This window comes from Colius striatus, chromosome 9 (genome assembly GCF_028858725.1).
Source record: "Colius striatus isolate bColStr4 chromosome 9, bColStr4.1.hap1, whole genome shotgun sequence".
NCBI lineage: Eukaryota > Metazoa > Chordata > Aves > Coliiformes > Coliidae > Colius > Colius striatus.
The window spans coordinates 29697226-29756475 of NC_084767.1; the positions used below are offsets into that span (position 1 = coordinate 29697226).

Here is a 59250-nt window from a genome sequence, read left to right on the forward strand (position 1 = left end):
TTGTCATGGTTTGACATGAAGCCATTTCTGGTAAGGGGGAAGGGGCTGTAAAGATGCTTCTATAAGAAGTTGCTCACAACTCTCCCCAACTCAGACAGACCCACTTTTGCGACAGAGCCAATTAGACGCCTCCACGATCACTTTTTAAGAAGAAGCAGGAAGAGGAGGCTTCTTCCTCCATCTTGTTCCTGTTTCTTCCTTCTTCTGTCCCTTCTTTTTCTTCTGGCTGGTGGTGGTGCAAGGAGTAGGAACAGTGAGGGAAACAACCATGCAGACTCCAAGGTCAGTGATGAAAGAGAGGAGGAGGTGTGCTGGAGCAGAGACTCCCCTGCATTCTATGGAGAGAACTGGTGAAGCTGAGATTTATTTTCATTTATTTAAAGATCCCACATCAGCGGTAGAGACTCATTTTGATAATGACCCCATATCAGGGGCAGAGACTCATGTTGCTAAAGCTGGCCCCGGACCAGGGGCAGCGATTCACTTCATTAAAGACCCCGAGCCAGGGACAGTGACTATGGCCAGAGGAGGCCGTGTCCTGTGGGGGGGACCCAATCACTTCACTGCAGACCCTGAACCAGGGGCAGTGATTTTCTTCTTTAAAACTATGGCCAGAAGAGGCCGTGTCCCGAAGGAGGGACCCTTTATCCCTACGGCCGGAGCAGGCCATGTCCCGAGGAAGGGACCCAATATCCACAGCTGTAACTGTGGGAAGGAACCCACGACAAAGCAGCTCATTAAACTTATGCCCAGAAGAGGCCTTGTCCTGAGAGAGGGACCCTACAACTGCAGAAACTGCAACCGTGGCAAAGAATCCACACCAGAGATATTCACCAAGGACTGTGTCCCGTGTGAGGGAACCTGTATCAGCAGAAGCCGCAGGTGCCGGGAACAACCCACACCAGAGAAGTTCGTTAAGGACTGTGTCCTGGGGGAGGAACCCCATGTTGGAGCAGGGGAAGAATGCCAGGAGTTGTTCTCATCTGAAAAGACAGAAGCAGTAGAGCCCATCTGTGAGAGACTGACCACATCCCCCATTCCCTGCCCCACTGAGCCATTAGGGGGGAGGAGGTAGAGATATCGGGAGCAGTGAGCTGGGCCCAGAAAGAAAGGAGGGATGGGGGAGGGAGATCTGAAAGTGCTGGTTGTAATTTTCTCATCATCCTACTCCCTTTTTGCTTTTATTCCATTCTGTTTCTTGTAGAATAAACTTTCCTACTTTCCTCTCTGAGTACTGGAGTCTGTTTTGCCCAGAACCGTAATTGGCAGCGAGCCCTCCCTGCCCTTGTCTTCATCCACAACAACCTTGCTTATCTTTTTACTCCCATTTCGGTGAGGCCTCTGCCATCCTAACGAGGGTGGGGGTGAATGGGGGCACCGAGCGAGAGACTGTCGTAGTGCTGCTGTGCTAGCTGGGCCAAACCATGACATCTCTCCATGAAAGGAATGGGGTGGATGTGCCAAGGGGCATCAAATGTGCTGCATTCTATTTTCTGCCTGAAAACGGAGGGGCAAGCTGTGAAAGCTGAGTTTATGGGACAAGTGGGCTACTGTGGCAAAAAGGCCAAAGTGTTTTCCCACAGTAGGGCACCTTATCTGGATTCTTCCTGGGAAAGCTGAAGGAGAAGGTGCTCCTGCACATGCTATTAGCCAGCTACTCATTGAAATGGCAGGGCAGTGGGCAGTATACAAAGCATTCCTGTGTGAATAAAGAAAGGGGATTTATAAACTGCTGAAGTGTCCATCACCTGAGTTTTGTTTCCTTTTTATTCTAATCAAGATTTTTATGGTAAAGGCAGCAAGCATATTGGTTGCTGTATTTCTGCTATACAGAATGAACCCTCAAGACATGACAGTTACAGTAATGCACAACTGGTTGCAGATTAATCCACATCCTATGTTTTAAGAGAGTTGAATCCTACTTTTTTCATTATGATTATGTTCACACTTACGCTTTCAGTTTAAATCTTCAGAATTACAGCTGACTTCTGATCATCACGTTTTTCTCTTGTCAATGTCAAATGCACAACTGCAACCAGAACCCCAACCCAGGAAATACATACACTTTGCTTCTTCTGTATTTTTAGCCTTGAGATTACTAATTCTCCTGCCTTTACGCAAAGTGACGTGAAAGTGGTATTGTACAACACAAACGAGTTGACTCTGCTGTGGTTATACTTCACGGATTTCGAGTCTCTTGAGTTCAAACTTAATTTTCTCACAAGAATATAAGTATCTAGAAGAGAGCCGTAGATCACTATATTCAATGGGAATACCTTTAGTGATCACTCACTCCATTTGACTGAGTCCTCTCACTATATTGTATAACCCAACATACTCCATTAATGAGTGATACATTAATAGATTTACGACATAATCACAGATAAAGTAAGAGAGGAAAAATGTTACTAAGAAACATATGATTGTGAGTGCTAAAATACTCTGAGATAGGTTTGAACTACTTGCTGTTTAGGAAACTGCTGAATCATGCCCTTATGCTCATACTGAAAATAGCATTTCATTTGGCAAAGCCCATACAAACTATTCATATTCCCTGTTGTTGAAAGCCTGCTGGATAATTGCTAAACACAAAGGATTCTGCAGCATTCACCTAACTTTTATGGCTCCTTGAGAGAAAATAACAAGTATGTTTGCCCCTACAGTAGTTCTGCCTTTAACAACATGAGCTTTTAACAGAACAGGTCCCCAGAACATTTTCAAAGCATTCTGTGAGCTTTCTGAGTGTGAGACACCTTGGAAAAAAATTTTGCTTGCCTTTTTACATACATAACATGGATAGGCAGCAGATACCTCTCAGTTGCAGCCCTCTTTGGTGAGACTGGAACATTCTTAGCACATGGTCCATAAGTTATTTCTTAGAGCCAAGGGGAGAAAAGAGCCTTCCCTAATCATTTAAAGAAGATTAAATTAATATGAGGAAAGTGGTTCTCTTAGAAAAGGTGACTACTTAATGCCCTTAACCAGGAGGGAGACGTTTTAAAAAGTTGAGTTCAAAAGCTTCAGCAGGAGTTAATTGTGTTGTCTAATAGGCTTTGTAAGGACTGTTTCCCAGCTTTTGATATCTCATTGGCAGAAGGAGAGACGACAGTTGCCCTCTGAGTTTCTCTGGATGCCTTATTACCTTCTCCCTTATTCCTTCTGCTCTGGTGTGTCAGAACTCTAGACTGAAGTCCTGGGTTTATCAGCAGAAAAGGTGCAACACAGGCGTCTGGTTTGAACTTGGCAAAGGCTGTGTACAGTGGCTGGGCACCCCTCTTCTAGCAGCATGAATTTCATCACCTTTCTGGCCCCTGTGCTAGTGTACAGGGCCTCTTGCTTTGGCTCAGATGCTGCTGCTAGTCTCACCCTGGGATCGTTAGTGCTGTTGCAGGGATAAATCATGCAGAGCAGTCCCTTCATCAATAGATCATGCAGAGCAGCCCCTTCATCAGAGCTGGCAGGGGACAGGCACTAAGAAATTGTAAAAGGAAGCCTAAGAAGGGAAGAAATAGTATTGTAGTTTTCTATGCTCAGTCTGGGAGTGTCGCTTCCCAGCTCTCTGGTTGGCTTGACCTCTCTGAAGTGAGAATAGCATCCATGTAATATGTGTCCATTTAAAGCAAGTTGGTGTTTTTTAAAAGAGGAGAAACTATACTACCCTTTAACTAGCTTGCCTTGTAACCTTTATACAAGAGTTTGGGTATCATATAATAAAATACTCTCATGTACTTTTTATTACAGGAGAGGTGAGAAAAATGTCTGTGGTGACAGAACCAGTTGAAGTTGCAGGTCTTGCATTTTGTCTGTGACATATATAATCACATAATTTTTCTTGCAAATAAAATCCATCTGTGAAAAGCAAAATAATCTCTGGGCAGGAAGCGTGGGCAGCCTGGCTCTCCAGTCTCCATGGAGGACAGTTTACAAAGAAAGCAGAGGATGGTATTTCCAGAGTTTCCATTACAGAACTTGAAGTTGTGATAGGTTGTCTGTTGAAGAGACATGCTGAGTTAGTTAATTTGCTGCTTTAGCAAAGCTGCCTGGCACAGACCATCTGCACACACTGCATAGAGGGTTATAGGTACTTTGTGCTATATATTTCTGCTATACAGAATGAACTCTGAACACACAATAATTACAGTTACCTTTGTGCTATGTATTTCTCACAAATTGGTGAGTAATTCACTGAGCAATTCACTGAGCTCTTCAGCATAGATGTAGTTAGGTAATTTTTCTTGGTCTGCCCAATAGATTAGTTTTTATCCTGAAACACACAAATACATTTTGCTTCTTGGTCCTTCTTTTCTAGATTTCAATTGCAAATGACTGAGACTATCACAGTCTAGAAATGGCAGTCCCCTGCATTCATCAAGCCCATGACACAAATGACCTGTATTAATTAACCTTCAGTCAATATCACTGGATGGCAGAGAACCATCTCACTCCATATGAATTCAGAGGCAGGAGTAATGTCTAGAGACAGTTTCTGTAACATGACAAGCAATTCTTAAGGGTAAGGGAGCAGGGAAAGATGGGAATATCCACTGAATAAATTAAGGATTTGAAGGGTGCAGGGATTTAAATAATGCCTAGAAGTGAGGTAATCAAGTGAAACTACTGAATCTCATTCTGTGTGTCCTCTGTCGCATGCTCCAAGTGGGCTGTCATACTTTCTACTTCCTGAAGGTTTTATACACTTTTATCATCCTAATCTGAGCTCTCCCATACTCTTCTACAGGTACTGGACAAATATTCCTTTACATAAACTGCTTTCACACATGCCTTTCTTGCTATCAGTCATACTTTGCTGCCCTGTGGAACACAGTCAGAACTGTCTTTTCTATTTCTAACCAATGTTTGTACTTAAGGCTTACAGATTTGGTTTACTTTTCCCATCCTATTGTTTAGTGGTTGTAGCTAAACTTCTAGTATAACTTATTTAGGACGATGTGAGAGAAGAATTGCTGACTCATCCTCAAGCACATCTAAGAATGCCTTGTATCACTTCCTCAGGATGGTCTTGCGAAACTGGTCTTTCCCTTGTTTTTGAACAGTGTAATTTGTAGATGTAAGCAAAATTTAGCGAAATAAAAATATGATGTAGGAATTGCAGTCAATACTACTGAGGCAAGCTTTTCCTACCTATTTCATTGCTTAAACTTTTACTCAGTAACAGTTTTCACAGGCAGCAACATGTAATGACTAACAGTTTCCAATGTATCTAATAAGCAGCAGGATATCCTTATATTCTGAAGTGTTAAGGTAGATCAGAAGTGTAACTTTTTGCTAACAATTCTGTCTTTTAATGAAGAGAATTAGGAGACAAAAACGGTCATAGAGAAATAATGATCTAAATATGTACCTTTATTAATTTGGTACTACATTTGCTTGTTGTCTTTTCCAAAGATGAAAGTTCTTGGAATTTACAATAGCAGTGTGTGGAGGTCTGCACAGAATGACCTCAAAAATGTTTAATTATGACCCCAATTAATGCTGCACACAATCAATAAACTACAAAAATGAAATCTGCTGCTGCCTTGGACATCTTGTTTAGCACTAGGCTACAAGTAAGCCTGAAGCTACTAAGCACCCTGAAGCTTAGTCCATGAAAACCACTGATAAACCTGGTGAGGTGCCACTGATCGGGTAGTTCCTCTAGATCCCTCTTTTATGGTGTCAAAATTGATAATGAATTCAAAAATTATCTTCAGCAATGGGTGATGCATGGGACATACACAGACCCAGAAATCAACATCTATCCTGAACACAGGTGCAACTTCCACCATTTGGAGCTCTGAGGATCTGGAGGTCCGTGGCTAGGGTTAAGGAGAATGCTGATCTGTACTTCAGTTCCTTTACCATGTTTAAGAGGACTTACAATTACCAGAAAGCACTACAGTTATTAATGTGGTCTTCTAGACCTTCTGTTTCCATGCTCTGATACTCATCTAACCTATGTCCTCTGTGGCCAAATGGGGAATTCCAACTAGACAGCAGATGCAACATGGGAAAGAAGTATAAAACCAGTCTGAAGCTACTGCCTAGAAACCAGGCTAATGCTTTCTGCTGAACATTCAGCTACTAGCCTTGGTCTCTTCTGTTTGCTCTGTTCCATTTAGATAAAACTAGATAAGACAAGATTTAGATGTTACCACAGCTAAGCAGATAAAATGAAAATGTACAATCCTCTATAGCCCTGAACTTGAGTTGGTAACCTATGTTAATAACCCAAGTAAATAAGTCAAATTACCATTTTGTTACTGAAAAAATCTAGCCTCAGTTAGCAAAGCAGATCCACATAAGAATTCATTATTTGTGGAGGGAGGACATACCTAGCATTCCTCTTAAGAAAAAAAAAAAAAAATCCCTGTTATTGCCAAATTAGGTTGCTTCTGCTGTGAATCCAAAGATTAGACATCCTCAGGGCTGGATTCTCCATTCACTGAAGTTGTCTAGTCAGAAAATCTATTCCTCCTTGTGTCCACATCATCACACAAAATTAAAGAAATAGAGGGAACAAACAGTGGGAGAGCAGTTTCTTTTCCTTCTTTTGGCTAAGTATGAACCTAATGACACAGGATTCAGGGGAAGGGAGTAAATGTGAGAAGACATTATTTTGTAGATATTGTGGATTTTGTAATGAGGCTAGTGGTATATGACAGCTTCAGGCACTAAACAAAAGAGACAAAGTATCACATTCCTTCTGGGACAACTGAAAATCCCTGGAAAGGCTATCCTGGGACAGTAAAGGTAGTAAAAAGGCTGTAAAAATGAAGGTCCTTGAAATGCGTATGACAAAAATGGCTGTTGCTTTATAGTAAGACATTGAGGAACACCTTGTCTTAACAATAAGTAAATAAAGAATTCCCAACAAATGTAAAGTTTCTTGGAATTTCAGATGAGAAATAAACTTTTCTAAAGACATCCAAGAGACTTGCACAAAACTTTTCTCTGTTAAATTTTTGTTTACATTCTTTCCACAGGCATATTTTACTTCTAGCACTTATGTCTTTCTCTCCAGCAGCTGAATGTATTCCAACTGCCTCACCATTGTGGTGCAGACCCCCCTAGGTCATGTTGCTATGTTGGAGCCAGCTAACATCACTTTTTGCTTTAATCACGTGTGCAGTGAACCGAGACAACCTCACACTCTCACAACCTAACACTCTCTCATATCAACTACTGGTGCAATGAGTCAAGACTACCTGGTATTCTCTTGTCCAGTTACAAGTACAGTAAGTTCAAACAATTAGGCACTCCCTTGTATCTGACCTCTTGCTGCCTGGGAAACATATCATCAGCTCCAGCTCCCAGGCTTGACATTCATTCTGAGAGATGTAAGCATTGTGGTCAAAATGAAGAATTGCTGACCAAAGTCAAGCATCTTGCTGATCCTATAAACAGCGATCCTCAATGAGAAACCCTTTGAGCTCCCTGCAATGGCAGCAGGCTGTGCCCCTGATTCTCCTCTTTGTGACACTTCTCACAGTAAGAGATTGAGATGATTTCCAAGGCTGTCCGCTAGTCGATGCTGATGAAGAGACAATTATTGCCTGCTGATAAATGATGATAATGGAGGAGAGTGAGCAATTCACTACATTTGGGTTTTGTGCAGATCCAGGCTAAAGGATTTTTGATTCAGGATTTAAAGACCATTTGGTACCAATAATTTATTACAAGTGGCAAAAAAAGAAAAATCTAGGTTAACCTCTATATCTGTTTACATGTGTGTGACTTCCTTTAGAACCTCTTTATAAGTTTTGTGTAAAATTTCTTATTTTTAAATCATTAACTAATAATTGTGTTGATTATATAAAATATTAGTAAATCATCCTGATGACTGACTGATAATCAAGTATTAACCTATTAGACATAAACCCTTGATCAAGTCTGGATCCAGTTGCACCTAGATCCATCCCTCTCTGAGAAGAAGTTTAGAAAACAAGGGGTCCATTCGGAACCTCATGATTCAGTGAGATGGTCTCCCATACCCTCTGTCTTCAGTCTCTGTGGAAATCATTCTAAACCAACTCTAATGTGATTCCTCCTTATATGTTCATTCTCCATAGTAAGTAATAGAGAGTGGACTGAAATTTGCAGGAGGTTCTGCAAAGCAGCACCGGTGTGCTGAGACATCCACCAAAGAAGCTCTGCAGCTCAGATGGGCTGTTTAATGTTTCTTTGGTCCCCAGCTGTGTCACAGCTCGCTCCTTTCAAACATGGCTGAACAATGCCAAGGTCAGGAGGACAGGAAACAGTACATTGGAGCTAAGCAAATTAAAAAGTGCTCCTAAAGTTTCAAGTAATTAGTTTTTATTCCTCTGAAACTTTTGTCAAAACTGTCCCAAAGAATGGATTTTTTATCTTGTTTTGTTATCTTCAGAAGATAAATGAACTGCAGCACACTTCATACTGTAAACAGTAATTTGGCCTTACTCCCCTAGCAGCTGAACAAATATTTCTAACACAGACAACTCCTCCTCCTCAGCTGGACAGACCACATACAACTCCCTCTCAGTTCTTACGTTTAATGTGGTCAGCCAGGTGAAGGAAACCCACAGGAATACAGGAATTCAAACATTGCATTTACCTTTTCATTGGTATCCAAAACATACCTTTCTAGGAGCAGGCCCAGAAAATACACTGTCCAAATTCCCCAAGTTAAAGTCTGCAAGTCTTACTTAAATCAGCAGGTGACAGCTAAAAGAAGACCAAGAAGCAGACTAGATAGGATGTGTATACACACTTACACAGGCAGGCTCTGCACAGGAATATTACATGTGAGCATTTCAGAAAAATTTTGGTAGGTCTGCTTTAATGAAAACAGGAATATTTGTTCTGTTGTACCAAAATAACTTGAGGGAAAATCTAATATTCTTGTTATGCTAAATAATTCAGAACATCTTGTTTAGTTTAAGAAGATTCTCTGCTGAAATTATATGAATATTAATCAAGAGGTATCAATAAAGGGTCCTTTAGTTGAAGACAAAATATCCAAAATGGTTTGAACTGCATTGAAAGTTCGAGGAATGTGTATTTCCTTCACCTTAAGTGTCCTACTTGAAAAGGATCCTTAGATTAAAAGGTGCAGAAGCTGATTTACTTGTACTTTCTAAGATCTGCTGTATCATTGCTCTATGAAATCAGTGAGAACTGTGGAGTTTTGATGATACTTGGGGAAAAAAAAGCTTTCATTCTTGTAAAAGATGCCTGAACACTTTAATAATCCTGCAGAACAGCTTGTAATAGTGAATTGAGTCTACTTGTAAACCGAAAGCAAACATTAAGACATTAGATGAAGAGAAAAATATATACTTATTGATGGAAAAACTATCCCTTGGACAGATCTTGGAAGGCAATTAACTGGTGGTTACCTGGTGTGAAAAGTCAGTGTGAAGTAGCCTACTCCCCCAGTAGTGGTTCTAGATGAAATATTGAACTGAAAAAACTGCAGAAAAATATTATACATAACTGGAGAAAAACAGAGCTGGAAAATAGTAACTGCCCCTGAAGATACTCAGGGTTAGAAATTCCATAGCTTCCAGTTTCAAGCATGCTGGCATCTGACCTCGTTAATGCTTGTCTTCTCAAGCAAGATTATACATTATTCCCATCCCCTTTTAAACATTCAAGTATCATTGGCACATCGTCTCTGAATTACCCTGATTCTTTCACTCATTGGCTCTGATTACAACCGTTTCACTCTTCCAGTTTCCTTCCAGTTAGCATTGCTGTTCAAGGCAGACATGGAGGAATAACAGGATGCAGTACTCCATTTTTCCCCAATTCCAAAGAGAACAGCAGGATGTATAGTTCAATTTGTGAATCGTTTCTTTGTTACTGATATTTGGCTTTTGTTGGGCTCTAACCTCACAATTCTTTTCTACAAAAGCAGACAGGTGTTTCCTATTCAGTAACTGAGCAGTCAGACCTGCCTAAAAACAGTGCTTTGCACTTGTCTCCATTGGATTTTATCTTTTTTTTCCTCTGAACTTCTTGATCGATTTGTTTATAGGTGCTGTTGGCAATAGACATACAGCCATATCACACATCACATTACAGGTTAAAATGTGTTATGCCTATTTTTTTTCCCTACAGATATGGGACTTAAGCAATCACACTGGTCTCTGTCACCTCCATTACTTCCTGAAAAACAGCTTTTCAACCACTTGGTTAATTCCATCTACGTATGATGAAAGAGAAAGGTCTTAAAGACTGGCTTCAACATTTTTTGTAAGGATCAACAGCTGAGCACAGAAGCAGTCTGGAACTACTTCCCTTTTCTTGAATGGAAACTCTTTGGCATAAGCACAAGATTCACATGTGCTGTTTGTCTTGTCAGCTGGCTCCTCCGTTCCTGAGCATTCACATCACTCCCACAATGAGACAGTGTTCTACTTTGGTCTGCTGATAAAACAAGGGTGAGAAAGGGGAGCATTGATAGGTGACCTCCCAGAAAAGCTAGAGTTGCACAAGACAGAGGTGGGAGCTACCGTTATTGTAGCAGTGTGTAGGGAGTAAAGACACATAGAGAAAATCTTCTTTGCTAGTTCTGCTCAAGGAAAAGCTTATTTTCAGACTCTAGAGTGCTGCTACTGCGATGCAGATATCCTGTATTTTGCCCTTCTCTTGACTGAAGCAGACAATGGCTTACCATGGACAAAGCAGGTGTGTTTTCTGAGCCAATCTGTACAGCTTTAACAAGTGGTTTACTGTTTTGGGGGTTTTTTTGGTACTTGAGTTACGCTTTTACACTTACTGAAGTTGCAATTGCAGCATCTACTGTACATTCTCTTTCCCTTATCTGCCAAAGAAAGGGAATCAGATTTTCTAAATATGTCAAGTAACTTCCCATGCATTTACAAAGGATTAAGAACTCTTAACTTTGCATGTGTGAAAATAGATCACTCCATTACTCTATATGTAGAAGACTAGAGAGCACATGGCTGAGTGCTCTTGTGACCAAATGCAATAAAGTTTAACTAGAAAGCAATATTGACCCACACAAGGACAACCTGAAGTATTTGAAAAAGCATTACTGAACAGCATGCACTTTGTCCATGCACTTTGTAAGCCTTTAAGCAAATATCCTTGTTCATTTTTTTCCTGCCCTTCAGAGGTGCAAAATATAGTCTGCTGTATTTAAAGAAGAAGCTAGAGGTATAGTTTTACTCCAGGGATAAAGCATTTTTAATTCTACAGTGATTATTACACCATGCAGTAAACAGCACCTACAAGCAGGAAAAAGTGCAAGTACAGAGGGCAACATACTAGAAACTATTTAATACTTACTACTAGCTCCTCTAGTACCAAGTACTTGAGAAATATATGAATGCAGAGTACAGCAATGTATACTCCTCGAAGACCTGAGGTCAGTCTTGTGGGTTTTTTTAATCTGCCTCATCATCACCTCCACAGTGCTCGATTTAGTAAGGCTAGACCTCTTAGTTCCACTCTTCTCAAGCAGGAACAATCTTTACCCTGAATTACTTCAGATTAAGTTGTAATTTTGTACAGTTTCAAAGTTATGAAGAGCCTGTGAGTTGGCATTGATTCAGTAACATCTGCTAGGCTTTTTTACTCAAAAACAGTAAGAAGTATTTTAAATGAGTCTGGAATTGCCTGTTCATTTCTATTACAGAATGTTTGATTTCTTTATGAAGCTTTACCTGAAAGTTGTAACTCTCTGTAGATTAAGAGTTTAATTATGTTTTGCAAAACTAGTTACATAGGAGGCTGTGAAAGCCTCTGTCCAGTAAGAAAGGTGTGTAACACTGACAAGAAAAGATGTGATCTGTGACACCGATCACTGAGGGAACACTCAGCCAAGAAAGAAATGAGGTAGCTCTGCTAATCTGGGACATCCATAACATGCACTTTGTAGAAACAAAGACAGCAGTAACTGTAGTATTTTAGAACTACTAGACACGAACCTACTTATTCTTTTGGGATTTCTAAGAGACAGTTTTCTCATTAAAGAAACCAAAAGTAGATAAAATTAAAGGGACTGAGTTCACTCTATCCTTTTCCCTTTAACAAGAGCCAATCTCCAATCCCTATATCATCAGTGCTCAGTTTTAAGAAAATCCTATTGAAAAGAAATGCAATTAAATATTCCTGACCAAAATATTAAAGTATGTGACATACAATATACATTGCCTTCCCAGGCAGGGTTGATGCCTCAACTACCTAGCAAACAAAGTAGCCCAACAAGCAAGTAAACAGAGTGGTAGGTATCTTCAATCACTCCACCTTTGACTCCCGAGTACTGAATTCCACAGGATCTTAGAAAAATCGGCACTTACCAAAATGTGAGTAAAGAGTAAAACCATCAAATGGTAAATTGCGAAGTCTTCCCCAAACAAAAAGTGTTTTCTGTGCATTAAGTACAAACACACAATACTACTCACAATTCCTCTTCTTTGCACTGATGGAGTGAATCACTATAACTACATTGTCAATCATTGACATTTACGAACACTTTTCATGTTTATTGCTACCAAGCATGACACATGCCACAAAGCCTGTAGTTTTCACTCTCAACAATCTAATTCCCACATGGTAGTAACTAATTATTACTAATGATAGTTCTAATTCCCAGAGGGAAATAGCATGGTAATAATGTAACTGGGAACAATTCATAAAGGTATTTTTCTAGGAAAATCAAAGGGAAATGAGTTCAGAGAAATCACAGTTAATGAGTCTTCCAAAGACTGATTTATCATGTAAGCATATCCTAAATATATGTAACAAGCAGCAGTCCTGTATAAAGTGCTCAAAGTAATTTTCAAGACTAATACCAGAATATCAGAAGTATCACATTTATTTGTGACTTATCCTTATGCCTAGTGTTCTCACCCAGGTGTTGCTGCTACAGAAGGCCCCCATTTCAAACTCCATATTGTAAAAGGATGACTGGAAATCTAAAATCATTTGCTTTCTGCTGCTCAGCAAGCAAATAGATAAAACTGCAATATCACCAATGCTGGTCCTGGGCTGAGTCTGTAAGACCACAACGTCAGCTTCAGCTGTTGGGTCTTCTGTTTCCATTGTAGATGGCAAATAAAAATCAGTTCATTAAAGACAAGAGCTACATAGTCATTGAAAGGCCTTTACCACACTTGTCATTTGCTTCCTTCACAATGCTATTTGGTTGTGTTTCATGGCTGTTTCCATCCCACCACTACAGAAAACCATTATCTACAGGATACATGCTAAATGTAGCATACTGACATCACCACAAACTGAATAATACAGGACAAATACTTTTTTATGCAAATTTATTCATTAGCTTTAACAACAGTAATACTTAAATCAATACTATGTCCAGCATAAGGTTGTATAATAAAATATGCTATTCTCATAAGATTGATTTCTAGTGTATACACTTTAAGGGCAGCTTTTATCCAAGTTTGACATAAAAAAATAAATAAATAAATGGCCAAAAATGGTTAAAGTCCTGCTAAGAAAGACTTCAGGCTCCACATTTCTCCAAAGCACTATCAGTACAGGTGTCTGTGTACATCTTAGACTTAAACACAAACAGGTTGTGCTCAAGCAGCACATGTTCTTTGACATTGACTCAGATCAGTATGTACAAGACCTTCAATTTAGACTTCATTTCTCTTAAAGCTAGCATCCACCTTCCTTTCTCTTATAGGATTGTCTTGCCTCCCAGCTGTATATCTACACAAATGAATCCTAGCAACATTATATGTACAAAATACAAATGTCTAATATCCTGCCAATACTACTACTTTGGCTTGGGATCCAGACTGTGCTATGTAGAGGAACTACTTACAAAACAAACTGCTACTCAAGACTGCACTGCTTTTGGAAAAATAAAAACATAACTTTGAGAACAGACAGGAACGTGGTATGCTCCTGGCTCTATTTGCTATGGTTTTGGAGCTCTTTAGATTTCAGGAACACATCCTCTCTGGGATGTCTGGTGCTTACAGCTACAGCATTAAGCTTTAGGCACACCAGGTTCTGAAGGCTATAGACAGTTCACAAGCAGCTGCATTTTCTGCTTTGTTTCCTTGATGGACAGTGAGTCCAATATATATGGTGGCATTCAGATGTTGATCAAAGTGCAGTTTTGAGGCACTCACTGACATTTGGGCTACTTTTATTTATATTTAGCAATACTAAAATCTGGTCCCAATTTACACATGAGCAAATGTATTTGGCAAATCAGAGGTATTTACTAGTGTATTTATCACATACCATATAAGCTACCCTTTGGGCATATTTATCCTACAAATCTAGATAAGCTTGTTTTATCTTCTGACTTTAAATTCTGCTGATGGCAAACTTCCCTTTTCCTTAAAAAACTTACACTCAGGAATGAGTCACAAATTTTAGGCCTACGCTAATTTACATATTTATCACATCAAAAAATCCAAAAGCTTGGTCAAAGTATGAACACTTACAAACCTAGTGAAAATATCCCTGAGAAACTTTCAGTAACATAACAGCGATGATTTGGTCCACTAGAGGAGAAAAATTCTTACATCCAGTTACTGAATACTAAGGGCTACAAGGACATCTGTTGTACATTGGATTCCCATTCATTCACTTCCAGACCTCTTACAATACTTTGTATCTTTGTATCTACTTAGTTTGATATAATGTTATCATTAGAAACTCTAAGATGAATGGCCTAGATTCAACCCTGGTGTAATGCCTTTAAAGACAATGGAGTTCACACATTTACATTCCAGGCTTGAAGTCAGGCAACATAGATGAGTGTGTCAAACACAGTACCTAAAATTTAAACCACCTTAAATGTTAGAGGATACTTTTCATAAGTTCAAAAACATATGTTTTTGCATAAAGCTTATTTTACAAAAAAAAAATTTAGAAATATTTAAATTTAGAAGCCATATTGTCATGCCATAGGAGAACTCAGAACACTACCAGGTTCAGCTCTACTGAGGAAGCAGAGTGCACAGTTTCCACAAAAGTGCACATGCAGTTAGTACATGTGCTGGGTTAAAAAAAAGCAAGAACTTCTTGAAAATCAGAGGGCTATATCATTCTTTTTTGCTTTAGAAGGCCACACAGTCCAACATCTCATTGTTTTAAAAATACCGCTAAAACAAAGTGAAATTCACATACAGCTAAAACAGATAAATGCAAGTAATCCACTTTTGGATTTGTTTTGCCTGGAATATTAATATTTTCCAATACATCAGGCTTTAACACAGTTTCTGAAAAAAGCTGCTTGTAGTCTGAGGCAAAAACTAAGCTAGCTCAAGACTTTATCTTTCTGTACCAGTACTCCTGACCTTAGCACTTTCTGCTACATCAAACTTGAACAGACCTGTCATTTGCAATTAAAAAAAGCCACGCTTTGTAATGTTACATCAATTGCTTCTGCTAAAATGAGGCTATGGTTTACTTTACCGAGTGCAACAAAAGTGTAATACAACATCTTGTACCTAGCACTTGTCTTAATTTGTAATGAAACATGCAAAAAAACCCACAAAGGTGTTTCTGTAAAGTTAAACCAGAACACATAGAATACTAAGAAGTTATTTTGGGAAACATCTGACCTTAAGACTCCACTTCAGGAATACATGAGGGATGTTCATATCAGTTTGAGAAGACAGGGTAGCAGAACTGATTATAGTAAGAGGAAAAAACAAAAAAATCCCAGAAAGCCAAATCCCTTGTTTTGCTCTGTGAGTGCAAAAATTATCAAACAAGGTGAGTATGCATAACTACTAAACAGTATCACTGTGAGGGTCAACAACAAAAATTCAACATTATTTTTGTGGTCAAATACTCATGAATAACTCTGGGGAACTTTTGAAACACCAGCCGTCAAGATCCAACTAGGTTGCCCTCTGCCAAACAGGAAATACTTTTACAGGGTCACTATAAGATGAATTTTAGCTCTCTTGGGACAGCTTCCTCAAACACCCAAGTTATTCATACAACTCTAGAGAAACACCTTAGGGTCAACAAAGGCAGTATATGTGGTTAACCATGATATTTGTTTAGCAAGTTAGTTAAGAGAAGCGGATCCTTTCAGACAGTAGATGTATTACCAGGTGGTGAACTGTCAGAGACCTCTTTGGGATCAGGAGTGCAACAAACAAAAAGTTGTTTTCCCAAGCTTTTTTGGGCAAATCTGAAGTACATTATGTGGCCCATTGCAACAAAAGACACAGAAATAAGCACCAATAAGCCAAAAGCTTCAGGGTTTGGGGCCAAGATGACCATGATGAAGTGCAGCAAATCAAGAAGATAATTCATGGAGTTTTGGACACCGTTTATGATGCCTCTTTCAGATTCTACCACATTCTCTTGGAGCAACTGTGTGACAGTCAAATCAAAGGACCAAAGGCCTACGGAGAGAAAAAAAAAAGTTATGCATACAACTGGGCTTCTCATAGTACACTTTAGTTACTGGCACTGTTCAATTCATACTTCTAAATGTTCCCTTATGCCAAAAATGCACACAAGCTAGTCTCTTGTCGGACTAGACTGGATTTGTTACTGACAGTCCAGAGCAATTTATTTCCCATTTACTAATACTTCCTGAAATAATACATCAAGCTTAACACATTTACTTGCCTGTCACACTTCTCTTCAACACGCCTATTAAAGTAACAATAACTCGGCTAACTGTTCCTTATATAAATAACTCTTCTGCAACTATTTTACAGTGTATTCATGACACAGGGTCACCATAAGATGAATTTTAGCCAAGTTCTGCATGTCATCTGCAAGAAATCAAACATTAAACTAAGATCACAAATTTACACTAGTCTTGGTTGACACCAGCCTCTATACTATTTTAGTCTACTAATGATTCAGTTCTAAAAGTTTACCTTGCAAACAAACTTAATACATGTGAATCTAGTATTTTACTCCTTCAAAATTCAGAAAAAGCTGCAGAAATTAGAGCATGAGAATTATACAGATGAGAATTACTGTTCATTACATTTATCTATTTGACTGCCTCTTCTGTTGACAGATACTAATATTAAACTAACCAGGAACTCCTCAAAAAAATTAAGCTGTCATCCAAATCAAAGCTTGTTCTAAACTTCTTTGCCAGTCACAAGTTCAGAAGTTAAAAAAAATTTTAATGAATTGGTTAACTTAGTAAACAGCGAAGTTTGAAGGTTTTCACAGCAAATGTGCTTTGTTCTGTTTCCTAGTAACAAATGGTTTTATTTGGTTGTGAAGGAAAATTATTTAGAGATGCAAATTCCAAAAAACAAGTTACGTTCAACTCCAAATGTGATAAACTCCTCCTATCACTGATATAGGATACTCAAGAAACTAGTACTGCAGACTCTGCACTGGCAACACTACAGCAAGACGATTTCACTGTTATGTGAAGTGTTATGACTCAGCCTCAGAATTGTGATACAGCACTTCAACTATAGCCTAAAATTCTAAACTCAAATTTGTATTTAGTTGATGGCCACTGTAATATTTAGAATGAGAAGGAGACAATAGATAATATATTTTTATAGCAACAAAATACTTACCAACTCTAGCAGCGATGACTCCTGCAAATAGGAGACTAACAGAGATTAAAGGCACAGGCTCAGGACTCATCTCTGGGTCACTGTTAGCAGGAGTAGTAGACCCGTTTAACAAGTTGGGCATTCCAGTTGCAAAAACCATTTCAGGCTTATCTTCTGGAGATGCTATAGTAGGTAATGGCTCACTTTCAAAGAGCCTGGCACTAATGTCAGCAAATGGGGAAACAGTCAAATCCATAGGACTTCCAGGCATGAATACAGAGATTACACACAAGACCAGACAAGAAAACTGAGCAACTCCAGAAATAAGCCCCGTGCGAACCAGGCCACACTTGCGACGAAGCCAAGTAAAAGCTACTGTTCCCATGATTCCAGTGACTGCCGAGGCACCCATCAAGAGGCTTAGCACAGAGCCACTCAAACCCTGAGTGTATGCATAGCCTGTAGTAATACAATCAAAGCCCAGAACAGTCATATACAGAAATGCAAGACCCATGCCTGCAAGAAACACTGGCTGGTTGTAGTACGCAACCCATCCATCACGAAACGTGATGAAAGGCTCAGCAATCCGGGAAACACAGCTGACTTCCTTCTCCTGTTGAGGCTCAAAGCCAGTTGCATCTTTCTCAACAATTAACTGCACTCCTTCAGCAGGTTTCATGTCACACTCTGTAAACAGAAATGTAATTGTTAGATACGCTCTTTCCTAAGAAGTGCGGAACGTAAACTGCAAGACAATTGTTTGCAGCTGGTAAGTTCATTGCTGCAGAAATGCATCAAATTCTGCAATCAACCTTTGATTACTGAGGTGTCTTTAAGTGTCCTTACATTCCATCTGTATGGCAAGATTAAGAAAAGTTTATCCCTATCAATGTGAATTCCTGTTTATTTAATTAAACCACAGCAGAAGCAAGCATTGTCCATTTATCTTCTTATGACTGAATGCTCTATTTCCATAAAGGAGTTATTTGCTTAATGAGTGTCAGTTAACATTTTCACATAGCTTTGTATCTTTAAATGCACTAACCACAGAAAGAATGGAATATTGAACCTGTCGATATTTCATGCACACCCGAAGAACCAAGGCAGAGATGCTTGCTGAAGCCTAGCAAAGCCAAAAGCTTTCAAAACTTGACTTAAAAATTTGATGATGCTTTTCTACAATTCCACCTTCACTCTAATACAGGAGAAAGGCACTTCCACTTGCCACAAACAAAAATTCAAAACACCCACAGCAGTACTTAGATTAGTAACATGGACAGAAACTATACAAATGTTTGGATGCTGAGCAGTGTTTTCACACTGTCAAGTGTAAAACAGCACATGCAGCAAGGGAGACACATCAAGTATTTGTGCGATTTGTAAAAATGCAAGTCATCTACTAAAATCAGAATACTGCAATAGCAAAGACTAAGAGGTGTTTCCTACACATTGGCATTTACTAGATGCTTCATTCTTCAAGAGCATTCAAAAGCATACAGAGTCTTCCATGCCCTTTATCTTGCTTCCCTATCCTAGACTGCCATCTGCTTTGTCCCATATCTATATAGATTGAAAGCAGTGTCTGTAGAAAACAAGTCAATGCTGAGATAGTGAATATACCGTGAATCTGAACAGTAGTCTCTTTGGTGTTTTCAATACCTTTTTTTACATTCAGCTGTTTCAGTTCTGATTCTTCAACCTTTGCAGATTTGAGAGCCAGAGTAGGGGTTTTCTGATAAACCTTCCAGAGCAGCAGGTATTCCACACACATTGACATCAAGTTCCAACCAGAAATGAATCCACAGCCAATCACGGGAGAGCCAAACGTCATTATCTGGCCAACTGCCATTGGGGCCAAGATATTGGTCAACTGATCAATTCTTCTTATTGTGGCATTCATATCTGTCAGAAATTATTTGATGATATGAAGTTGCTGAACATTTACAGTGAAATAGTCACTAACACCACTGAGAATTGCACATGTATACATATCAAGCTAAGAAGTCTTGCTCTAACTGTAAGAGGTTCCAGTAGAGTTAAGACTGTACACCAGAGCCACTTGTACAGTGTTCCAATGTTTAAGTTTACTGTGACCAACAAAAGTGTTTGCAAGCCAAATCCCTACTCCTGCCAGTCCTGCCTGCATGAGGCTTTCCAGGTTTAGCATGCTGGGTTTACAGTGAAAATATACTCCTGCAGGTAAGACTGCTAGTCACAAGATATTACTCTTACATTCTAGTGATATGTTATGGACTTTTAAGCCTTTCTCTACAGCATTCAAACCCATCACATACAAGTCCAGATATTAACAGGAATCTCATACAGTAGAATTCTTCCCTGTAAAGATAACTATGTCTCAATACCATGTATTTTTCCATTTACTTCTAACAACTGGTTACCACAGTAGTCCCCATGATAGCAGCAGACCTTTGAAATGTCTTTAACTTTCCTTATTGAGTCACATCAGGTGATGGCAGTTGTAGGCACTTCTAGAACTTGCTGAACCAAAAGCCTCACTCCTTTCTGTTCCAGGCTTTGATGTTTAAAGTCAATACAAGCAGCCCTTTCTTTGCATGAAAGAATGCTGGGTAGAGGATGTCTCATCCTCCCCAATCTTATCTTTAGCATCATTACAACCTGCAGGTTCCCCAAAAGTTTCCAATTAACATCCTCATCAGAAAGCTCAGGCAATGTGGATTGGATGGGTGGACAGTGAGGTGGATCGAGAGCTGGCTGAATGACAGAGCCCAGAGGGTGGTGATCAATGGCACAGAACTGAGTTGGAGGCCTGTGGCCAGTGGAGTTCCACAGGGATCGGTTCTGGGGCCAGTCTTGTTCAACATCTTCATCAACGACCTGGATGAGGGGACAGAGTGTACCCTCACCAAGTTTGCTGATGACACCAAACCAGGAGGACTGGCTGATTCACCAGAAGGCTGTGCTGCCATTCAGTGGGATTCTGACTGGCTTGAGAGTTGGGCTGAGAGGAACCTCATGAGGTTCAACAAGGACAAGCGCAGAGTCCTGCATCTGGGAAAGAACAACCCCATGCACCAGTACAGGCTGGGGACTGACCTGCTGGAGAGCAGCTCTGCAGAGAGAGACCTGGGAGTCTTGGTTGATAATAAGCTAAGTATGAGCCAGCAATGTGCCCTCATGGCCAAGGCCAATGGCATCCTGGGATGCATGAAGAAGAGTGTGGGGCTGTTTAGTCTAGAAAAGAGGAGACTGAAGATGAAATGTCATTAATATTTACAAATATCTAAATGGTGGGTGTAAGGAGGTTGGGGCATCCCTTTTCTCTATGGCACCTAGCAACAGTACAAGGGGTAATAGGATGAAGTTGGAACACAAAAAGCTCCATTTAAATATAAGAAAAAAAACTATTTCACTGTGAGGGTGATGGAGCAGTGGCACAGGCTGCCCAGAGGGGTTGTGGAGTCCCCTTCCTTGGGGATCTTCAGGACCCGCCTGGGCATGTTCCTATGCGACCTTATCGAGGCAGGCCTGCTTTATTAGGGGGGTTGGACTGGAGGATCTCTAAAGGTCCCTTCCAACTCTACCACTGCATGATTCTAATAGTGCCATTGTTTAACCACTGAAAGTTGCTAGACTCTCAAAATAGTTTAGATTATCAGGGCTTCAGGCTGCTTAGACATGCATCTAAAGCCATTTTACAGTCCTATTATTATTAAATTGGAGCTTTTGAAGAGCAAGTGAAACTATATAATATCATGAAGCTGCTTTTCCAAATCTGTAGAGTTACTCTTTGCCATTCAAATAAATGTTTAGGCTATTCTACTTGGAATTCAAAGTCAATTCAATGTTAACTATTTGACTGCTGGCTAAATCAGAGATGAGTAAGTTACATACTTGTTTTGAAAATATTTGGCTTTAGAAATTCCAAGAACTAAGCTTTGAGTTATTTGAGGAAGGGTGATATTACCACTCAGAAAGGTACAAAATAAAAGTGAAAAATTAATCAAGGACAACTACTATCTTACTTAACCAAGGCTTCTCCTTGAAGAAAGGTAACAGCAGTACAGTATTTGCTGTATTTACAGTATTTGCTGAGAAGTCAATTTGCTGCTGATGTTCAATTTAAGTTAAGAAATTTCAACAGTCTCCAAGTTACACTATGATTAAACAAATAATAACCCTACTCAGCCTGGAAAAGATCCCTTAGATAGATTTGTTGAACTAAGGTGCTTAGTTGAGTGCTTTTTTGTTTTTAAATTAAATGGCATGAGAATTTAAAAGTAATCTCTTGCCTGATTTTTTGGTACATATTGTAATTGGTCATACAACTGTGTCCAAGATCACACAGTACAGAGGCAACATAGCCTCCCCTGCCACAGTTCTTCACAGGTGTGGTCAGTACCTTATTGCAAGTGTAGTAAGTAGTAGATGGATAGGGGAGATGATTTGCTGAATAAGATCTGACACTAGAAGAAAGGTTAGTGAGAACCATTAGAACTTTAAGGCTTTTACATGTAGATGTTACTTTTGTACCTGTGATTCCCATGAATAAAGCAAGTTAACCTGTACTGTTGTTCTACAAAAGGCATGATCTAGAAAGGCACTGTAAGGTCAAAATAGAAGACTGGAAAATTTGTGTACCAGGAAATGAAAGTAAGATTCATTTAATGCATTTAATTAACAACTAGGCTCTCCTGGATGAGATGAGTAAAACAGATTCCCTCATTGGAGACAAATATCAAGAGCAAAGCTCCAACATAGGATTTAAATCTTTGAGAGGACTCTGATATGTAAACTGAACTTTACGGGAAATTTAACCAGCTTCATATTGGAAAAAAAAAAAATCACAGTCCAGAAGCTGAAATGCAGTCTAGACTTGGAGGTATCTAAACTCCATAAGTGTCAGACTTAAAACTTCAGTCCTAGAGTTACTTCACTGAGCCATCTATATCCTTGAAACATTAAGCTGCTCTGTGCCTTGTTTGCACTTCAGTATTTGTTCCTCTAACTGGGAAGTCCATTCAGAGGGTATTCAGAGGCCTGATTCAGAGTCCATGTGGCCTGCCCAAATTCATCACAGAAAGTGCTGCTTCCCACACTGTCACAATCAAAGCAGCACCATAGTCAAAGATCAGCCATACACTCCTTGGTGGAAGCACCTTGCAGCCAGGAGCACTCCTCAACAAAGGAAAACCAGGTTCATTGCATTCCTGGAGAGGATTCCAAGGAATCACTCACATCCAAGTAGTGTCATGACTACCGAGATGCAGAATTTGAATGAGAACTCATTCTCACCCACTAATGTCATGCCACTGCACAAGAAATGGGAAAGAAAAGAAAAACTATTTATTAGGCAAAAAATATTAAAGCTGTAGCCTAATACCAAAGGTACCAGATGTCAGCAGAATACAGAGCTTTCAGCTCCAACTACAGAAAACTGTTTACAGCTCCAAGTTAGACATCTAATGCCATAGAAGTGCAAGACTTCAAGTATCTGCCTGCACAGCATTTCCTACTGGCAATTTCCTGATCCACCTACTTTACTGTTCTGGACTTCATTCTCATGTACCTCTTTCTTTGATCCCTCTGTGAGGAGCCCAGTTACGCAACAGTTTTCTGTTTCATTCCAGGGACCTAAAAATAAAGTATTGCAACACTTGGCTTTAAGTGCCTGGGAGTTAAATAGCTTTTCTATTAAACAGTGGTTATTTGATTTAAGAGTGTGGTGTATGTTTATTTGTTCAGCAAGAATAAAGTTTTCCTGACAAAGCTGCAGTATGACTAAAAGGAGGACAAAATAAGTCTAGGGATGTCCAGTTGTAATCACAACAGTAACTTCTAATCTCACTAAGTGCCATCCAGGGCAGAGAAGAACAAAACAAAGGCTGTTGTTTTTAACTGCTGTACTCTCATAATATCTGAAACTCAAAAAAAAAAAAATGACCTCTGTAAAACTCTAGCCTAAAATTCAAGCTTGGAAAGTAAGACATTTAAGATATTAAAAAGGCAACATATTTCACCTGCCAGTTTGCTTCTGTCTTCCCCTGCAACCACAACAATCCAGTCCCTCTGAATTGTGATCGCTGTGGCAGTGCTGGCCAAATTGGCAATATTGGCTATTGTGATAACCAGGATATAACACACCGTCTAGAAAAGTGGGGGAGGAAAAGAGTTAGAACATGAGAAAGCTGATGAAGGGATATCTCCACTCCCATCCTGTACAACCAGAAAAAACACTTTTACATTTGAATCCATACATTTTAGTGTTCTTCTTCAGAGAAAACAAGATCAAGTCTACTTTACAATTCCTGACAGAAACCAATCACCTCTGTTTACCCAACTATCTAATTTCCTTTACCCTTTTAGGTCCCAGGAATGTCTAAACAGAAAAATAAAGATCAGCTGTCTCCCATGCTCCCAAAAGTTTCCTTGTAAGTTAGTTCCTTGATTAACAAGTTCAAGAACTCACAAGAAGCCATCCATGGTATAAGGTCAAAAGCTGTGTCTTAAACAAGAAGATAATCATCAGGATTATACCACACAGGATGACAGATGCATTCTGTACAACCAAGGATGTCTGGGCCACTGTTTCAAATCAAAACAGAGAGCAACAGTTACCAACACAAGAATGAGCTAACTACAAGCTTAAGGAAATTATAGTTAAGGAACATGCAGAGATTCTTTATATGTTGTTCTCCTGTTCTCCCCCCAAAGTATAGCGGTAAAACTATACTTCACAATAGGTTTTCAATCTTCTGTTATCTTAAGAGAAACAAAATTCAGGTCTGATGTAACTCCATAGCTTACAACAATTCATAGCTTTTAATTTACAGTCCAAGTAGGTCTTTTCTCAAAAGAGAAACTGTACATGTTTTAATGCTGTCACTATCTTTAAAATGATAAAAACAAGACTTAGCTTGAGTCTCTAAAATTCATCTTCAGCATACCACAGAAGTGAGGCTACTTGGTAAACTCTTGGAAAGTAAGAATTTTTAAGAACTTGATACCATTTTATTGATAAAACAGACTAGAGTGTACATACTTAAAGTATGTATAATTCAAATACAGTGCATGTTTACAATTAAGTGGAAATCATTTCTATCCAGATAGATGACAAATAGTGGCATATACTACCAGACTGTAAAGAACTTGATCTGTAGTCCATTCAGTGCTTTCCACCTTTTATATTTCTATGAATCTACATATTATACATATTTAGCCTGAGTAGTGGACATACAATGCAAAACTATTCTTCTCGTCTTTGAGAAAATCTTTGTCTAATCATTACCACTCTGAAATACTATCCTTAAAAAAAAAACCTGGACAAGCCTTGTTCCCAGAGTTAACTCCTCAAATAAAATAAAACAGCTTTATCTTTTTACATTAATTCAATTCATCTTTAAATTAATAGCCTGTTCTAGGCATCTAACCTTTGAGCCTGGAGTTCTTGTCCACCCAGTCTCCAATAATGGCTCCCAGGAGAAGAACTGATCCTGCCACAACCAGTCCATAGACTGCAGTCAGGAGTAGGCTGTTTCCATAAAGTTCAACCAGGAATACAGACACAGCGAAATGCCACATACGATCTCCCTTTTAAGAGTAACAGAGAGTACACACACAGCATTACTATTTGCAAGCACACAAGTTGACTCTTTTACTAGTGCCTTGACAAAAGTCTGTAGTAAAGTAAAGGTTTATGACACATGCAGGGGGGAGGTATGGGGGGATTTCGTTTGGTTTTCTGTTGCAGGGTTGGGTTTATCTTTTAGTTTCTGGGCTTGGGTTTGTTATTTTGATGACTATATCTGTCAACACTCATTTTATCCCAGTGCCATTAAGATTATCTGTTCTAATCAAGTGCAATGTTAAAGCTTGTAATATGTCAAAAATCCCAGATATTTTCTATTATAATATTACAGGACAATGTCTATTATCAGTCACATACAACAAGTCTCAAAGCTTACAATGATTCTCCAGCACAAATATTAGCAATAGATTTATTGATTTCTGATATTATTTAAATAACTTTAAGACGGCAGTTCACTCTTGAATGATCAAAGCTTAAATGCTGCTTTACAACACAAGGGCCACTCAAGTCAGAGAAATTCATAATACACTTCAGGATAGACACGGGTAAATCAAGGAAGGTGTTGTCTTAAATGTTAACTGAAATTTCTGAAGTCAGTGGATTTAAGCTCTAGTAATATTAAGTATCACCATATCACTAAAAGGTAGAATATCACTTTAACCTATCGCAAAGTCATTGCTCATCAGTAAAGATGCCTGAAATGTCCAAATGAAGTAATTTTCGTGCTATTCAAAACATTTTTACATTTGATACCAAACAGACCTGTGGCTTGCATACAAATACACTGAGGTTTTTATGTTGTTAGATGAGAGGAGTCACATCTCACTTTATTTTTAAACATCCACTACAGAAAGCACTTTATGAATAGAAGAGACAGATGAAAAGAAATCATTCATACCATTCTAGGGCATAGTTTGTTGAATATGAGTCCCTGATGTTAGTCTTATCAGCCAAACATGAAACTGTTTTATTCTGCTGCCTTATAAACCACACAATTGCTATGCAATACAGCAAACAGTACAAACTTCTAAGGATCTCAAATATCCTAAAGGGCTGAGGGAGGTATAACATAAAAGCACTTTTTAAAAGCAAAGTCTGTCGTCAAACCTAACACTTCATATAACACAGAAATTAAGAGATAAATAAAAAGCATGCTATCTGCAGGGCCAAAATAATTGCACAGTTTGAATAAGGTAATTGCACAGTTTGAAACAAGCAAAGCCTTTATTTTATATACTTAATCCCACTTTAAAGTGTCTCAAAGCATGGATATTTCAACTCTCAAAAAAATTACTACAGTTTAGCCTCACTATCCTTTTAAAGGTGGTTCTTGTTCTTCTGTAATTATAATTATGCCTATAATCACTTAACAACTTATACAATCCTATCTTAGAACTGCAGTCAACAAGAGTCACCAGGCTACTACATACTGACAGGCCTCCTAAGTGGCACAGATAAAGCTGGAAAGTTGCAACTGGCCTACTGACAGCAATGAATTAAACACATAAATATACACTGTATTTCTATTTCAGCATGTCTGGTTAGCAATTCTTTTGAGCCAAGATTTTTCATCTGAAAACACACTAGAACAAGGAGTTGGCTCAAAATATTAATATTAATATTTTTATATACTAATATTGTTAAACAGATGAACAGACATCTTGCCTCTAGTGTTATGGTGTGCAGCATGGTTTTCCAACTCTGCTGTCACCTTTACTCACATACTCTGAGAACAGTCCCACTGCCCAGCTTTGAAGCACTCAGAGTGCAGTAAGCAGGATTGGCCAAAATGCCAGTTAGGCACTCTGTGAGCATTACTGACAAAAATCTTGCAGTTAACAACCTTGGCCTCTGAAAAGTAGCAAATCAAACAGAAATAGCATCACTCTGCTCCTTCAATAATATTAATAATTGATAAAACATTGTACTTGTTTAAACAAGTGTTTGATACCACTCCAAGCCCTTCTACTCATTAACAAACATCAACATGAACTTTCAGGTTAGTGAAAGTGAGAAGTTGCCAGAGTAATGCATGCAACATTAACTGTGTATCAGTCATTTGCTCAATGCTATATAAAGCACACGTTAAATCAGTTCAAATCCAAGACTACAGAGAAACCAAGAAATATTAGGGAGGAAACCTTCCACTTTTTTAAAATCAAGCCATTGGATAGAGACTTAAGATTGTATTCTAAAGCCACGTAATAAAATTTAAAATATATGTGAGTAGAACCTAGAATGCCTACTTTTGCTGTACAACTTGAGATTTTCACTGTCCTTCAAATGAGTAAAGACTGATATAGCAAGTTACTTTTGTAGAGAAGGAAAGCATTTCTGGAAGCAAGCATTTTGAACGAAAGAGAAGCATCTCCCAACTCAACAAGTTTGCTGATAAGCAGCAGTAATGGGTCCATTGTAAACACTGAGCTATTTTAATTAGTAAGCACACAAGTTCCTCAAATACACGTGGCAATGGACTGCCCTGTATTCTGTTATGGAATACATTTTATTTTTTTTCACTTGGATCTTACTCTGTAAGGAGACTCACTGATTCTGTAGTTATTTAAAACCATAAAAAGGTACAGAACCAGGTCCTCAGGGTTTCAAGTTCTGCACTACTCTGCACTAATGAAAGCTGAATCTACTGCAGTGTATCATAAAGATTAAGATTACTTTTAAGAGCAAGGTGTTGCAATAAGATCTCCATCTTTACGGCAGTGCGGTACTCTGTAAGGATTTTTTTGGAAAGTACCAGTAACATTCAGGTAAGTCACTGCTACATAAACAAAAATTCTACCTCTACCATGACAATATTTTACTTACCCAAGTAGACAGTGCATGTCCAAGATAAAGAAGAAACTTTGCAGACGTAAAATAGGCAGCCACTGATCCTAAACGAGAAATAAGAGACAAATGCTAAAGGAGATTCGGGAACATACACCGCATTTCAGTACGCACCGGGTACTACTCGCCGTCGGGTAAGAATCCAACACCGTCTCGGTGCGAAGCCACCCCCAGGACACACCGCGGTTTGGAGCGGCGGATTCGGCACCGGAGCGCACCAGCCGCGGTCAGCCCCGGCGGGCCCCCTCTCCCCCGCCGCCCCGCTCGCCCCCAGCGAGCTAGCGAGAGGCGCCTGGGCCGCCGCGTACTGACCGCAGCGCCGCCGCTCGCCCACCGACTCGGCTCCCCGCGCCATGCCGGCCCGTTCAGCCGCTGCCAGAGCCCGATGCCGAGAGAAGTGGGGGAACGCGCGGCTTTGCTCCGTGTTGCCTTCCCCGACTTAGCTAGCACTGTAGCTGAAGTCGGAAAGCCTTGGCCTTATGCGCCGCGGGCGGCCGGGGACGCTCCGCCAACGAAGGGCCGAGCGACGCCCGGCTGGCTCTACCGGGCCGCAGCCGCCAAAGCCTTCAGACTGAGCCCTGCGCCGCGCACCGCCCTTTGTAGGCGGCCGCGGGCCCCGCCCCCGGCCAGCCCCGCGACGGCCCCGGCCAGCCGCCGCCACTGCCCGGGAGGGCCGCGCGGCCCGCTCCGCCCCGCCAGACACAGCTGCCGTGTAGCTTCGGGGGCTTGGCGGTGGCCGGAGGCCTGCTAGCAGGCGCGAGACTCACGTAGAAAGTAGCACGGCGTGCTGTCTGTGCCTTGAGCCATAAGCGTTCTTCGCTTGATTTGACTCTTTTCTGTTGTCTTTGCATTTTCTGACATTTAAAAAAATATTAAATGCTTTAATATTCACATAGATAAAGAAGCTAGGGTTGTAAGATAAGCACCAAATATCACAAGACTGTGGCTGAAACATTGGCAAATGATAGTGCTCCCAGTTCATAGCTTTCAAAAACACCACAAGGTACCAAAATTTAAGCTGTTTAACTGAAATAACCTGTCCTAAAGAAGATGTTGCAGAATTCACCCACCTGATGCTCAGGCTGTCAGCTCCAGATGAAGAATCCTAGTTCCTACTGTATTTCTTTTTTTTTCTCCATATGTGACCCACTTTTGCTATTGGCCAACCAACAAAACCTACACTTTTATGGAACTTAAAAAACGGTCAAAATGTACACTAGGCTTTTTTTTTTTTAAGCCTTAAGTATCTGTCCTGGTGCTTCAGAAAACATGACTACTCTTAGTTGCCAGGGCTAAGATAATTTTTTTGTTGTGCAATACTACAAAGTTCCCTCCTATATGTGTAAAACTGCTTCTGGTTTATTGTTTTTTTTTTTTCCTTGAGTATATAGGCCATCCCAGAAGCAAATGCCTGATGTAACAGCCCAATGTGGTTTTGCCACTCCTGTGATCTTGTTCAAAGTATTTCTTGTATGTATTAGATGACTTTCTAGATATGAATCACAGTTTAGCATTTGCATAAAGAGAACTATACCTTGCGAAAAAACAATACAGAAATAAAAATTCATATAAACACAGGAAGCCTAAAATTAGTATTTTAATGGGATTGGTTTTCCTAAGGGAGTTGTTTCTTCTTATGGCACGTTCCTTAGAAAAATGCTCAAAAACTTTTCTGAGATTGGCATCAACTGTGGAGGAAATTTTCTTGATGGCTTATCTTGTAAAGCTTTACTGTTTAAGCTGTATTCTTCTTTACTGACAGATAAAACAATAGTTTTCGTAAAACACAACATTTTAAATATTATTAGCCCATATCAAATAAATAAGCTACAGCATATAAAAATCAACTGATAGTTGGGTTTCAGTCCATTAACGTTCAGTGCTTGCGCCTTTACTGACACTTTGGGTGTATCCTGCGAGTAAATGCATTGAATTCATTCAGTGCTTTCCTAAGAGAGGCCCTGGGCAGGTTCATCGCACCTTCAGCAGCACGGCAACACACAGTCTGAAGGAGCACTGCAGGATGCTTGGAGTGTGTCTTTTCCACTCTTGTCCCTGGTGGCCCTTCTGGCCACTGTTACAGTTATCAGAGCAGCAATGCTGGTTAGGCCTTTTTTGTCTCTAGAGAACAATTTAGACTGATTAAATAATAATTTCTGACTGAATGCTCACTATACATGTGCATATGGGTAAAATCATACCTTTGTTATTTTTTCCCACACGGCATGAGAAAAGGCCAAGAAAACATACATACCATCCTTGGAAACTGAAAAGGCAATGGCTTCTATATCTCTCTGGGATTTCTTGTACAGAAGTATGTATAGTGTGTCCAGTATGTACACAGTGAATCCAGCATGTCTATGATTGTGTTGGATATCTGTGACAGATTGCATTATATGTGACCCAGTGCTGCCCTGTACACAGTAAAGTCACCCTGTCCGTAGTGCACCATGTACAACACATAAGATTGGCATAGTGCAAATAAGCCATGCAGTTCACACACATAGGTCAGAAGTGTTCAGACATACCAGAGTCACTGCATGTGTGATGCAGGGTACCTACTACCAATAAGCACAGTAGATACCATCCAAAATTTGTTATATCTGGAGGCAGTAACAACACCTTTTCTAACATTTTGACCTGAAGGTCCTACATTCATGAAGCATTTGTCTTACTTCCAAAAGCACTGGAGTTGGTAGGTAGGGGAAATCTATAGTTTTTCTCCTGCATTTGCCACCACTTTGCTGCATGACCTTTCCCCAGATGCTTATTTAAAATACGTCTATGCTTAGGTTTCTTTCCCTCCCAAACAGGGAATAACAGAACATTCCTTACAAGATGGATGTTAAGCCTAAGCACTTGGATTTTTACACCGAAGGTGCTGCTAAAGAAGACCCAAACATTCTTTTTCATACTCTGCTAAATCAAAATTTTATTAGATTGCTTTGTGAAGCCCTTGCAAATATGTTTAAAGATGCAGCTCTTGTTTCAGGTTGGCTGTCTCACCAGAGTCTTTTCACCGCAATATTTACAGATTTCTGATGCATTTAGGGAGGTGTTTAATAGGTGGAAGCTGCATGAGAGGAGTTACCAGTTTTACTTGGTATAGACCCGACTCAGCACTCTTGCAGCAATAATTTACATAATGGCATAGTATACCAGCTGTGGATTTGAACCCAAGTCTGACTAATTGTGGCAGAGTGGAAGTGTAGACAAAAAAGTGGGATCTGGAGACACCCGATACTTCTTCTGTCTGAACACAGGTACCAAAATGTCTTTAGATCCAGAAAATTTGCTTCTTGATCAATGTTTAGGTTTGCAGGTAACAGCTTCATAGTTTTCAGAGGTAATCGTTCCAAGAGGATTTGCATCTAGTATGAGCAGAAACCCTGGATTACGTTAGCATGTGTTGACCAAAACAGTAAGAGAACCCTGCTATGCAGGTAACCCTTGTTCTCTGCCGCTCTCTGGAATATCTATGTTTGTGGGCAACCCCATGGCCTCTTCTATCACAAAGCCAGCCCTAGCCTACTTAATAATCTGGTGTTTCCTGTTCTTACCTACGTCTCTGCTGTTCCTATGGGTACAGGAAGGCTTAATCCTTTCTCTTATTACTACATTTCCAGATTATTAGATAACATGATTTATCATAATTTTATTTCTTTTTTCATAGGAGGAAAAGCTTCTCAGAATTTATATTTACTTTATTTTTTTTTACTTTATTTTTTATTTTTCAGACTTTATATTTACTGCTATTGTAGCTGTCACAAAGGCATTTTATTATCAGTAGAAGTCTCTTATGCTTTATTAAAAATATAGGACTAGTGTCTCTCTAGTTATTATTAGAGTGTGAAGAAATGTAACTACTAGATTAAATATAAAAATAATTTCATTCAGAAGATAGAAACATTCTTCAAAATGTTTGTGATGAGACAGCCCTCTAGAAATGAGAAAAAGTTAAAGTATATTTCACTCCTCTAGCAACAAGGGCAATAATTCAACTACAAGATGTAAACAACTGAAAATGTTTTAATTATTGGTAAGCACATAACTATGATGCTAAGAATATTCAGAGACACTTCCAGGAAGGATGTCTTGAAAAATAAGAGAGGATGTATTTTGCCTTTAAACAACTGCCCACATCAGTGGCTGCTTCTTTAAACACTGTGCTTGTAATAGAGTTGCTGAATCTAGAGCAATAGTAATTTGACAAAATAATACACACAAACGTCACCATGCTTTAACCAAAGAGGCATGAATAATAGAGATCTCATGTAAGCTCATATCTTCCACTCTGCTGACAAGCTTCATAAAGTTTAATTATGATTTTACCATTCATCAAGACACCCCTTCTTGCTGTGCAGAGTGGATTTCTACTCATTTAGCTTACACAAGGCCTAGCAAATCTGAAAAAAAAAATAAAGTGTTTTTTTGAACTAGGAAGCACAGAAGCCTTTAGTGGTCTGTCTCTTGCTATGATATTGCAAACAAAGAAGGTCTTGTGGGGTCATGATGGTTGGAGGCTGCCCTAGGGCACAGTGATCATTAAATGATCAGGTTCTCAATCCTTAGAGAAGCAAGGAGGGGGATCAGCAGAACTGCTACCTTAGATTTCTGGAGGGCAGACCTGTTTAGGAGGTTGATTGCCAGAGTCCATTGGGAGGCAGTCCCAAAGGGTACAGGCGTCTAGGAAGGCTGGACATTCTTCAGGAAGGAAATCTTAAAGGTGCAGGATCAAGCTGTCCCCATGTGCAAGAAGATAAGCCAGTGGGGCAGAAGACTGTCCTAACTGAACGGGGAGCTTCTGCTGGAGCTCCAGAGGAAAAAAGAGAAGTTATGATCTTTGGAATAAAGGTCAGGCAGCCCAAGAGGACTACAAGGATGTTGTGAGGTCATGCAGGGAGAAAATTAGAAGGGCCAAGAACTTAAGCTGTCCACTGCTGTAAATGACAATAAGAAGAGTTTCTATAAATACACCAGCAACAAAAGGAGGGCTAAAAGGAATCTTCATCCTTCAATGGATGAAGAGAGAAACTTAGTGACAAAGGATGAGGATAAGGCTGAGGTACTAGTGTCTTCTTCATATTAGTCTTCAATAATAAAACCAGCTGATCTCTGGGCACCTGACCCCCTGAGCTAGAAGACAGGAGCAGGGGACAGAGTGAAGTCCCCTTAGTCCAATGGAGTGTGACTGCTGCTCCATCTTGACTCACACAAGTCCATGGAGTGGATGGGATCCACCCAAGGGTGCTGAAGGAGCTGGCAGAAGTGCTTGCCAGGCCATTTTCCATCAACTTCCAGCAGCCCTGGCTCACCGGGGAGGTCCCAGGGAGCCAGAGGTTGGCAAATGTGACACCCATCTTCAAGAAGGGAAGAAGGAGGATCCTGGCAACTACAGGCTTGTCAGCCAGACCTCAGTGCCAGAGAAGGTTATGGAGCAGATCATCCTGAGCATCATTGTGAGGCACATGCAGGACAATCAAGGGTTCAGGCTCAGTCATCATGAGTGTATGAAAGGCAGGTCCTGCTTGACTAACCCAGTTTCCTTCTATGACAAGTTGACCTGCTTAGTGGATGAGGGAAAGGCTGTGGATGCGGCCTACCTGGAATTTAGTAAAGCCTTCAAAACAGTCTCCCACAGCATTCTCCTGGAGAAACTGTCTGCCCATGTCTTGGATGGACCTACTCTGAGATGGGTTGAAAACTGGCTGAATGGCGGGGCAGGGAATAGAGTAAAATCCAGTTGGCACCAAGTCATCAGTGGTGTTCCCCAGCGCTTGGTGTTAGGGCCTGTTGTGGAGTGCACCGTTAGTAAGGTTGCTGGTAACATGAAGCTGGGTGGGTGCATAGACCTGTTTGAGGGCAGGAAGGCTCTTCAGAGGGACCTGGACAGGCTGGACCAATGGGCCAAGGCCAACTGTATGAGGCTAATAAGGCTAATAAGTGGGTCCTGCACTTGAGCCACAACAGCCCCATGCAGTGCTGCAGGCTTGGGGCAGAGTGGCTGGAAAGCTGCCAGGCAGAAAAGGACCTGGGGATGTTAATCACCAGCCAGCTGAACATGAGCCAGCAGTGTGCCCAGGTGGCCAAGAAGAATAATGGCATCCTGGCCTGTATCAGGAATAGTGTGAGCAGCAGGACCAGGGAAGTGATTGTTCCCCTCTACTCAGCACTGTTGAGGCTGCACCTTGAGTATTGTGTTCAGTTCTGGGCCTCTCACTACAAGAAGGACATTGATGTGTTGGAGCATGTCCAGAGGCAGGCAACAAAGCTGGTGAAGGGTCTGGGGCACAAGTCTGATGAGGAGTGGCAAAGGGAGCTGGGAGTGTTTAGGCTGGAGGAGGCTGAGAGGAAACATGATCACTCTCTACAACTACCTCAAAGGAGGTTGTAGTGAGGTGGAGGTCAACGTCTTCTCTCCAGTAATGAATACTAGAACAAGAAGAAATGGTCTTAAGTTGCTCCAGGGAAGGTTTAGATTGGAGATGATTAAGAACTTTTTCAATGAGAGGGTTATTAAGCATTGGAACAGGCTGCCCAGGGAGGTGGTGGAGTCCCCATCCCTAGAGATATTTGAAAGACTCATAGATGAGGTGCTGAGGTACACGGTTTAGTTTAGTGATGGGCCTAGCAGTGTTAGATTAGTGGTTGGACTCAATGATCTTAAAGGTCTTTTCCAACCACAATGATTCTATGATTCTGTGATTTAGTCATGGAAAGCTGTGGCTCTTGCTCTTAACTTCACACATTCAACTATCAGCACTATCATCTCTGTATCAACTGACACTTGGTGTTCAGAGTTTGCAATGCACTTGGCACAGGGAAACAGGCAGAGGTGGGGTAGAGAAAATTCTCCCAGGTTCTTAAAGAGTTCTGCTTCCTTTCAAAAGAGATGCTTCTTACTCCAAAAGTACTCATTTCACTTACAGGCAAGTAATCTGACTATGTATTTGTACTAATCCTCATTAAGTAAATGTTACTCCTTCTCACTTATTATAAGATCTATAGTGTGATGCTCCTATTGGAGTTGTTTCTCTCAGACTTCAAAGTGACACGTCTTGTCTCTTGGGGCTGGATGACAGACATTTTAACCTGAAACAATCACCACTTTCAGGACCAGAAGTTAGACTTCTGTGACAGTCTCTTGTGGGAAAACCATCAAGAAGCTCTAGTAAATTCAGAGGTTTATTTGGAGAGGCTAGAATTATCTAGCTTATACAAAACACTATCTTAGGGGACTGAAACAGCTTCTGTGCTCACATGCCCAAACTAAGGTGATAGCCTAACTGGTGAGCAAAGTAAGTTGCTTAAAAGCCTACGTTATGTGTGACAACTTGTTTCAGTAAGAGACTCCTTTTGTATAATCTTTCTCAGTCAGAAGAAAACACTGTACCCAAAACACAAACAAGGAAACTATCTTGTACCAAATGATAAAAAAATCATTAAAAGAAAGAAAGAAAAACACCACATCTACTAAGTATATGTTTCACACCTGACTGTCAACAGTTGCATTTCTGCAAACTCCCTATATCATACTGAACATTCATTCTCTAGAGTGGAAGTTATTGACTTGAATTGGAACACTGTGTTGAGGAAGAAACTGAAATGAGTCTGGAGGGTAAGATAACAGCCTATCTGCAGTTTAAGCTCATTCTGTTTGTTTTCTTCATTAGAACTTACTGCAGTTTGTGTCCTACAGGGTGTCATTGTTCTGTTGCTGAACAATACAACAATGTTTAATAAATAGTATTTTATTCCCTGTGTTTTAACGTGCAATATGAAAACATTGGGATTTGTTATTTTCCCCACAGCCTTCTAATACCTATGAACGTTGTCATTATTTCTTAATTCAGTGTTCAGGAATTTCAACATGTACAATAAAATCAAATGTGAAAGCAAGTCAGACACTTTTTTTAAACAAAAAACAACCTGTTATAAGTTGAAGGCATTCTTGAGTAACTCCTGTTGAAGATTACAGTTGACCTCTGTAAGACACTCAGATTTAGATGTCCCTGTTCACCTTTCTGCAATATTTTTTTCTGATTCTGTCCCAAGAAAATACTAAAAAAACATCTTTTAAACTTCAGGCATATGTACAGTTCCCACTGATTTCAATTGAAATTAAAAAAAAAACAACCTGGATTTGAGACAATGTTGAAAGACTTTTTGAATAGAAGAGACAGAGAATAAAACCTTCTTTTGACATGCCATTAGTTTGAACTAAACAATCTGTCATATCCATGATAACACAGAAGCAAAAAGGGAAATCCCTTAGAAGAGCTTCAGTTGCACTATCAATTTCTGTTTCTCAGTGTCTTCCAGAACAGTCTTTATAAAAACATGTTTGTCTTTGGAGACCAATGTTCACTTATGTTCAAATCATCCACAACTTTGAAGTAATTTTTTGGAATGCAAAGCATAAAGTACAAGTACTTTGAATTACATGATGAAATAAGTATACGTCACCAAATAAAATCATTAATTTGTACCATTCTGCAATTATATAATAACATCCATCTCAACAGCCATCATTTTGTAGGCATCAATTTTGCAGGTGGATGAATATGGATGGATGGAGGGCTCTTTGCCCATATACAGCACCCAATGTGACAGGGTTCTGCACTGGGCTATGAGACTTAGCCAAATAAATCTTTAGCAAAACCTGCATAAATGAATCTGGCATGCATTTCTAGGTATGAGGAAAAACTCAAAACTACCATGTGATTGTACTACATCATAGACAATGATTAACTAATTTGCCATGTCTTATTAAGAATTAATAAGCCAGTCTTTTCCCCTTTTGCAATACCATTAATATAATCCTTTGGTATTACTTCTGTATTGATTATTCATTATCACACATCTAGTAATTAGCCATTATTCTAAAATCACTTAGCTTTCAATTCTCATAAATTCTAGCCTTAGCTTGCAAAGAGTAATTTACTCATCAGACTCGACCTGATAGCTTCTTGTCACTGATGATATATGATTTTACTAATACTAGTAAACATCAATTATTGTTTCAGTCAGGTAAAGCTGTTCCCATAGACAGCTTTGTCCATCTTCAAACTTTTTTCTTAAAAAGTGTTTAGCATTAATAAGCAATAGGAAATTAAAAAGAAAACCTGAAGATATAAGTTTGCGCTAAAATTTCTTTTATAGCAGCTCTAAAAAGAACATTCATATTATTATTCTTATGTTAATTTTCTAATTATCTGAAGTGAAAGTTAAAGTAATACCAAGGGAAGCACTCCCTGTCTGTTCCATTAATGACATAATGGCCTGAATCATGTAGCAGAGATATTGCTGGGGAGAGACACCCCCCGCAATATCCAAGATGATATATTCATGTAGCTGTGCTCAGGGACTGCCTCAGGATGTTTTTCAAAGAGATAGGCTTTGGCCACAATGATGATCTTAGCTGTCAGTTTCAGCTTTGTGCAATCAGTGCTCTATCAGAGCTGAAAGTGTGGCTTGCAGTATTTGCAGAGCTTTTTTTTTGCGTTTATCTAAAGCACAAATCTATTCATTAAATTAAATCAAGCTAACAAGAAAACACATATATAGCTGATAACTTGCTGTTATCTTGTAATACTTTTCCACCCTATTATTATGGCTAGCACTCCCATATGAATGGAATGACCTGTTGGCCTGAACCAGATAGCTGGCTGAAGTACAATTTTTCATGGAATGATTATACTCAATGGCCCAAATTGTGATACATTTAAATAATTAGGGAAATCAGGTCTCAGTGCAAGTGTCTATTAAAAATTTGAAAAAAAATTGTGGTCAACAATTTCAATACAAAGTTCATCAGAAGCAAATGCAAAGTCTTATTTATATCTGTGATGGAAAAACTCCATTCAACAGTACTGGCTGGGGAATAACTGTATACAAAGCAGCTTTGAAGAAATGGACCAGAAAAGCCTGGTGGACAACAAGTTTAATGTGAATCAGTGGAACGAGAGACAGTGTGTCCTCACAGCTAGTAAACAGATGCATCCTGAGCTGTTAACAAGAGGGATGTTAGCAGGCCCAGGGAATTGATCCTTTCTCTTGTTTAGCACCTGTGAGACTGCATCTGTATTGTGGCCAGTTTTTGATTCCTCTAGACAAGACAGACATTGACATATTGGAGTGAGTTCAGCAAAGGGCCACCAAGATGGTCAGGGTGCTGGAATACACCACATAAGAGGAGAGTTTGAGGGAACAAGGTATGTTCACACTAGAGAAGAGAAAGCTTAGGGTACATCATGTCAGAGAAGATGGAGCCAACCTCTTCTCGGAGGTGTGCAGCAATAGGATGAGGAGCAACTGACACAAGCTGGAAAATGAGACATTCCAAAAACTACAAGAATCTCTTTTTACCACAAAGGTGGTCAAATACTGGAATAGATTACCCAGAAAAGCTAGGGAATTCCCATCCTGGGGGTGGCCAATACACAACTGGACAAGTCCCCGAGTAACATGCTCTTGGATTTACTTTGAACAGGGTATTGGACTAGACTCTCAGAGGTCATATCAAAACTAAATGATTCTATGATCATGAAAACTTTATCACCTTCAGCATTCAATTTTCTCAAACTGCAGGCTGTGGACCACTCTTTTGGGAGAACTGCAAATAAATCCTATTACAGCTCTACCAAGTACAGTCAGTGTATGTGAAGTCAGTGTATGCGATTGGTCAAAACCTGGTCCTGTTTGATTGAAAAGGCAACGTTGATTGGAATTTTGGGAAGAGCTGTATATAACTAGATAATACCAGAAGAATGGCTCATGAAAATAAGTCTGAGTTCAGTGTATGTGATAATTAAATTTAAACCAAAGTTAATATAGTAAATACAACCTGACGTTTAAGATTTTGCTCATCATGAGATAAAACATTAATAAATTAAAGAGAATTGATGTGGAAAGCTAGCAACATCCTGAGGGTCTCGATCATATGAAGCCTGGCATGTGCATCAAATATGAGTGAGCAAGAATCCCTTCCTGCCCTATCAGTGTCAGGAAAAAGGGCAATTATTTTCCTACAACTTCAAACAACTATGAGAAGAAAGAACATCTAACAAAGTGTATATTACTCGTACTGCAAAGAACAGCTGTATATTAGCTATATTCTTAAGCTACATTGCATGATTTCACAAGTAGAAAAAGTAAAACAATGGCCAGTACATTAATTTTTTTTGCTGACCTCAATTGAGGCTGAGGCTGTGCTTTTGCTTCACTGCAAAACAGATTGACTGAAGTTGCTTTTCAAGGTAAACTTCAAGTGAATAGTCTTTTAAGTCTATGGGCTACTCACTAATGATGTCTTTGGTTCTATAAAAACATGTAATTGCCCACTACTGTATGCGGTAGAAATATTCAAGTATTTATTATGCACATGCTTCCAAGTGTTTTCACGATAAGAGTCTGTTCCTAAATCAATTAAGTATAGGGCTCCAAAGTGGTTGAGAAATTATATAGAGGATAAACAGGTAGAGGATGTTTCTTAAATGAAGGTGTAATTCTGGATGTCAGACATGGTCAGAAGCATTGTTGTGATGTATTTAACCTTGCGAACAAACAGAAGAGTTGTTCTAACCTATAATTATTAAAGAAAACATTGACACAATTAAACCTCTAACTAATGTCTATTTACACAATATTTACATCCATCTTGAGGAGCACAGGTTTTTCATTTGTGAATTCCTTTCTTCTGTAGTCTTTCTGTTTTGGCCACATTCTTATTGCCAGCAATTGATTTCATACCTTCTGTTGCAAAACAAGTATTTTGTTTATGCTGTTGTGCATAGCAAGTTTCAAATGGTGATTAATTTAGCTGAAAAACTGCACAATGACTACATGCTATATAGGGCCAAAACAATCTACCTGAACATCTAGTTTGAGAGACCCCTGTATATCTGAAATATTCAAACAGCAAATACAGCATAGGTCCCATAAGAGACCTGTGCTCTTCTGCTGTATTTAACTGGGTGGCAGACAGGATACACTCTGTCATCTCAGATCATAATACATGTCTAAATTGAGAAAAATAGATCACCCTTACCCTCTAAAAACCTTACTGAGTCTGTTAAATCTTTAGGACAGCATGTGTTTATTAATATGGTAAGTTAGTTTGTGGGTTATCCTCAGACTACTTTGCCAGTATTTCTATGTTGAGACTCAGCAGCCCTTCTGGACTAGGTATTGCATCTACACTGTGGAAGAACTGAGGTTCAGGGAGATTGAAAGCCACATTCGGTTTTCCCAACTTCTGCTTCAATCTATCTCCAGCATTTTCCACTGGAAAAGCCTTCAGCCAACCAATTGTAACACTACAACTTAGTGGCAATTCTGATGGCATGAATCTGGCCTTACAGAACATCCTCCTAGATGATTGCTAGGAGCCATCAGAACCCTTACATGAAGACTTAATAGAGAACTTGTCCTGACTGATTTTTAGAAGCCAGTCTGAATGGAGAAAATGTAGGCTCTACAATACAGGAGCTTGTGCTGTTGCAGTGAATAGCAGGTTGTAGTAATAACTGAAGGAGGTACTTGCTAGAAAGGTGAGAATCATTCCCAGTTGTCCAAAGGAACATGCCTGCCTTCACAATTGTTATTCCTTAGACAAATAAATACATGGAAACTAGTTGTGGGAATCACTGTTTGGAATAAAATGGTTCAGTTCCTTAACCTTTTGTATGGATGCCTAGACTTGGGAGATTTAAAGAAAGGCAAACTACTACAAAATAAGTAGTTCATAAACTAATTCATAATGTGATATTCCTTCTTGTGATTCAGTTTTCTTAGGAACAGCAATTTAATTAGTAAAATTAAGTAATTATGCTCTGATATATCAAATTAACAAATGCAAGATACATTCAATTCAAGGTTCATTACTTTCTCTACAATGCACAGGCCAGAGGCAGCAGCTAAGAGAAAAAGAAGGCCGGACATTTACTTAAGTAGGAAAGGATGGGGAAAGAAAGAATTCAAGACCATACCTGCCAATGTGGACATGATCTGATCTCCAGTGGGGCCTGTGGGAAGAAGCCAAATGGGAAGAAAGTAAGAGAAAAAAATAAAGAGGCTTTAGCACACAGGAAGAAAGGACTGAGAAAGAGACTAAATCCAGTGACTGACCAATGACCTGGGTGCTAGGAACGTCTGGATTCTGATCTTAGGTTCATTGCTGACTCACCACGTGGCCACAAACAAATGACTCCACCTTTATGTTTCAGTTTCTCATAAGCAGGGCGGTATTTATCTACTAGTCTCATGGAATGTTGTAAAGATAATTAATAAATGTTTGGAAAGTACTTTGAAGATGAAAGGCCAAATCACAGTAATGGCTAGGAAGACATTGAACTGACTTGCTCATTCCCTTTCAGCAAAAGGAGACTGTACTTACAGAAAGTATGCCAAAAAAATGCCAACATAGATTTGGTACTGCTGTCTCCTCTACCTACTGTCACCTACAACTACACTCTATATTTAACTAATGTTTTATTCAAGTAAATCATATGTGGACAACTGTTTATCAGTTGAAGTTAATCATGTGTCCAACTGATTGTCAGATTAGATTTCAAGACTAGATAGTGTGCAGAGGGCTGTCTTTTATCATGTATTTACAGAAACATCTGATAAATACTTTTTCAAATATAAATAATAGCTGATAAGTCATTAAAAAGTGGCAAATACATTTAGCATTTGCCATTAGCTCTCTGAAGTTGGGGCTATTTTTAAAGTTTATTTTTGTGCCTTAGCATCAAAGTACTTTGTTGATGATGGGTGTTCATTAGAACTTTATACTACTAAAATATATTTTTAAAAGCACCACAAAATATAGGATAAGTTTATTATTTCATCTGATATCAAAAGTCTACTATATCTTAGGGTTATATTTGGTCACAGTCTGACTAGAAGCAAACAGGTACTCTGGGTTGGTAAAATTCTGGTTACTTATATTCCCTAATGATTACCTGTTCAGGGTTGAGGTCTTTCAGTCTAATAGATGCCATGTCAACTGTAATTTCTATCCAACTTACTATGCTTGCCTTTTTTAGAAGTCTATTTAATGTTTCGCATGTCAGGCTTTATATATGCAACTATCTATGAAATCACAACAACTTACCCTAATTTGGTAATGATGAATAACAGAAGGAAGCCTCAGTTGAGAAAGCTCACTAGCCATCCCTAAATAAAGTTTGTTTGTAAACTATTCAAATAATTTAGTAAGTATTTTTTAACTATTTATTTAGCTTGTTGCTGTGTTTGGTCAGGTACTGCCCCTGACTTAAGTAAATTATCATGATCTAATTCAGCAATAGAAGACCGCTGTTCAGTATGAACATGAAATACCAGACATGCCATACTAATCAAGTTATTAGTCCACTTCTGCTTCTCCTGTACCTAATCAGTGAGTAAACCATTTTTACAATTGAGGGAGAACAAGAAAACCTGCCGAAAGATCAAAATATTATTTAATGCTGAGAAAAAATTTGCTTTTTGGCCTACTGCATTTTTAGTTTTGGGCAGCCCAGTGAAAAATAATTTTTCATCTCTGCAAGGTCAGAAGCAGTGGTGTGTGCTTGATTTGCTAAACAAAATCAAAACTGGGTTGTTCAGCCCATTTTCAAATGTGAACACAACCAAGCACATACATAGGCTTTTTTTTAAAAAAGACAGCAAGTGTAATTATTCAGCAAACAAAATAGCAGCTAGTTTAAAAATAAACACAGGCTGTATCTCCAAGTCACAGCACACAGTTGCCGTTCAAGAATGCCAGGCGTAGCATCACTTAAAAAGTTGCAAAAAGTGACATTACATCTAAATATTCATGCCTGAATACGAAATAAAAACAACAATATTTTTGTGGCTTGAGTGGCTTAACTGAAAATTGGATGGAACCACTGATTATTCACTGTTTGCCTTCTCCCTGCTGATACCAAAATAAAATGATACAGCAGTTTGCTAATCTTGGATTCATCCTCTCTCAGGCTTCGCCACTGCTACGGGGTGTGCACTTATACTGCACTCTCCAGTACCAATCTAGTTACAGCACAATGAGTTGTGTAGAAGCTACAGAGTCTGTCTGGGAAGTGGGGTACATTCTCAGTCAGTCCACAACAGGCTTTATGCTGCACATCTGCTGGTGCTGACACTGAACTAATATACAGCACATGCTGTGAAAAAAACAATACCGTATCACATTTTTCTTTTTGCTTCATAAGCAGCTTGATAGTAGTAGAGTGACAATCCACTAATCAGAGACTATTTTTTATTCTATCATGGGTCTTTTCTGTATTCCTAAACGTGTGCATATTTTGTCTTAGTTTCTTGTGCTATAAAAAGGTATTTTCCAGGTCTTTTAAAATTTGTGGATGAATAGTGTCCTGCACAGTAAATTCTGAGTGCTGTTATTTGCACTCATGTCTAATTTTATATCTTCCAATTTCCTCATCTATAGAATAAGAATTACTTTATGTGTTATAATTAGAGGGTCACTAGGAGGTTAAGTTCATGAATGTTCATAAATTCATTGCGGTCACGGAGACGTGGTGGGACAGCTGCCATGACTGGACCACAGCCATGGAGGGTTATGTATTGTTCAGGAAAGACAGACTGACAAGGCATGGAGGTGGAGTTGCTCTCTATGTGAGGGAGCAATTAATGTGTACTGAACTGTGCCTGGGTGGGGATGAGGAAAGAGTAGAGTGCTTATGGGTAAAAATTAATGGCCAGGGCAAGGCAGGTGATATTGTTGTAGGAGTCTGCTACAGGCCATCTGATCAGGAGGACAAAGTGGATGAGGCCTTCTATGAACAGCTGAGAGTTGCCTCACGATCACATGGTCCTCATGGGGGACTTCAACCACCGTGATATTTGCTGGGATAGCCACACAGCCAAGCACATGCAGTCCAGGAGGTTCCTACAGATTGCTGATGACAACTTACTGTCACAGATGATCGAGGAACCAACAAGGAGGGGTGTGCTGCTGGACCTGGTACTGATGAATAGAGAGGGCCTGGTTGGGGATGTGAAGGTTGGAGGCCACCTCGGCTGCAGTGACCATGAGATGGTAGAGTTCAAGATCCTGTGTGGAAGGGGCAGAACACAAAGCATTAGGGGACTGGAGCATCTTCCTTATGCAGAAAGTCTGTGGGATCTGGTGCTGTTCAGTTTGGAGAAGAGGAGATTCAGGGGGGAGCTCATTAATTCTTACAAGTATTTAGAAGGTGCATGTCAAGGGGATTGGGGGCAACACTTTGGTGTCCAGGGATAGAACTAGGGAACACAAAAAGTTCCACATAAACTTAAGAGAAAACTTCTTTACTGTGAGGGTGAGGGAGCCCTGGCACAGGCTACCCAGGGAGAGTGTAGAGTCTCCTTCTCTAGGGACTCATTTTTTAGTACAGTAGATCTGTAAACTGAAGTACATTTTTTTCCTGTACAAACAATTCTCAACAAATAGTCAAACATGGTTACTCCAAATAACTGACCTTGTTTTTATAAGCTCTCCAAATTATAATATCACAACTACTAGAGGATTGGGTGCTAAGCTTCAGCCATTGTTCTGTTCAGTTGAAAAAGTATCATCAACTTATAATGGTCATTGTTCTAATATCATTCGGAGTATAATAACATCACTGTTCCCTGTCTCCTGCTCCCTGGCCTCTATAGAGTTAAGCTTTATAAAATATGCATGTGGTGAAAGTAATAATAATATTCTTTGAATGTTGCCCCGTTTTTAAGTTTTCAGAATACTTGACCAACATTCATTGAATCATAGAATCATAGAATGGTAGGGGTTGGAAGGGACCTTTAGAAATCATCTAGTCCAACCCCCCTGCAGAAGCAGGTTCACCTAGATCAGGTCACATAGGAACATGTCCAGGCGGGTCTTGAAGACCTCCAAGGAAGGACACTCCACAACCCCTCTGGGCAGCCTGTGCCAGGGCTCCCTCACCCTCACAGTGAAATAGTTTTTTCTTATGTTTAAGTGGAACTTTTTGTGTTCCAGCTTCATCCCATTACCCCTTGTCCTGTTGCTATCTACTATAGAAAAGAGGGATGTCCCAAGCTCCTGACACTCACCCTTTAGATATTTATAAATGTTAATAAGATCACCCCTCAATCTCCTCTTCTCCAGACTAAACAGCCCCAGTTCCCGCAGTCTTTCCTCATATGAAAGATGTTCTATACCCTTGATCATCTTGGTGGCCCTGCACTGGACTCTCTCCAGCAGTTCTCTGTTCCTCTTGAGCTGAGGAGCCCAGAACTGGACACAGGACTCCAGATGAGGCCTCACCAGGGCAGAGTAGAGGGGGAAAAGAACCTCCCTTGACCTGCTGGCCACACTCTTCTTGATGCATCCCAGGATGCCATTGGCCTTCTTGGCCACGAGGGCACATTGCTGGCTCATTGTTAGTTTATTATCAATCATGACTCCCAGGTCTCTCTCTGCAGAGCTGCTCTTCAGCAGGTCAATCCCCAGCCTGTACTGGTGCATGGGGTTGTTCTTCCTCAGATACAGGACTCTGCACTTGTCCTTGTTGAACCTCATGAGGTTCCTCTCTGCCCAACTCTCAAGCCGGTTGAGATCCCGCTGAATGGCAGCACAGCCTTCTGGGGAATCAGACAGTCCTCCCAGTTTGGTGTCATCAGTGAACTTGCTGAAGGTACACTCTGTCCCCTCATCCAGGTCATTGATGAAGATGTTGAATAAGACTGGCACCAAAACTGACTCCTGTGGAACTCCACTGGCCACAGGCCTCCAACTTGACCTGGCTTTGTTGATTACTACTCTCTGGGCTCTGTCATTCAGCCAGCTCTCGATCCACCTCACCGTCCACTCATCCAATCCACACTGCCTTAGCTTTTCTATGAGGATGTAGTAATACCTAGTATGTCTAACCTCACTAGCTCTCCCAAGGAAAGAACATACTTATGTAGACAGTGAGAAGGTGCTGAAGTTAGACAGACATCACCTTCCTTGAAGGTCTTCAAAGCTCTCTCACCACTGCATGCCTTCCCAATGTGTTTACAATGTGCTTTTGAATGTGAAACAGCTTTTTGGGGACCAATCTGCACAAACACTGTGAGACAGAGTACAGTTCTGACAGCAGTGATGGACAGCACCGTGCAGCAAAGTACAGCAAAGAGTGTAGCTGCAGGAACAAATGCTTATCTGTTTAAATGGAGGGGACAAGAGGGGAAGCAGAACTAGTAAAAGTAAAAACTGAAACACAAGATGAGATTCATTTATTTTAGGCATTAGAAAAAAAACATAGATATTTAGGAACAGCTGAAGTAAAAGGATAGAAGTGGCTTGACAGGTCAGATCAAAAAGTTTATTTTATTGCAAACTGCAATAAAAGCATGAAAGACAGGAAAACAGGTTAAGTGATCACATATAATACTGTTGTCAGGATGAAAACGTTAAGGAAATTAACTTCTGTACTTGCGCATATGAAAGACAAAATACTTTCTTCAAATATAATTAATATGGTGCTTGCTGTCTTCTCTCTCCAGTATAACTTCATGGAAGCTAAAGAGAAATTACATTGCAGCCTTGGGGACAACTGATCAGTACAATCTTTGTGGTGGAATATGGGCAGATGAGTGGATGTGGCAAGTGGGTTTTAGGTAGCGTTCCACATAGATGCAAGTCATCTAACAGAAGCAAGAGTTGTGATCAGCTTCACTGGAGAGATGGCCAATCAATTAAATAAAGATGTTCCAGGTAAACATCAAGCCAGATTGTGGTAAGTTTTATAGACCTTGTGAGCTGCTAGACACCTTCAAGCTTTTCTTGATCTCAAAGATTTGAATAATAGGATAATTCAAGTTGGAAAGGACCTCAGAAAGTCTCTTGTCTCATTTGCTCCAAGCGAGGTCAGCTATGAGATCAGGCTACTCAAAGCTTTCTCCAGTCTGGTCTTGAAAACCTCCAAGGTTGGAGACTGTAAAACCTCCTTGGACAACCTGTTCCACTGTCCTCATCTGCATTTTCTTTTACCTCATCTGATAAACAATTAACGCTTCCAGTTGCCAAATACCTCCTGTACCTGTTCTTTCTTCATCCAGTGTTATTGGTCTCCTGGAATTGCTTTTATCCTGCTAAGGAGGCATAACTAGCTGATTTTTTTTTTTTTTTTTTACAGACTTCACACAGTATGAGCCGTGGCAATGTGATGAGAATAAAATACAAGGGAAATACTGTTGTGCTATGATCTTAAAGAGCACATCTCTGTTCAGGGTTTTGTAAAGCATTAGCAGATGGCACTGCCATATTCTGAACAGTCCCACAGTTGGTATATTTCAATTCTGTAGGTTAAAAGGCTCTAGCATAGTGATTTTAGGAGCTCCTACCTGATATCAGTACATGCTGAAAACATTCTCACTGTCTTCAGAACAAGGATCTCAGTCTCCAGGGATGTTTTAAGAAAGATGAGAAGCAGCTGTGCAAGCACTCCTGCCAAACAACCAACAAAAGAGTAACTAACAGTAATTGGAGTAAGTGGCTTTAAAATTTGCACCCTGAGAACTGTAGGAAGTCAAAGTGAGAGCAACAGCTGTGGAAGTAGTAGTCAGGGACATAGAAAAGGACAGGAAGGTACAGATTTTTATTTATTCTGAGGTATGCATCTGTGCCTCTGAGATGGGCCAGGATGCTCATCACCTCAGAGCATTAACAATCAGCAATATCGTTTGTGTCCCACACAAAGCAATGATTAATATCCTTCCCACACCTATGCATAAGGGTGTGGCACTCTGGCCTTTCATCAAATCTCTATTTGCAGGAAAACAGCTTATGAGATAAAGCCCTGCATAGTAAGAGCCTTTCATAATGAGACTCTAAACCTGTCTGGGTCACCCAGGAAATTTCCTTCAATTAATAATCCTTCCTGTTTTAAGATAGTTTTGGATAAATCTGTAGAGACCACACCATGCTCAAGGGCAGAATATTGGTGCAGTTACACCACACTCTCTCCTCTGACAGCATGCAAAATTTTCAGTCAGGATGTTGCAGCTGTTCCACCACTGTGCACAGTGGTACTACGCAATAATTTAGGCCAGGAAACAGATTACTTCATGTAGGGCTGGTGACCATTTTTTAAAATTCTCAGAGGTAAAGTTTTGTTTCACAATAAAACAATAAGTAAATAAATATATGAAGCAATTGCACTGAGGTCAGGCAAGATGTGTGCTTAATAACTTTCAAATATGGACTAAAAGCACAGTTCAATATAAAATGACAGCAACACATGGAAGAAAAATACCCTCAGCCTATTCACCTCAGTTGCTGAGTTTACAAAAAATATTTCACCTGCTATGGGATCATATAGAAGCTTTTCCGTAGGCAGAAAGAACTATTTGATCCAAGCATGTGCTATGCTATTAGATGAGAAACAAGCTATTAATAATTAAATAACAAAATGTTGCTACATCATTTTTCTGTGGATGAGGTCAATACTATTTGAAAACAGCTGCCATCTATTTTGCTAATCAGAACTTGACAGACATATAATAAACCCTTGCAAAAAGACTTATTTACCATGTACAGCTCTATTATAAAGTCTTACTTCTAAAGATGAACTAATTAGAAAATCATTAAGAATTAATTCTATTAATGCTAGGCAGAATTTCCTTTTGTTGTATCTCTCAGTAAAAACCATAGCAAATGCTTCAGTGGAAAAACAAAAGACAAATTCTAATGCTAAAAATGCAAATGCAAAGAACTTCGTTGAATCCAGTTATTTTTAATTAATCATGCTAAGTACTAGAGAAAAGCCTTCAAAACTGTAGAAGACAGTCAAAAGATAGCATTGCCAACTGCCTATCTTCCCATACTTGACTACACTGGCATTTGTGAAATTATTACTTAACAGCTAGAAGTAGTTAGGTATAAGTTAGGTATAGCACAAGATACTGTGCCAGTTTGTTTTTGTTGACGTCTTAAAATGAACATTTGATACTGGAGCATAAGATCTCTTACAAGTGTCTGATATTCTGGCCTTGCTCAGAGCAGATTTCAGTATATGTGCAATTCACTGTTGCATTTGCACACACTAGTGCAGGAGACTTAAGGGTTTAAACCAACTCCTTTCTGACACTTGCTTATACACTGAAGCATGAGATTTGGTTCTCCTTGTTCTATTGTAACCTATGGGGAAAAACAAATCATTTATGCCTTAAAGTTAGTGTATTTAAAAAACAAATCAGCATTTTAAACCAGGAATTTCTGTAGCACTACATTTCACCCACCAACTGTGCGTGATATGAACATCTTCATTTCTAAATATATTACAGCCCCACCACCTATCACTGCTTTTTCTTTTATAAAAATTAAAAAGAGGCAACGATACCTACTATTTGGATGTCTCATTCAACCATTTTTCCAGTTCTAACTAATACTACTTTAAATACATTTTCCTACATGTCAATCGTGTAGATCCAGTGAAGTGTTAGATTAGAAAGATCTCAACACTGTCATCTTGCCAATCATCTAGCAAGTTTTTCCTCATTGTTGTTCTGTGTAGGGCCAGATAATGTCGGCAGAATAGATGGCGCAACCTGTCATTAGAAGCTCTAACAGGAAAAAGCTGTATAGTACAAACCACCTCCTGACCCATTCCCCAAGATCACTTCCCTATCTACTTCTTAGAACAGAAAATCTTTACCATCAATATCCTCATAATCAAAAAATGAGACACACTCACAACTTTGCAATAGCTAGAAACTGAAATGTCCAGTAACTAGAGCCTAATCTTCAGCTTGCTTCATTGGCCATATGCATGATGCAGCCACATGTTCTACCTTGCCAAATAAAAATGCCTTCCATTTATAAAATCAAAAAGCAGCTTGAATAAGATTGAATATATTATCAAAATAATATATTGAAGTATATATTGAATACTGAATATGTTTATAAAAATAAATACTAAGACATTCTGCATGATTTTGGAATGGAGCAGTGCTTGAAAGAAGATAGTAAAATTCAGTGATCTTAGATGCATATTTAGGTCAGATTCATGTGATGTGGAAACTACTCTCACTGCTGTTCCATTTCAACTACTATTTTATTTCACTCGAGGTCAGGTTTTAATGACATCTGTAAACTTGAAAAAAATATTACTTGAGTTATCCATGATGACTTTAAAATCCTTTTTAAAACAGTATCTGACATTCTGAGAGATGAGAAGTCAGCAAGCCTAAGAGAAAATTTTATATCAGTAAAAGGCAGACCAAAAGGGGAGTAAAACGAACATCTATTAAGGTATAAAACTATTTAAAATTCTTCCCATTCTCCTTGTCGGGTTGGTTTGTTTGTTTGGGTTTTTTTTGTTTTAAAAGTTTTTAATATCATTAACTTCCTTCTTCAACTTCTAATTAATTGTTACATATTTCAAACAATGTTGGTCCACTAAAAATCCAGACTCTTCTTCTAAGTAACTTCTAGGTTCTTTATCCTAGGAACTGCTATTTTTGTCACTCATGGCTTCACCCTGAAATTATTTATGCACTAGGGTAAGTCTGACCTTGTGATCTGTGCTATTCTTGTGCTATTCCTGCAATATTCCACTATCCATATAATATTTTCCAAACAGTTTACAATAGTTTTGCTTTTTATACATAACATTTTGGCAGAATCTGATTAAGACCAAAGAATTCTAAAACTAGTATGGGTTTCAGCACAAGAACTTGTGTAAACTTGTGGGTACTTTTCTGCAGACTCCTTGTGATTTATACCTGGATCTAACAAAAAATCCACAATTATTTGTTTATTATTTAAGTAGGGAAGCCCTTTTACAAACTAAATCAGCATCTGTATGGCATCATCATCTCTGCTTTGCTATCTAAAGTCTCCTAATCTCTTCTTAATGTATAACTTTAACACACAGTTTTCAACTTTCAGCATTTCTGTCTACACTTCCAATATTTTATTTGTTTCACTATTTCCCAGAAATGACATGAACTTGGAAATTATTTAGAGTTTAACTACAAATTCCTTATCTGACACTATACATACATACAAAACAGAGAATTACACAATACAAATAAATGCTACTAGCAAGAATTAGAATATCTAGGATTATTATCATCAAATACAGTATGCTTATGTTTCTATACATAAACTTGTATTGTACTTGTATTCCTGTACTTACACGTGTACACAAACTTGCACACACATATTTATACAAATGAGATATGAATTTCAGTATCCTTCAGCAGCACGACCTTCAAGACTGTGTTGCTCATATTGCACACATAGTCACTCAAAGTTTTTTACCAGCTAAATCTTGCTCATCTTGCTTTGTAATCAACAGTCATTTGATTCAAATCATCTACAGGAGAAAGTCAGCAGAATTTGGCTTTGCAGACTACTATTCATTTAAACAAGTAAGATGCAGATAACATGTCCAAGTCCTTATGTAAGAAGATAATGGCTTTTATTACGTTTAAAAATACCAAATATGATTGAAAATTTAAAATTAATAAATTTCCCAATTATACTCAGAGTAAGAAATGCTTTTAATTTCCCAATATAATGTTCAAACAACATTTTTCAATGTTCATTATTCAATACATAGAATGGTAGGGGTTGGAAGGGACCTTTAGAGATCATCTAGTTCACATCTAGCAGGTTCACATAGATCAGGTCACATAGGAACATGTCCAGGTGGGTCTTGAAGACCTTCAAGGAAGGAGACTCCACACCCTCCCTGGGCAGCCTGTGCCACTGTCCGAAATTTTTCAGTCATAAAAATACATATTTTATTTTCTAAGCTGTTGGCTGTTAGCTCTTTATTAAGAAAAAAATGAAGGTAAAGCACTAAAAGAGCAAGCATACAATCTGCAGGAGTCTACTCTACTACATGATTGAAAATATGCATGGCAAAGTCTCCTGGCAACACTTTGTGTGAAGATGCAGTAAACAAATATGTTACATGCATAGTAACCAAAGGCTAGAGCCTTCATTTCTCATCCAAAAATATTTTGAATGGTTCTATGTACTGTTGATGAGATGTTGCACTCATTTCAGAAGCAAACTATCCATGTAAGATTGTATTTACTGGACTTATTTAACCAAAGAATAAAAGTCAATTAAATACTTCAGATTAAAAGTAACACGCAAAAAAGAATAACAATCTTCCTCTGATTTTAGAAAGATAATGACCTCGAAGTTAATATAAGTTTTAATCAGATATCTTAATGTAATTCTGCAGTATCTGTTTACTTAATAGAGTAAATCTGATAGATGCAAGGGCTGTGAGGCCTTTTCAGAAACTATTTGCCAAACCTGTCTGTTCTGCATTAATTGTGCTGAATACAGTATAAATTTTTTAACAGTTGTGATAAGTTTATCATTTAAACTCTGCTCACCAATGAGCCAGGCACTGCCTGTGACACTACTATTCAGGACTTGGGTGTGGGGTTTTTTTCCCCACTGGGACAGATGCCTCAGGAATCCTTGCAATCTGGCTGTGAACATCTTAAACCACACTCTTTATGCCAAATGATTGCTTTAATTTTTGAATTTTGAGTTTTGAACATTGTTCATAAGAGGATTTTGACCACACTCACTGACTACAGAACGCTAAGTCTGAACACTTCCTCAAGTTCTGTGCGTTCTTCATAGTAAAAAAACAGGGATTAAATTACAAGTCTAACATTGACACAAACAGTGAGAACAGGGCAGATCAATTTACCACAGTCTCCTATTTAACCTATGTTATGCACAAATTAAAATTATCTCCAACAGCCATTTGAGGGATTAATTACTTACTACTTGTTACTTTCTGCATACTATAAACACATATTATTAGTGCAATATAACTTTTGTAGATTGTTACTGAAGAAAATGTGTTTTGCCTTTTTACTATGCACTTGTGCTAGAAAAAAAGTAGTTCTCTGAGTCTAATAAGTTAAAAGAAGCAAAGACACATCTGTTCCTTAAAAATTCCTCCCAAATGCTTAGCTGTCCACCTGTAACAACAGAGACGAGATTTCCCTAGATATTCTGTTACACACTGTGCTTTCTTTCTCTACTTTGAGAAAGTACACACCCAACTTCTCACTGATCAGCAAACAATAGGAGTAAAATCCATCGCATCTTATTAAAGAAGGCAGTATGATTTCAAAATCAAAAAAACTTCTGCCATGCAGATCACCTTTTTCAGTGCAATCACCATTTGAATTCTTTTTTTTTATTGTTTAAACTTCTTTACATGTTCTTTCCTGAGCTTCATTTATCAAATACAGATGTAGATAGCCTATGGAGCTAGACAGACCTTTGATCAGACTCTATGTAACCACTTGTGTGTTATCTTATTTTCTAACCTACTTTTTTGCCCCCCCCCCCCCCCCCGACTGCCATGTATCAGAAGTAATTTTCATTGTACCAATTTGGTCCTGTAGCTCAGATCTAAGTATACCGACACAGTTTTATGACCACAATAACATTCTCGACTAGTTTTGGTGCATTACGAGGAGGAGCCATATCCATATAACGTACACATGGTCCACATTAGAAAATCTACCACAATCCTCAGGTAACTATTTTCAGTTTCCATATTGAGGACCAAAATTTGTTATCTCCTTGATAATAATTTTTCTATACTTCATTGCAGATGGAAACGAACTGAGAAGGTGAAGAAGATATAAAGAGTGAAAAACAGTTGCCAGTTTTCCCTTCTTGTGAGAGAACGTTTATACTTTTGGACTGGAATAATTCTAGAAATTGATGTTTCTCCATCAGAATTGTCATGCATCTTTTTTTGTTCTGGTTTGGAGACAACCAAACATAGTCTCATCTTGCTCCTGTTGCATGCAATTCTACCAAGAAATGGTAGCTCTATAGTTAGCTTCATATGCTGCTACTGCTACGCCACTCTAAATTTTCCTCCTCTATGCCCATGTAAGCTTAAACTACATACTAGTATCTTTCATTACCAAAATGTTGGAATATTTATAAAAATGGTATGTTACTCAAATGTTCAATGTTGCAAAATTGTGTGATTTATCCAGGCTACTTCTCTCACATATTTTAATGTTTATCACTGGCAGAAAAAAAATTTTAAAGCTTTCTATAACCTAAACGACTGTAAATTCTGAAACATGGTAAATGTTTTGATAAATGTCCACCACTTAAAATATATGCCAGGAATTATCTAATGATGCCTCTCCCTTTCTTGTGGTTATTCTCGCTCCAAATGATGAACTATCATATTAAAAGAACCAGCCTTATGAATACTAGGAACTCAGTCAACATTACTGTACTTCAAGTAACTATATTGGCTACAGATAATCTATTAACATTCAAAGCCTACCAACCAGTGGTTTCTTAGCTTCTAGTGGTTCTACCTCATAAGACAAGGAAACCTTTTGAGGGCTATTATACTATCTAAAGATGAGGTTCTCAGACCTCACAGTAGTTATAGCCCTTTTATACCATTTTATGTTCTTCTTCGTTAATTGCAACAACTATTTATTACTTCAAAAATTGTGGTAAAAAATGGGAAAGAGTATAGGATCGGTGATGGTGCTTCACAGGAGGATAGCTGGACAGAATAGTTAAATCTCAGTGATGTTTAGACTTAAGTAAATATCAAAACCTGCCTGGATGAGTTCCTGTGTGACGTACTCTAGGTGGTTTCACTCTGGCAGGGCCATTGGACTAGATGATCTTCCAAGGTCCCTTCCAACCCTTAAGATTCTGTGATATAACAATAGCAACACACAGGACACAGCAACTTGCAACTAGTGAATTTTGCCTTTCTTTAGGTTTCATGTTAACATAAGAAATAGAAGATGCTTTTGTGCTGTGATATTCCAAAATATCACATCATGGGTATTCATCACTTTTTCATCTATTCTGTGAGGTTTTTGGCCAGAGCTCTCTTAGCTATGGAATCCTTATGCTGCCTCACGAGAACTCTATCAGAATATTTTTCTTTCACCTACTGAGATGAGTTTCTAGGTTGCCAAGCAAATATGATGGTTTAAAATAGTCAATATAAAAACTGTTCTAAAGTGATTTTTTTTCTGCTGAGTAGTCTTCTAAATGTCACTTCATAAAGCAAAAATAGCCTCATTTGAAATATGGAAATAGTAATGCTCAGGCTAAATATATGAAGAAAAGGCAGGACCTCTTCCTCATTCTGCCAACTCACACACCTTTGGCATAGATTTCTTCTCTCTATTTATCTATCTCAGTCAGGCATTTAGAGTTCGATGAACCTTTAAAGCATTCAGAGCACTAAGTATCATATTCAACATAAAATAATGGTGAACAAGTATAACCCTCAAGACTGAAAGCTCTACTAAGATTTAAGTTATTTGGTTGTTCTGTCATTTGTGCAGCCTGATTTGTACCAAAGCTTCAAACATAGAAAGCTAGAGAGGAATAAGGACAGTAGGTAAATGAGTAGCCCTCAGCATAGCCTAAGGAAACAAAGAGTGAAGAAGTCCAACAAACTATCTGATAACATGGCCTTTGGCACATTAGAATTTGAAAACCTAAGAGGTTCTTTTCAAGTAACGCCCCTCTCCAAATCTGGAAAAAGTACATTTTCTTTCCTTGGTTTCAAGCAGCTCTATTTGCTCACTACAGGCACTAATACAAATGTCTGTGACAATGAGAACTGGATAAAATGCGCTTGAGAGCAACACATTTAATAAATTGGTCTAGTTAAAATCCTAATCCAAATGGACATCTTAAAACAGTCTTCCCCTCACTCTTGCCTCAGAGAGCCTTACAAAGGTATTTGTCATTTCGCTCTTTTTCCAGCCTACTCAGACATATTCTGTTCTGCCCAAACTCACACTTAGGCAGGTCCGTTTTGTGCCTATGTAACCTGTTTCAGCCTAAATAACCAAGCTCTTGCTTCTACGAGACCCATATTAGAGTAATACAGCAGCCTGCTAGTTCTGTACATTCAGTTCATCTTGCTCAGGCCTGCCTACTCCTTCAAAGCAATCTAATTTCTGTGGTTTATCTTCAAGAAAGTATCAGTTGTACATAGTATTAAACATAGCACTTACTGTCAGGGAGGCACTCCCAACAGGAAGTAGAAGCAGGCACATATTTATCCTTACAGTCTTCTCGAGGCTTCCTAGCTCAGTTTGCAAAAAAACCAGGCAATGCACAGGCTCTTCACTCAGAGTGTATTCAGTGCAGTTCTCTTTTCTTTCTCTCATTAGCCAGAAATAGCACTGATCTGATTTTGCATCAAGATGCCCCAATCCAAGGTAGCATAAACAAGACACGAGTCCATGCAGTGTTCACAGGCAGTTCCGAGCCGCTCAGAGCCCTGCTCCTTAGGGGCATCAACAGAAGGGCTTCCAGCTTCAAACTGCAAACAAATGTTTGTTGTTGTGAGACAGATCACTTGACTTTTTTAAGATCCCTGAGCATTCACTGCTTAAAATATACATCTGGAAATCTGATCCCCTATTCAAACTAGCCTGCTACCAATAGTAAACTTGTGTGTTGCTTATTCAAAGCCCGTAAGGGACTGTCATGCCAGGTTATGAACTCTCTATAACAAAAGAGACTAAACCAAATCTTTTATTTCTGCCTAAGTCAAGCTGCTACTCACATGAACTTCTCAACTCCGTCTTTAAACTCCAGGCAAAGTGCACAACATCGTGTTGTGCACTAAGGAAGGAAAGATTATGAGAATTAAAGGTCAAAATGTGTTCCCAGCTACAGCAACATAACATCAGAAGGTCCTTGTATTTGTAAGAGTTACTTCGGTTTCACACTGAAGAATACAGAGTGGACTTGAGTCTATTTTTATTAAAAAGTATATTTTTAAACATTCTTTGATTTAAATCATCAGAGGAAAGACTATGCTAAGACTATTTTATGAACAGGCTGCTTGGTCCCGCACTTTTAGAAGCTTGAAGGAACGTGATACTGTAAAAACTAATACATTGAGGCTATGCAAAATCTCAGCAGTTTTCACAACAGCCTTAAAATATTTCATGTGAAGATGATGAAATTCCACTTTTAATTAGAAAATCAAGAATTTTATGCATCTGATCTATACAGAAATTTTGTGCAAAGGCTTTCTCAGATTGCTTTAACAGTGTACCAGAAGTAAATTCCAAAATAATTTTAAAAAATAAATTAAAAAAAAGACTGGACTTCAAGATCAGAAAAGTGCTCAGATTTCTTGGGGTTTTTGCATTAATAAGATTTTTAAAGTAACATGATTACAGTTTTTGCAGTTCCTTGTGGAATTCATAATCTAGATACTTAACCTAAGGAAACAACCCATGACTTTACATAGAACCAGACCCCTCGTTGTGTATATTAACCTAACTCACTTCAATTCCTAATGTCTCAAACAAATTAGCAGAAGGATAACCATAAAAAAAACCAACTAATTTCAACAATTTGAATTTTCTTAGACTGGTATGAGTTAATGAGTTATTAAAATATATGTTCAACTGAGACGTTAATGTAGAGATGTTACAACTCAGAATTTACTCACCTGGATTCTGATGTTACAACGTCTAAGTACAAAATAACACAGAATCAGAATTAAAAACGTTCAAAAAAGTAACCAAAACGTAAATGCAAATACTCTCAGAGCATGCTCTCCCTCTTCCAGAGATCTAATCAGTCTTGCAACCCAGGCTCCATTTGGTTTTGGGTATTGCTGTATAAACCGAACAGCCAGCACAGTTTCAGCTTGCTCTCTTGTGGCCAGCGTCAGAGCTACAATTGTCCTGGTACTATTAGTTCCAAGGACTTTCACAAGTGAATCTTCTAAAGCATGACCAGTTTTCACAGATTACCAGTCACTTGCAGCTGAACCTAGTAAACGAGTCATGTTTGAACCCACAGCCAACTTACCATGCCTTAATGTTACCAAGCTTCAGTTTAGATACCCAACTGAGTATATGCAGATTTCTAGTCCACAGAAAAATGCTTTCTAGCAAAGCCATATCAGTAGGCATTATCAAAGGCATTATCAATACTACCCTGTACCTTTCACATCTGAAAAAAATCACCTGACACAAATATACTGCCAACATCTCAAAAAGAGGTCTTCAAAACTGACAGCGGTTTTCAGGATGACAGCTAAGATTTTCAACATGCTTTCAACAGTCTGTCAGAGCTTGAGCTTGGTTATTTGAGGGTGCTGTTTTGGTCACATGTTTGCTAACATCTGATGGTACTTTCAAGTATTTTCTGGCATGGGTAGCTACAGCTCATTTTGTAACAGTTTACCTTGGTTGTTGGATAATTTGTGTAATTTTGTATATTTTTAAAGACACTATATGCTAAAAAGTGAAGATTTTAAAAGAGTCTGAAATCTTCCTTGATTAAACCAACTTTATTAAAATTGTGTCAGGCAAATGTCCACAAAATACTTTTATTCTAGAAATAGTTCAGAGCTGGCACAAGAAAAGTGTACAGTCACACACACATTGACCAGAGATGCATGACTGCACTACATTGCCCACTTAAGTCAGCCAGATCAGTCCTTGAGTCACCTCACCACCTCTCATGAAGAACAGTGCAAGCACATTGCAAATAGTAGAATTACAGTAGCCCTAAAATGAGATTGAATCAAGATGTCACAGCTCTGCAGAAGTAGATAAAACGTGTTGACCTTTTTGATTGTGGTGTTTTAAATATAGCTGCTTTTACTGTGGGTATGAACATGGGGAATTTCAGGACTAATTGTGTTGCAGGTACCCTTTCATTTTAAAAAGTACCTATCAAAAGCACGTTCTGTATTGGTAGAAGGTTTAGCAATTTGTAGCAAGATCAGAAGCTGAAAATATTTCTCGTTCACTATTATGCCTTAAGACCATTATCTTATTATCTCTTACAAATCAATAAAAGAATCTCAGGAACAGGGTGGTGAATTTTTGATGATTAAACATTAACTGTATTTATTACTGAACATGAAAAGAATAATCAGTACAGACATTATACTTTGACTACTGTGCTACTTGATCATCAACCTTTGTAACATATCAATAGCAAGTTAAAAAGTCGGCAGCAGAGGGCTGGGAGGTTCTCAGAGTAAACAAAGCACTCCACAGAGCAAGAGTGACTAACTACAAAGCATGAACTCAGAAAGCACATGAAAGCTGTTGAATGTGATCAAGGTATATGTATTTCTTCTAGAATGTGAAGGAGAAGCTCCAGAACATCTTCAGCCTCTAGGCAACAGTTCAGTTAATGTGCTTTGGGACTGCAGAAGTCCCAAAAGTCACATAAGCACTGGGATAAACACAGCTACCTGTTTCACGCCACAATCCTACAAACTGTAATATTGATGCAAGAATGGAGGCAGAAGTTACTGAAGGTGGAAGGAAGAGCAAGACTGA

At 39.0% G+C, this 59250-nt stretch overlaps 1 protein-coding gene across 1 annotated transcript; it reads right to left on the reverse strand.

Moving 5' to 3' along the window:
* Positions 1 to 13263: 13263 nt before the first annotated feature.
* Positions 13264 to 28478, reverse strand: SLC40A1 (solute carrier family 40 member 1). The gene is made up of 8 exons (XM_062002301.1): positions 28216 to 28478; positions 27883 to 27950; positions 24902 to 25061; positions 23941 to 24056; positions 23492 to 23618; positions 19152 to 19394; positions 17514 to 18179; positions 13264 to 16358 (listed from the first exon to the last, which is right to left on the reverse strand). The coding sequence occupies exons 1-8, from the start codon at positions 28256 to 28258 to the stop codon at positions 16039 to 16041; spliced, it is 1743 nt and encodes a 580-aa protein (XP_061858285.1). The 5' UTR covers positions 28259 to 28478; the 3' UTR covers positions 13264 to 16038.
* Positions 28479 to 59250: the final 30772 nt, after the last annotated feature.

Coding starts and splice junctions, on each gene's coding strand:
- SLC40A1 (XM_062002301.1), bottom strand. CDS start 28,258: ATGGCGCGGGGAGCCGAGTCGGTGGGCGAGCGGCGGCGCTGCG. Junction 27,951..28,215: donor GGGCGAGCGGCGGCGCTGCG/GTCAGTACGCGG, acceptor TTTCTCGTTTAG/GATCAGTGGCTGCCTATTTT. Junction 25,062..27,882: donor GACATGCACTGTCTACTTGG/GTAAGTAAAATA, acceptor TACTCTTAAAAG/GGAGATCGTATGTGGCATTT.